Source organism: Vicugna pacos, unplaced genomic scaffold (genome assembly GCF_048564905.1).
Source record: "Vicugna pacos unplaced genomic scaffold, VicPac4 scaffold_19, whole genome shotgun sequence".
In the NCBI taxonomy this organism is placed as follows: Eukaryota; Metazoa; Chordata; class Mammalia; order Artiodactyla; family Camelidae; genus Vicugna; species Vicugna pacos.
The window spans coordinates 52,214,590-52,286,678 of NW_027328740.1; the positions used below are offsets into that span (position 1 = coordinate 52,214,590).

Consider the following 72,089-nt stretch of genomic DNA (forward strand, 5'->3'; position numbering starts at 1 on the left):
TTTCTTTCATCAGCCCTTAAACTTCCTTGGGAGCCAGGACTGTCTCATTGCCCCAAGGATCCCTAATGCCTAGTGAGATGCCTGATACAGCTGGTACTTAACGAGCACATCGGTCAAATGGAAAAACCTGATTAAAGAAAAGGCCCTCATTTTTCAGACATGCCTACCTGATTACATAGGGTAAAATGACATGTCTTCTTGGATTTGCTGTCAAATACCTCAACAAAGGACAAATAAAAGAATGAAGGTCTGAATAAAGGAAATATGGAAAAGTTTGTGAATTCCTTAATCTGGGTGATGGGCTTACTCTACTATACTTACTGATGTATACTTAAGTTAGTTTATAATTTTACTGTCATTAGCGGAATAGCAAGTATTAATACTTATTAATTGAAATCCTTAGAACTGACCAAACTTACCCCACACAAAATCCTTAATATCCAAGTAGTCTGTCTTACAGAAATCTTTTCCCACAAAGACAGGAAAAAAGGGAAAGGCAGATCCGTGCAGTATTTCCACATTGTCAAAAGACCAAAGGCCGACATAAAAGAAGAGGTTGCAGAAAAGATAAAGAGGCTGAAATCAATGTCCGGAAAACCTAGCTAAGAATCCTAAATAGCCGAACTTAACTAACCTCAGCACTGCCGCATCAAGAATGGAGCAAATAGCACCTAGTGGATTTTATTTTTAATAAATAAATAATGATCCAGTTCCTACCACAGGCAATTATGATAAGACTGAGTATAAGTTCCACCAACAAATAGTGTACAAATCATAATTTCTACTTGATTCAAACTGCTTCTTCTATAAAATTTGGATCTTTTTATTCTTAAGACAGATTTGTGGCATATGACCTAGTGATAAAATTTTCAACTGGCTTGTATTAAAAAAGTTCACCATAGTGAGGGTTTATTACATCAGCTATTCCTTTTTGGGAAACCCATGTGCCTTGTCACTCTCTTTCATAAGATTTTCTGTGGAAAATTCCATCCTTCATTCAGGAAAAGGCTGAACAATATATCTTATGGAAAACCGTCATAAACTGCAACCCAAGAAAATGAAAATGACACTGAGCATCCCGTGAAGCAGGCAGACACACACAGCGCACGGCTGTGTTCCCGCCTAGACTTTCTGTAACCAGCAGGGAAAATTTGCATTTAAAGAACTAAACATAAACACTTTTCAGGACCTGAGCACACAATTTTCATTTCAGGGTTTAATGGGCTTCCATTTAATTCTATGAGAAATGTATAAAACAACAGAACAACAGCTGAGATAGGGTTTAAAGTAACTTTTATGTCTTAGTGAAAATAAAGCCAACTGATAGTTATCATTTTTACTTTATTTGATCTCACTCTCTTACTTTACCTCCCCAACCTCCTCCACAAAATGATGGTGAACATCCCCTCCTGGGTCAGAAGGCGAAGTAGAAAGTACCAATCACATGGAGGTGAGATTTGTTGTTTTGTTTTTCAAAACGAACAAGTTTCATTCATGTGATTTAATAATTAAAATCAGAAACAAAGTCTACTCAATAAATGGCAGCCAACACATGTCGTTATAGCTGCTCATCAGGTTTGGCCCCACGTTACACACTTTTACATGGACATGTGCCATGTGCTGTCATGGGAAACGGTGAGTGGAGACAGGGCCTCTGCTCTCACAGGGCACACAGCCTGGTGGGGCAGGCGGTGTTCAATCATTGCCCTTTTGTCTTTAATATACTTACAAATTATGGGAAATGCTATTTAAAAAGAACAAAATGAGTCAATGAAAGGAAAAATACAAGGACAGTATTTAGGCTGAGGGAAGACAGGGAATCTCTTTGAAGATCTGACACTCCACTGAGACCCAAAGGACAACTCCGGTGCTACAGGTGAAGGGCAGGGACACACTGATAAAGGGCTGACATCCAGAATATACCAAAATTTCTTTAAACTCAACAAGAAGGATGAATAACCTGATTAAAAAATGACCAAAATGCCTGAACACACACCTCATCAAAGAAGAAATCTAGATGCCAAAGAAGTCTATGGAAAGATGCTCCACAGCATCTGTCATCAAGGGGATGCAGACTGAAACAGCGAGGTATCACTGCACACCTGTCAGAACTGCCAAAACGCAGAACACTGACAGCACCAAATGCTGGTGAGGCTGTGGAGCGACAGGAATTCTCATACATTGTTGGTGGGAATGTAAAATATCCCAGATACTTTGGAAGACGGTCTGGCAATTTTTACAAAATTAAACGTACTCCTAACATATGATCCGGCAAATGTGCTCCTTGGTGTTTACTCGACGAAATGGAAACTTATGTCCACACACAAATCTGCATACAGATGTAAATAGCAGCTTTATTCATAATCACCAGAACTCAGAAGCATCTAAGCTGTTCTTCAGTAGGTGAATGGATAAGCTGTGGTCCATGCAGAAAATGGACTATTATTGGGTGCTAAAATGAAATGAGTTATCAAGGCATGGAAAGACACAGAGGAACCTTATATGCATATTACTAAGTGAAAGAAGCCAATTTGGGAAGGTTCTGCAACTGTCTGATTGCAACTGTATGGTGTTCTGGGAAAGGGAAAACCACAGAGACTTAAAGATCAGTGGCTGTCAGAGGCTAGAGGGGAAGGAGCAATGAATGAGGTGCAGCACGGAGCATTTTAAGGTCACTAAGACAGACGACTCTGTATGATGATGTGATGGTGGATACATGTCATTGCACATCTGTCCAAACCCACAGAGTGCGCACCACCAAGTGTAAATCCGAGTGTCAAGTATGGGCTCTGGGTGATGATGACTTGTCAGTGTAGGTTCAACCATTGTCACAAATGCACGCTCTGGTGCAGGTGTCAATAGTGAGGAGGCTGTGGGGACAAACTACAGTTCATACACCCTATCCAGCCCCAGCCACTGCTGTTAATAAAGCTCTGTGGGTGTGTGGACTGTCCGGCTGCTCTGGCGTCTGAACAGCAGAGCTGAGCAGCTGCACCAGAGATCGGGAGGTTTGCAGACCCTGAAATATTTACTCCCAAGCCCTTGACAGAAAAAGTCTGCTGAGCCCTGTTCTAAACGAATCAAAATTCACCCTGATGAGACAGGACAGCAGGGCCCAAACCAGGCATGGTTAATGAGACTGAAGCAATGTTTTAGTTCCAACACCTTTGCTGAAGTCCTGCAGGTCCAGCGACAGAATTTAGCCAGGAACCGTCTGCAGGAGGAGGCGGGAGCAGGCCTTCCCGCCAGGCTCCGGGATGCCGGGGGCCTCGCGCCGCAAGGGGGCCACCCGCTTGAAGGAGGCGGACTTGCAGTGGAAGCCGATCAACTCATAGAGCTCGGAGAGGAGGCTGCACTGCTGAATTCTCTCCTCGGAACGCTGAAGCACAGGGAGAAAAGCAACAAGCTTCTGAAAGAAACATGTCAGTGAAAAAAGACACGTAAAAAGATTTTCCCATAAAACAGAGACCCGATGACACAGGAAGGAAGAGGAAGGCTGACTCAGTGCCCTGACGGGACCGGATGCAGAAATGCAGGGAAGCAGCGCTGTGCAGAAGCTCCAGACCCCTCCGGGCCCCACCTCTCCGTGTTCCGCCTGTCCTTTTACTAGAAAGGCCCGTATTCCCTGAAATAGAGGAATCTCCTACCTAAACATGGGACACCGAGAAGGGAAAGAGGAAAAGGAAGGGAAAGAAAAGGAACAACAGTTCATCTAGACCCTAGGGTTTGGGCGGGACTTTCACCAAACACACAACCTCTCAAAGCACAGAGCGCACAGTGAGAAGCTGACAGTGTGACTGCGACTTCTTCTCCTTAAGCACCAGCTACCTGCCAGCACACGCTGCACCCGTTACTGAATCATTACAATCATCTCAGAAACTATTACTACCCGGCTCACAGGCAAGGAAATCTGAAACTCGGGGAGGAATTATTATCATCCTGGACAAATTCCCACAGACCAGAAGTGTCAGAGCCTCTGGCAGACCATGGACTAAAATGCTCCTCATCACCACGGGCCCTGAGCCTCAGGCTGAGGCCACGTCAGGTCTGCACGGACCCAGAGCACAAGTCTGTGGGACAGGGAATGCTCCCACTCGAAGTGCCAGGCGAAGACCCTCAGGAAGCTATCTAATGAAACCAAATCCCCAAACTCATTTCCAACCCACTGCTCTGTCCGGGAGGACTGCTCAGCCCATCTGTGCTGTCACCTGTGCACAGGCTGAGCAAGGGGCCCAGACAGGGACGTGACGTCCCAGTGGACGTGGCTCGGAGAGCGCTTCTTCACAGGACAGACTCTCCCGGCTTCCAACGCTAACTCTTCGTTCCATTTCCAACTGGAAAGGAAGTTTAGACTTGCTTTCCTCTCCAGAAACAAAGAGAGTGTTAACATCAGCGGGAAACTCAAGACTGAGGAAGAGTCTCCATGCCATTTGGAAGGATAGGCCGGGGAGGGAACAGAGACAGGGATCAGAAAGACCTGTGTTCCAGTCCAAAGTCTGCACGTCACTCGCTTTGACAGTTTCCTTTTTAATGCAGGTGATAAAGTCTAATTATGATTGTTGGGAAAACTAAATGAAATAACGTATTCCACTAGCATAGGTGTAAAATCCTCCATGAGTGTTCCAGAAATGGACGTGATCGTGGTTAGTTACTGTCTGCCAAGTCTTGTGTTCTAAGCTCACATCACCCAACCAGAGATGTGCCAGAGAATGCCTTACCAGCCAGCAACCTTCTCCAACTTGGAAACTCACAGTGTCCGAAGAGCAGGCAGTGGTGGATACTTTGGGGCACTCTGGAGGTAGCACTCCAGTGATGACTTTAAAAAGCTGGGGAGAATTTAGGGGACCATACAGTTCAAATACAGAAAACTCATTCCGTGTCTACAAATATTCATCTCTAGCCATGATGATTCAGAGAGGAAATACACATTCAAACGTACATCATTTTCCCACATAAGTGCATCAAAACAATTTGGAAAGAATGTAACTTTCTTCTCTAGATCACACAGTGGGGATTACAAGGTTTGTACTGACAGCCCTACTTGTAAGTCATCTGCAAACGTAACTGGGTCCACTACCAGTCATCATCATTAGAAGAGAAGGATGGAAAAGAGCAAAGCCAAGCTAATACGCTCCAGCCTTTTGTTTGGTTACGATGTCACAGAGGAGACGGACAGCTCAATAAGGAACCACTCTGCCGTGATCACGGAGCCTGGGAGCGGGATGGGCGGCAAGATGTATGATGCACCAGTAGCTGTGCCGCGCTTCTAGGCAGCTACCAAGACTCACCTCGACAAGATATCAAACGTTTATGCCCACGTCCTCATCACCTGACATGTATTAAAGAGAAATGAAAACATATAAAAGGCCAATACCCTTGGTTGGTACACCGTCCAAAGAGCAAAGTCACAGTTTGACAACTGGCCATCACGGTTCCCTGGGATTCAATCTTGGAGAACCTTAAAAGCCTCTCCTCTGTCCTCAAGAAGTGCTGCATACTTGTCCTATCTTTGGCTCAGGGATACAGCACGTTCACGTGGACTTTAATGCCTGCACAGATTTGACTGTCTTTCTCCAGGTTCACTTGTCCATTCTGAAGAGGCCTGAGTTAAGTCCATCTTCCATAAGATCAACTCCCTCCAGTGAGAACTCAACGAGCCTGCAATTACAAGCCAACTGAACAGGACTGTCCTCAGCTAAAAATATCACCCACCCTTCATTGCTTTCATAATCTCCTCTCCTGGCTAATTGCAACAGACCAACAACACCCTCCACCAAGTTCCCAAACTATGTCAAATAGAAAGTAAGGTCCATAAAAGAGGAGACAACTCCAAAGTCACCTCTGAATTCCTAGCATATAATAATGTCAATAAATAGAACTATGATTATTGCTTCTTTCCTTTAAAACCTTTCTGGTTATTTAAGTGAGACCATGGAAGGGAGGTATTTGGGTCCAGTATCTTGATATAGAAGACTCTGGAGGCCTTTTTCGGAATGGCAGTCCACTGAATCTTCAAAACACAACTTCTCTTTCCGGGAGGAGCTGAGATTTTCTATCAGGAGTTTGTGGTCACTCTCATGCCATAACAGCTTTAAACTAAATCCTTACTTTGTATATGTTATTTTTCCCCTCTTCGAAAAAAATTGACTTTCCTTATTTCCTTGCCTTGAGGAATGTATTTTTTCTTTTATTTCAAATTCACCCTTTTGTAAAGCAGGATTCTCAGGATGTACTTGACCTTACATAAGAACAGCCATCCAACACCCAGTGTGAGAGGCCTCGGGCTCACCTCCTGCCCTCCTGCCAGGGCAACTGAATCTCAGTTCAGGAGCCAACCTGCACCCCAGGGCTTCTAAGGCACACATATCTCCCAGAATCCCTACTTTCTGGTTTGTCTTGGCTTCTGAGGATTTCCCCTCATTTTCTTGACAATTAGCCTTGCAGCTTGAAAGATGAAGAAGGAAGGTTTTATTTCTTAATATGCATTTTAAGGAACTTATGTAATGAAGGTTTTCACGAGTTTTTAGAACCCTCCATCCCCGAGACAGAAAGCATACTAGATATTTTCTAAATTTAGCTATCATGTGCATCTTTTCTTTGCTTTTATTTTCTTAACTGCTAACAGACATTTTTTAATTAAAAAATAAATTAAGGCCCCAAATAGGATAGAAAATTGAAGGGGCAAACAATATTAAAGGGCAAAGACAGAAAAATGATAAGTACTCTACAAAGTTAATAGAATACATACACTATGGATCAGATCAGCAATTCTCAGTAACAGCTAATTGAAACCTGACCATGAGGTAAAACGTCTCTCCTGTCAGGAGATGGCCAACAGAAAATAGAATTAAGCCAACAAACTAAAATTCTAAGTCTGGTGAGGTATAGAAGTCTACCAGTTAAATGTGTCCTCTTCTGGAAAAGAGGGAGAATCACCAGCTCTTTTCTGTGGAGCCTGATCCCAGGAAAGGGCGGTGAAGTGAGCTCTGTAAGTTCCCAATTAGCAAAGTGAGTGATGAATAAAGAGACGTGAGCTTTGATGACAGAGATGATACTACTATTCACTTGTCCTGTCAAGTATGACTTCATACTCAGTGATCAATACCTGGGCGTCCTCAGGGATTGAGATTATAGGAAAATGCACAGCCCGGGCCCAGACCTCCTCTGTGAGCTCGTGACACTGCACTTAGATATCTCAAGGGTACCTCCAACTCCACCTGTAAAGAGCTGACTTCACGGTGCTCCTCCAATAGCCGTCCTGCCCAAGGCCCCTGGTCTGGGGGCAAGATCTCCCTGCCTCTCCCAGCTCAGGCCCATCACTCACAGTTGTGACTGGACCCCTCTTTCAGGGCCCAGATATCCTCAGTCACCAAGTCCCACCACCCACAACTGACCTACCATGTACTCACTGGCACTCACTCAGCACTGACTCTGTGCTGCGGACCACACTGCACACTGTGCACACGTTATCTCACTGGATTTCCACAGCAGTCCTGGGAAGTCGGTACATCATTGCTTCAATTGATTAGGTAAATTGTTTCACTTCCTTGAGTGCGTCATCCAAAGTTTCACGGCTACTGAGCCACAAACCTGGGACTGAATATCACTTGAAAACTGAACACTGCTACACCTCACAGCCACCGTACTCTGACTCATCACATCATCTCCTGCCGAGCCTTCTAAATGTTTCTAAGCATTCTACAAGACAAAAGTGACCTACGAGAGCACCCCACTCCCCTACATAAAATCTGTCAATACGGTCCACTGCCCTTAGGAGAATGCCCCACTGGGCCTGAGCATAGCCCAACGGCCCGGCATCTCCGGTCCCTGCTCAGCCACGCCACCTCACCCACCACGTAGTTCTACATGTGCCGTGTGCAGACAGGGATGCTGATTCTGTTCAACCCGGGGCTCGTCTCACTCAAACAATGATCACCCTCTTCAGTGGTCACCCTCTTCAATGCTGACTCTCAGAAAAATGTTTTCTCAGGATGAATCAATATCTTTTTCTTTACAACTTTCCATCATTGATAATGAGCTCCCCACAAAAGAGAGAAGACTTAATCCTCAGTCTCCTTATCTGTAAAGTGCGAAGAACAAGGAACTATGAGAGTTTTTAAGAGAAATAATTTTCATGTGAGGCTGCGGGACAATTCCCAACATACAGTAAGCACTCAATATGTGCTTTCTTAATATTAATAAAAATAGATTCCATTCTAGCAACCTTCAATCACTGCTTTATGGCTTTGTCCATAAGACCACCAACAAACTGTTGGGCGAACCGCTTTGAGCAGATCAGCATAAGCGTACTGGGAGAGGTAAACGCTGACTCCATTTACAGCTGCAGCCAACCAGCACTACGGGGTGGGGGCAGTTTGCTCAAACTCTTACATGTTGCTTGAGCATTTAGTTGTAGCTATTGAATAAAGACAGGTATTATTTAGTCAAAGCTCCTGAAACATAAATCTTCAAAGATTGATGCAAATTAGGTTTCAAGTACAACACACACACTAGAAATTATTTGAAAATTTTACTCTTAGATCCTCTGCACATCAAAAGGGCATGTTCTTAATGTATCTGACTAAATACACTGAAAGGATTATTTAAAAGTAATTAAGATGAACCATCCTGAATAACCTCAGTATCATCTGCACAAAGCCCCACCCAAGGGTCTCATTTCTCACGTCCACATAGGTGTTCAGGCAGCTTAACCTAGGTCTTGGTTTCTTATAACACAGGGATGGGAAGAATTGTGGATAGATTTATGTAGCAAATACAAACCTAGGGTATTTGCTGTGAAGGAATCCTAGAAATAAATAAATTGATATATAGTCCCACCCTTAGGAAGCTCAGCCTTTCCATTTACAACAGCATTAAAAATAAAATGAGAGATACATTTAACAAAATTTTACAAGATTTGTACATTGAAAATTTTGAAGTATCACCAAAAAATATTTAAAAGATCTACATATATTGAAGGCATCCCATGTTCATGGAATGGTATACAATATTGTCAAAAATGTTAAGACTCCTCAAAGTGATCTACAAATTTAATGGAATCTCTATCAAAATTCCAGCTGACTTCTTTCTAAAAATTGAAAAATTGTTCCCAAAATTCATATGGAAATGCAAGGCGCCCAGGTCAGCCAAAACTATCTTGAAAAAGAAGAGCAAATTTGGAGGACTCACTCAAAGGTTACTACAAATCTATAGTACTCAAGTCATTATGGTACTGGCATAAGTTTGGAAGCATAAATCAATGAGACTCAATAAAAAATCCAGGGGGAATACTTACATTTACAGTCAGTTTTCCACAAATTTGCCAACAACACTCCATTGAAAGAATAGTCTATTCAACAGATGGTGCAGAGACACCTGGGTATCTGCAGGCAAAAGAATGAATCTGGAATCTGGACCCCTGTATTTTATATAACAAATAAATATTAATTCAAAATGGATCACAGACAGAAACGTAAAAACTAAATGTATAAATTTTCTAAAAGAAGACATAGTATAAATCTTTGTGGTCGTAGTATAGGCTATGGCTTCCTGGATACAATACCAAGGGCACAAGTAATTTAAAAAAAAAGCAGATAAAATTGACTTCATCAAAATTAAAACCATTTGTTACAAAGGACATAATCAAGAAAGTGAAATGAAAGAGGAAGGGGGTAGCTCAAGTGATAGAGTGCGTTCTAGACAAAAATAAGAACAAAGAAAAAATCTAATTACCTCCCCTATAAAGAAATTGTTTTAATGTTTAAAAAAATTACAGTGAAACGACAGTCTGCAGAATAGGAGAAAAATTTTGCAAAGCATATATCTAATAATAGGCTAGTATCCGGGATATAAAACAAATGCTTACAACTGAGCAATACAAAGAAAATCGACCCAATTTTTAAATTTGCCAAGGATTTAAATAGATACACAATTGGCCAATAAGCATATGAAAAGATGCTCAGCATCAATAGCGAAATCTAAATCAAAATGAGATCTCATTTTACACACACTAGGATGGTTATAATCAAATCTTGGACAATAACAAGTGTCGGTCAGGAGGCAGAGAAATGGGAACCCTCAATACACAGCCGTTGGAAAGCGGCAATGGTGCAGCTTCTTTGGAAAAGCCTGGTGTTTCCTCAAAAGATTAGAGTTATATGGCTCAGCAATTCCACTCCTACATATAGAGTCATCCCTCAGTATCCTCGGGGGGTTGCTTTCAGGAACACCCCACCCTGGATACCATAATCCAAGGATGTTCGAGTCCCTTTACAATCAGCCATCTGGATCCATGAAGAGGAAACTACAGAAGTGGCGGGCCAACTGTACAGCCAACAGAATGAAAACATATTCTCGCAAAATCTTTCACATCAATATTCATAGCAGTATCATTCAGAGTAGCCAAAAGTTACTAACAATATCCATCCATCAATGAACGGATAAACAAAATTACCAAGAATAGTCCGACAAATTTTGGTCATTGAATCTTTGCCAAAGGAGGTGAGAACATACAATGGAGTAAAGGCAGCCTCTTCAGCAAATGGTGTAGGGAAAACTGAACAGCTGCATGTAAATCAATGAAGTTAGACTACTCCCTCACAGCATACACAAATATGAATTCAAAATGGATAAAGACTTAAACATGTAGACAAGAGACTATAAAACTTTTAGAAGAAAACATAGGCAAACATGTGACATATATCTCAGCAATGTTTTCCTAGAGCAGTCTACTCAAGCAATAGAAATACAAGCAAAAATATACAAGTGGGATCTAATTAAACATACAAGCTTTTGCACAGCTAAGGAAACAGTAAGCAAAACTAAAAGACAACCTATGGAATGGGAGAAAATATTTGCAATAAATGAAACTGACAAGGGCTTAATTTCCAGAATATGTAAATAGCTTTTATACTTAATAAGAAAGAAAAACAAACAATTCAATTCAAAAATGGGCAGAAGTCCTAAAGAAACATTTCTCCAATGAGACATACATATGGCCAATAGGTACATGAAAAAATGTTCAATATCATTATCAGCGAAATGCAAAACAAAAGTGCAATCAAGTACCAACTCTCACCAGTCAGAATAGCCATCATTCCGAAGTTCACAGAGAATAAATACTGGAGAGGCTGCGGAGAATTGGGAACCCTCCTACACTGTGGTGGGAATGCAGTTTGGTGGAGCCATTGTGGAAAACTGTATAGAGGTTCCTCAAAAGACAAAAAATTGACCTCCCATATAACCCAGCAATCCCACTCCTGGGCATATATCCAAAAGGATCTGTAATTCAAAAAGATACCTTCACCCCAATGTTCATAGCAGCACTGTTTACAATAGCAAGACATGGAAACAACCTAAATGTCCAGTGACAGATGACTGGATAAAGAGGTTGCAGTATATTTGTCCAATAGACTACTATTCACCGATAAAATAATAATAAAATAATGCCATTTGCAGCAACAAGAATGGACCTAGAGAATGTCATTCTAAGTGAAGTAAGCCAGAAAGAGAAAGAAAATTACCATATGAGATCGCTCACATGTGGAATCTAAAACAAAACAAAACAAAACAAAACAAAACAAAACAAAAAAACCAAAGAAACAATAAGATAAACTTATCTACAGGACAGAAACAGACACAGAGACACAGGAACCAAACTATGGTTACCAGAGGGGAGAGGGTGTGGGAAGGAATAAATTGGGAGTTCAAGATTTGCAGATGCTGAGTATGTATACAATAAACAGCAAGTTTACACTGTATAGCACAGGAGAATATATTTAATATCTTGTAGTAACTTATGTTCAAAAAGAATATGAAAATGAATACACGAATATTCCTATTTAACTGAAGTGTTATGCTGTACAGAAGAAACTGACACATTATAAACTGGCTAGACTTCAATGAAAACATTTTTAAATAGACCAAAAATGAAAAAAAAGAAAAAGGATATTATCAAACAAAAAGAATAAAGTACTGATTCAGGCTGCAATATGGATGAACCTTGAAACTTTATACTAAAATAAGCCAGACACAAAAGGCCAAATAGTGCCCTTTAAGGTGAACAGTATCTAAGTGTTTATTGTACTACTCCTGTAAATTTTCCGTAGGTTTGGATTCTATCAATATCAAAATAAAATGTATTATTCATTAAAAACATAAAACACTTCCTCACAGGAGGGCTTTAATTGTTAAATGCAGAAATGCATGTAAAGCTTTGGAACAACATTTTGCACGTCCACAGACAGTCAGTATTGTCACTGCCACTCAGAGGGTGGTGCCAGCGCTGATGAGAGCTGCCTCCACTCGCTCCCCTGCAGACAGTTGTGAGGGCTTGAGCTCTGACAGGCAGGGTTTGCGTGAAACTGGGTCAGACACATCCACGTCCCAGACTCTGCGTTACCCAAATTTCTTATACAAACTGCAACATGAAATGTAAACACGCTAGAGGGATGTATCATACAACACAGGGAATACAGCCAATATTCTTCAGTAACTGTAAATGTAGCATCTATTGTACAGCTGAAACATATATCATATATTAAATCAGCTATATAATTATAAATAATTAAAAACTATTTTAAAAATTTTATCACTGTAATAGCCAATTCGGTTTTTAAATAACTACTAAACAGCTTAGAATGTATAAAACCATTTAAGTGTGCTGTTTGTTTACATATTATTTACTTAGAGCCTCCTGCTAAAAGAGAAATTAATCAAATATTTTCAACACAGCTTAACAACCATAACAACAAAAAGGCAAAACTGAGTGAAGAGAAAATGGAGATTCAATGCTTTAATGATACCAGGGGGAGATAAAGTCATAAAAATGGATTCCATGAAGTCAGGGCAAGTGTTATAGGCCGACTAGAAATTCACCTGTAAAATTCTTGGCAGCTAAAGAAAAAAGAAAAAGATGATAGGGCTGGTGGTAGAGCATGTGCTTAGCGTGCACGGGGTCCTGGGTTTAAGCCCCAGGGCCTCCACTAACAGATAAATGCACCTAATTACCTACCACCCCAAAAGAGCCCCAAAGAAAAGAAAGAGAAATTCTTTTCCAAAAAACCTTGATATTAAATTTGGATTAAATACTTAAAGAAGAAAAATAGGAAAGATAAGTGACACAGTGAAGGAAAAGCCCAGCTGGGCTAACAAGCTAAGTCACATATCCAAGTGTGATAAGTGTCGGTTTACTGACCTAAGTTTTGCTGGGCTAACTCGTAAATCCAAGGTCAACAATTGTCAGTAACGTGATCTGTTCCAAATTGATAAGCTTCAGTGCACTGATTCCTTGCTTTTTCTTGTTTGAGCCTTATTGGCTAAGAGCCCCATACTTGTAATTAAGCCTATAAAACCTCATGTGCAGGTCTTGGAGGTGCTCAGACCTTCAGAACAGAAGCCGCTCTGAGCCCGCTGGCGTTGTAAATCTCAGTACTCCAACCCTCCGAGTGGTGCTTGTGTCTTGGCTGGTCTGTTTTTTCCACAACAACACAAGCGATAATGCCCGTGACATAAATCTGCGGTGGCTGCTGGCAGGTCACCATGTCTCACGTGGGAAAATCTGAAACATCCTTCTCACCACTCAGAGTCATCATAAGCCAACCCCACACCTCCAACTGTTAAATGCAGGAGAACAGGCAGGGCCCGGACTTTGCTCTCTCTGTGTCATCACAGTGAGACAGGATGGAAGGGGGCAGAGAACAGCCATTCAAGGAAGGCCACAGCAATTAACAACAAAATGGTGAAGGATTCAACCCCCAATAGGCCTTGAGGCTCAGGATGAAGAGATTTAACTTCTAGCAGAGCTTGAGCTTCATTAAACACCCATTGTAATAGTAACATTGTGAATAACCCGGCCCCAGGCACCAGGGCAATTGCAAGGCTAGCCACAAAAGGTCACAGGGTGGGAAATGGCTTACTCACTGGGAATCCCGGCCCCTTGCCCTAAGGCTGGTCCTTCTACTTATTAGCATATGAAGCCACCAAGCCCAAGAAAATGAGCAACACAGCGCCACCTCGCGGGCACCCATCTCTCTCCCTCTTCGGAGAAGGCCCACACTCAGTCTGTGGAGTGTGTACACACTTTTAATCTGAGCATCAAACCCCCACACGTCGTGACGTTTCTCTTGCATTTCAATGTATCTCTCTGAATAAATCTACCTTTACTCAACACTGGCTTGCTCTTGAATACTTAACTGCATGAAGCCAAGGAACAAAATCTGGTTGGGCACATCCCAGGGGCTCAATCAAAGCCTGGGACACAGCCCTTCTCATGCCCTACTTTTTTTTCTTGTATCAAAAGGACTGGGTTCTGAAGGGAGCTCTCAGGCCCCAGCTAAGGGACAGAAGCAGCCAACAGGGCTCCAATTGGAGGGAAGCCTCTCCCCCAGCAGGGGACTTGGGGGTCGGCCCGGTTCTCTGTGTTTGTTGTGATGACACCCCAGCCAGAGAGCGTTCTCCTAGGCCTGTCCTCACAAAACCCTTCTCTCCAAAATACAAGCATATCATGTCACAATCCTTTTGTTCAACCAGGAAATGTTCAACCCACTTTTTCCCTCCCCAGTAAAGTACCCAACTGTCCTCCCTCCCATCCCACCACTTCTTTCTTTGTGAGAATTCTGCACTCTCCAAACACCATCCTGAACGCAGGTGCCTTGCTAGCTGGACCCGAGATGCTTCATTCTCACACACCCTGTGTCCTTTCACTTTCCCCTTTCTACCTTAAAAAAGCCTTTCCTGAGTCACCCACTCCTCTGATTTGACTTTCACAAAATACTGAGGTTGCAGTCACTTTGTAAATACCTCCCAGGTTTTGGCTGGGTTTCCTTCCCAAGATCTTCATTAAGGAGCTGCATGAAGAAGTTTAAAGAGGCTAGCCTTACATCTGAGCGGAGGAGCCTGCATAAAATTAAAATGGCTTTGAAGAGAGAGTTAACCAGGAACAGAGAGGTCGCAGGTCGTTGTCAACAGTGTCATGAGGCAAAATGTTCTTCAAACGCTCAGAGTGGTTTCTGAACGCGGAGTTGGCAGGGAGGAGATGCCAGGAAGTGAGTGGGGTGAGGGACACAGGGTAAGCTCCCCCAGCTGGGGAAGAATTGGATTTTTTTCTAGCTTTCAAAACAATTTCTTACTACCTTTTTCTCTTATTGTCACATACCATTTCCTACGAATTAAGAATATCAATGTCAGTCATTTGGGCCGCTTCGGAGAAGTTACACGATGCCATTCACATGGCTGGGATATGACAGCCACACCAGTCTAGGTGGAAAGACCAGTGGGGTATTTCCAAGGAAATCACGGGCATGCAGCAAACTCCCCATTTTCAATTACCTCATCTCAAAAGTGGGGCCAATAAAACTACCAAGCAAAGTGCGTGATGATTATGGCCGACATGTGTTTACTAGGTAATTGCCCGTGACAGCTGCAGCTGAATGGGGAGTGATTATGATTAACAAGGCCCTGTCTACCTGGCCACATGCGCCCTGCCTTCCTGCCTTGGTGCAGCAGCAGAACTTGTTTAGCTGAGATGAACGCCCCCAGAGCAGCCCTGACGGGAAAACCCCCAGCTCTGCACGGCAAGGCCTGTTTCTTTCCTTCTCAGAGTTGATCACAGTTTGCAGTCGTCTGTTTTTATGTTAATCCCTTTTCTAACTGCCTCTCCTCCGGAGTTTTTGCTCAAACAGCGCAGGGCAAGGTGTTTCTTGCGACCTGCCAGATATTCTGGGCTGGGAGACAGCTGAACCCACATCTGGCTCTGGTGCTGAACGGAGAGGGCAGAAGGCCCAGGGACCCATGCTGAACTGAGGCCCCTGCACCCAAAATTATGGTCTGACTTTGGACAAATACTACATTGTTTTTACCCTGAGATTCCTCATCAGTCCATGAAAATAACTGCCCATGGCACGTAGAGTTTCAAGGATTAAAGGAAATCACCAAATTCACAACCTAGCCAAGGGGCTGCCAGTGCGTCCTCAAAAGACAAATGCTGCCTTTCGGCTCTGACACACGCCAAGCGTGGCGGCCGCACACGGTAAACACTGCTAAGTGCCAGTTTGTTAAGTGCTTCTTGTGTGCTATAATACTCTTTAGAATTTACAACAATCCCAGGAAGAAACGAATATTATCACGCCCATTTCACATATTCACCAACAGGTTAAGAGAGGTTACATTCTAGTCCAAGGCCCTATGTTGGTGAAATGGCGATTTAAACCGGAATCTGGGCCCAGGCCTTGGCTCCAACTCTCTCCCATCCACCTGACCACTTGCCTATGAATTCCACCTGTCCAACACACAAGTTTGCAGCCGGCCAGCTCTTAAATGCAATGTCTGCCAACGTTTCTCAATGTTGGTTAATTACCATAAACTGTTCTCAGAAACCACTACAGAAAAGAAAGGTGGACTTAAGGAATTCTGCATTGCGTTCTCCTGTAATGTGCAGAAACCCTTCCCTACACCACTAAATCCTTTTGTATGCTTCCTCCATGTTTATGTATGCACACGGCTTACTAAAGTAGAAGGTACCTGCAGTAATTCCATCTCGGTTGCTTTCCAAGGTTGCAGATTATCCATAATCAGCCTGTGAACGAAAATACCACAATGTGAATGAAAATACTGCAACCATGTCAGTAAACAAAGAATGCTGAAACCAACTCATTAGCGGCTGCCACCACCCCCAACGAGGACAGGCCTGCAGCCCAGCCTCTCAGCCACTCACAATGGTGCCCTCTGGGCAGACTCAGAATAAGAAAGGACAGGATACTTGCCCTAGATAGCTAGGTGCTCGTCTAAAGTATGAATTCAGTGAGTCCAAAATATTTGCTTCCTCCTATACATAGAAAAGCACTAAAGTCCTGAACTTGAGATACCTGGCTTTCTTTAGATAACAAGCAATCTTTTATTGTTCCAACAACCTGGTCTTTGTTGTAAAGCCCCTATATATACTAGCTCCTCCGCAACCCATTTGGAGTAGTCCCTCAGAGAGATCTGACAGGCTGTCATCCCGTCTCGAGTCCTCCCACCAAATAAAACATAACTCTTAACTTTTAGGCTGCACATGTATTTCAGTCAACAGTTTTGGACACCATGAAGGGACCCACGGCAGACTTCTCTCCACCTGGACTCTCCGAGTAACTGAAGCCTTGGTACCAGCAGTGGCCCTTTGTGCCCATCAGCCTCCTCGGGGAGTCCAGATGAATTTGGGTGAGTCTCTCCTGTTTCTCAGATCTCACATACTGGCTGATGATCCTGAGTTTCATCTGGCGGTGTATCCAGGTACATGGCCCTCCAGTTGAAAGAAACTGGGGTGAATTACCCACCCAGTGGAGACATACTGGGTGGGCCCTGGTTGTACAATAACGGGAAAAACCCACCTTGAGGAGACGTCCGAAGTGGGGTTTTGGAAACATATGAGGAAAATACTCACCAAGTGGAGACATCCCGAGTGGGTCCAAGTTGAAAGACACTGGGTTCAGGACTGAGTGGTCAGGTAAGAGCCTGGTCTAATGTTTTCCTCAATTTGGTTACATCCATTGAATTTTTCAGGATAAAAGTAAAACTCTTATGAGGAACATTTCAACTCCAAAAATGAGGCCCTCCTCCTGGCTGGTAACAGCTTTCTCGGGTGACAGAGAACCTTGCAGGAGTGGTATATGCAAAGACTTCATGCCATTAGAGTTGTCCCTGTGGGAAATCTTACTAGCAAATTTATTCTGAGAACCCGACCTTACAATGGGGAATAGAACATTCAAAAAGAAAAAAAAAAAGAAGAACAGAAAAGTAATTAAAAGAAATGACAGATTGCCAGGCTCCAACTGTTACCCCAGCCAGGTTTATATACGTACAAAACTTACAACATTAATTGGGAATTAGAAAAAATAAAAACTCACTCTGAATGTACCTAACCAGGCCCGATAAAAACATTTTTCACAATTCTGAACTTATAAAAACAAAATCCCCTTTAGGGGGAACTTGGATTTCTCTTCCTGTGTCCTTGAAATGTAAATGTTGTATCTTTCTCTGGGTGTTTTAAGTGTGTGTATGTATGTGTATATATGTGTACTTTTTTTTTAAAGGAAACTTTGGACTCTGCCATACAAAACATAGAAGTATATTGTACATATGGTGGCCACGCAAATAAATTGGATTCTAAGCAATTCTTTGTACCAATATTCAGATATTTTACCATCTTAAACTTTGTTGCATCAGCCTGGACCACAAAGGCCTTTAGCTTTTGGAGAGTAAACCTTTGAAATTTATTTAGGCAACACCCCACTCTCATGTGGAAGGGCCTCTTCAACTGATTTTAAAACAATCACTACATATATATATTCTATATATATAGAAAAAATATATATATATAAAAATATTTATATATATATTATATATATATAAATTGATGGCCATATGATGATCCTTTAATTTGGAAAAACTTTTCAATTTGTGAAAGTTGAAATGAGATCTCATTATAAACAGCTGTTTTATTGGTACCTATTAAATCAAGTTTAAAGGTAGAAAATTATATCTAATGGTTAACCTAAGAACTTAGTTAAAAAAATAAACCTGGTTTGAAAAGCTACATTTATGTTTTTCCTTTCCGATAAATGGTTCTAGAGATGCTAATAAAAACTTAGAATAATTAATGTTAATTAGTTTGAATAACTGGAAAAAGGATCGTAAAAATTTTGAAAAAAAAAAAAGAACAGGGCTTATCCCAAATGGATAAATATTTTTATATGGTTACTTTGAATGAGGTAAATAAATTGCATATTTTTGGATTTAGATACAAAGTTTTGATACTGCACTATTTAAAGCTAAAAAAAAAAGGGACAAAGAGATCAACTACTGCCCCCCAACATTAAAGTTTAAACAAGTCCGTTTTATTTACCACAGTTTAAAATATATGTATATATAGACTGACATACTTGATCAATGATTGGGACAACAGACCAATTAATCAAATTAAAAATTGAGAAGGGCCTAAGCTCTTTGGCTGAAACTTGGGCATCCTAGAGACTGTTCTATAAAATTAGATACAATGCACAAAAAAAAACAATGCTTCTGGCACTCCTTCTAGAAATAAGAATTATTGATTAAACCTAATAAATATAAAAATTAAAGGTATAAGATTTAATAAAATTGAGATAAATTTTGTAAAATTGGTATATTTAAACGGTCTTTATATAAAACTTTTGCTTAATTATGTTGTGGGATAGATATATTTCAATGGAAATATGCCTCCCCTTCTTGGTATTATAAGGCTGGGCACATACCTGTCCCTCAGAAAATATTAATTGAACAAAGTAAAGGAAACCAGTAGAGTTACATGAGCCATTCAATATAACGTAAAACTGAAATCTAATATTCAGTGGCTAATAAAAAATATAATAAATGTTTTAACCTGGGTTTAACTTATAACTCAAGGAAAAGAGACCTTACTAAATGCCTTATGCAAGCTTTGGAAGACATGATAAAGTAAACCTTAAAGTTTTAAAACATGGAATTCTTCGTTTACTGCTCTTCTCACTGATACTAAAATGCCAATTAAGGAGATAAAATTGGGTATGGGTGACAGCAGTTCTCTGGGGACCTGGACGCGTGTGTCTTTGTCTTGCAGATCAGAAATATAAATACAACAAACAGTGACCTAGGATTGAGCCTAATTAGCTCAACAAAATAAAACTTAAGGCCAAGAAACTTTTGGCATTTGAGAACTCAGAACTCTGACGGGTCCTTCAGACTTTGTGAAGCAATCTTAACTGTCTATTTCATAAATAGTAAGCCTTAGTGATTTGAGCCAGCAAATTCAGCTTACTCCAACTATTATTACACCTATCTTATAAGTAAGTTTAATAGTTAAGCTATGAGATCTCTTGCTTTTGTCTGTTTATAAGCCTGTGTACACATTATAGATGTGAGATATTTCTACTGCTAAAAAAGAAAAATCAAAGTCAAAGAGCTCTGCTTAATTGATGTAAAAAATAAGAGCTTAAAAATTAAGTATTTTTAAAATAAAAACTGAACAAATTCACTTTCAGCATCACGTGAAAAGGAAAATATTCAATATTAAGGTAATATTTAATATTGTTTAGTTTAAGTATGTTCTAATTAATATAGACATCTTTAAAGTCATCAATATTAAGTATAATAACTTTGCTGTACCTAGGTTAAATGAAAGTCAAATAAGATCCTGTTATATCTGTTGCAGATTTGTCAAAAAAAAAATAACAGTAATGGGGTGTGGTAAAATTTTAAGGAAATTAAATGCAAATGAGATGAGAGTTTTGGGTAAATTTTTAAAATATATCATTAAAATGTATGCTTAAGATAATCTGTAAATGTTTGGTATCTTTAAATTCTAGATTTGTGCTAAATTAAGTTAAATGATAGGATTTTATTAAATAGCTATGCCATTTTCAGATAAAATAAAATTGAAAGATGAATTACTTAACATTTAACTTCCTCTTACAGTGAAACTAAAGGTGTTTAGAAATATTAATAAATGGTTGGTGCCACCCTGAAATAGTCTCTATTAGTAAGGGAATGATCTCAGTTTCCTACCAAAGTAATATAAATGTGTAAAGGAAGACATAACAATGGAATTATATTTTGTTAATGAAACATAGTGAATTTCTCCTGAAGCTGGTTATTTCTGAATGGAAGAGAAAATAAGGGACACACTAATATGAGTATAGAAATCTGTGGAAGGCTTGTGGAAGAGGAAACCTGAGGAAAGAGTTTTGTACGTGGTTAGAATTGGCTAAGTTTAGAATCAAATTGGGCAAAGTAAATGAATCTTAGAAGTAAGCTGGTACAAGAATAGATTTGGTTTTCTCTCTGTTAAGAGGAAAAATTTTTCTTAAAATGTTAATCCACCTTCAATAACAGATTGTAAAACTTCTTATACCACTTAGCTGGTATGTTCTGCCTTTACCTTTGACGTATTTTCTTGTTAATGAATAAGTACTACTTTACAGTGATCTATATGTTTATCTGACCAAGTGTTCTGAAGTCTTTAAAAAGATCCCCAAGTATCAATTTCTAATTAAAGTTCTTTTAATCTCCAGTTAAGTTTGGGATGCTACAGAGGGCCCCTGAAACATCCCAAGGAGAGATTTTGAACTAGTAAGTTTCATTTGCCATGTTAAATATCATGGTATTGTCAAATGAATCATAAATCTTCTAAGGTTATATTGCATGAGAAAATATTATTAATATAAATACTGTAGAAATTATATGGACTCCCTAAAATTCAGGTATATCTGAAATGTTAAAAGTGATATTTCTGGGTATAGTGACGAGGTTTCTTTATAGATTATTGTGTAACGGTGTTTAACCATGCTTTTAAATCTTTTGTCATATATAGACAGCTAATTGTTTTCTTCTCATGATTTTGAAAATGCTTGCTCTTCATGGAGATTTACTGATTTCTAATAAATTTCAAACTATAGCACTGAACTAAACAGGGTAAGAAATTTTTAATATGCAATGAAAACTATGATTAAAAGGATTACTTTTGTGGGACTGAGTAAACTGATGAATATGGTTACAGTTTTTGATTTTGTTTGAAATACTACTGGTTTTAACCTGTTTCCCATTCATAAAGAAACTCTTCCTCTTAGGCTAGTTATGAATCACAGAAATTTGATAAATTATACCTATGTAAGCAGACTTGAAACAGTTATCTTTTCTCTCTATATGATCCCTCAAGAGACTAAAAACTCTTAGGTCCCCAGTGGCTCTATGAGACAAATGAGGAAGATCATCTCCTAACAGATATAGGAATCTCAAGTTATTTTAAGGATTTTAAAGAGGAAAGAATTTACCTAAATCTGTAAGGCAGAAATCCATGACAAGCACTTGACATGGCTTTCCTGGCCTTAGCAAATCTTATTAACATTCTACCCTGAGACACCGTATTAAAACTTCCAACACAGCCAATTTTAAAAACCCTATATGATCAAATAATCAGACTTTACATGTAAAGAAATTAATCTTGATTTAGCTGTATTTGAGAAAAATGAGTGTAACTTTAGAGAGAGAAAAAGACTTTATTTTAGTGAATATTAAATTCTAGTTCTGTTAATCGAGGTCTATATTTACTAAGACACTTCCCAAATCATTCCTTGCTGTTATGTCACATTGCTGTACAGTTTAATTGAATTATGAAAAGGATACACTAGGTTTGTTTCTGAAGCTCAGTAATCTATCCTTGGGTTAAGTTCCAATGCCCCATGACCTGCAGCCAGGGGATTATACACACTGGAACAGGCATGACTTAAAGAACTGTCTCCAACCTAAACGGAAGGACAGTTTTTCAGGTACTCTTAACTAGACCATACACACCAAAGCTGAAGGAAACGGACTTTCGGATTCATTTCCTATCAGAAACAGCCCCTGCAGTGCACTGGCCTATAGAGCACTGCTCACCTTAAAACAATGCCCAAATGGAGAAAAAGCTACCAGGCCAGGATCAGTAGGAGACGAGATCTGAGGTAGAAAGCTGACCCAAGACACCAGACCAAGTTTGTATAACAATTACTTTGACAATTTCTCCTAAGTTTGTTTATGAACTACTCCAATTGTTAAGTTTATGGTAAATTACCTATGTATAGTACTTCTGTGTTACCTTGGTGGGTTTCCTTACTCCAGCGCTCCAACTAGATAGCCCTCAGAAACGTTATTTTAAAAGAAATTATAGTTATGTTTAGGCAACTGTTGATCTTACAAGGTGAGAGACCTCATCTGGCCAATTAATACCTGCTCTGACCCTGACCATAAATATGAAATTTCTCATAAGAGCACTCAAACTCAATCAGAAATACAAGCAAAATTTTAACCCAAAAATATAGCTTCTAGACTATTAAATTCTTACTCGTGACTTCATTAACGTTACTACCTGTATTACTTATATCCTGTCTATTTTATAAAATTGTTGTCTCTTACATTTCCCAATGTGTAACTAGGCCCACAAGATTGATGATGGCTAAACATCTTGAAGAAATAGATAAAATTTATAACCCTGCATAAAATAACAGTAATAGTGTGATTCTGGGTATGGGAATTAGCAACAAAGGGTAAACATTTCCTGGATCAGAAGAGACTAGTAAGACAGGCGATCCAGAGAACTTTTAGTATCAACAGGGCCTGATAAAAAACCTAACACCTTGAATGGCAGCTCAGAAAATTCTTCACCTGAACTAGGAATGAGCCATCCTAGCACTGTGGGACAAAATTCGTCATGAAATGTCTCTCAAAATATTGGTCGAATTTAGGAAAAAGGGGGAGCACTGTGAATGAAAATACTACAATGTGAATGAAAGTACTACAACAATGTCAGTAAACAAAGAATGCTGAAACCAAGTCATCAGCGGCTGCTGTCAACCCGCAGCGAGGACACGCCTGCAGCCCAGCCTCTCAACAACTCACAGTGGTGCCCTCTGAGTGGACTCAGAATAAGGAAGGACAGGATAATGTCCCTAGACAGCTAGGTGCTTGCCAAAGAAATGAATTCAATGACCCATATGTTTGCTTCATCCCATACATAGAAAAGCACTAAATACTTGAACTTGAGATATCTGGCTTTCTTTAGATAACAAGCAATCTTTTATTGTTCGAAGTACCTGGTCTTTGTTGTAAAGCTACTATTTATCCTAGCTCCTCCCATACCTCTTGGAGCATTCCCCCAGAGTGATCTGAGGGGCTGCCTTCCAGGCTCGAGCCCTCCCGCCAAATAAAACATAACTATTAAATTTTAGTCTGAAAGATTATTTCAATGAACTGCCAGAATAGACACAACTCAGCAATTCTGTAATGGAACGCACTGAATCAAGAACCAAACGCGTGTTCTAGTCCCGAAAAACTACGGTTTCCTCTTTCTTCCTGTCAGTATACAATCCCACCAGAACTCATTACTTTGCTGTCTGCTCCTCTGGCAACCAAACTCAGAGAAGAGTCAACTCAACAGAGCGCCCTGCTGGGAAGAACCCCCCGCAGCAGCACGGCGGGCTGCCTGCCTCCCGCACGCTCTGCTGACCCCTAGTGTCCTCCGTGGAGACCAGGCCAACAGAATTGCTCCAACAGCTGCAAAGCCCCACACATTAAATAAAAACATTTTATTTTATGCTATGTTACGTATATACTCATTTCGGAAAACAGCCTTGCCAGAAGCCCAAATCTTCAACATTAATCTGCAAAGTCAAATCAGGTCCCCAAGGGAAAACAAGTCTTAAGACGATGCTAAGGCCTCCAATGTCCTCTCCACGACCGTCAACAAAACTGACTGCAGGTCTGCAGATGCAGGCGGTTACATGTCCATTTTTAAAGCACCCCCCCTGCCCTCAGGTGCTATAATGTCCCTCTACGCCCTCCCATCTCAGGGTAAGAGCAGCCGCAGCAGAACCTTGCAGGGCAGCACTGACGGGACTAGACAAAAGGATCATAGCTAAACTAAGCCTCTGATGACATGAGCTTGTCACTCTATCACTTTACAGATGAAGATATATATATAGAGATGTGGGGTGACGGTGATATTGCTCAAAGTCACACAGCTAATAATTGGCAAAGTCTATAACTCTGCTCCTCCCTCTGGCGTGATGCCCCAGCTGGGAGGCCTACAGATTTATCTCCTGCCTGCCTGACCAGTCCTTCCCTGTCACTCATAACCCACCACAGTGTCTGATCCTAGCCTGACTTTTCGGCACCTTTTCCCTCCAGTCTGGCAGGAAGAAGGCTGCTCGGGCCACTGTATGACTTCCGGCTTCCCAAAACCTCTGTGCTCAGGCTGGTCTTGCCTGTGCATCCGGCCTCCTGCTCAGAGTCTCTTCCTCCCCTGCAGGGGGACGTTTCCACTCTCTGCAGGGACACCCCCTCAGGGAAGCCCTCTTCTCGCCCACAGCAGGGCAGGTGTCCCACGCCACATCCCGAGCTGCCCCATTAGGACTGCGGGTGCCCAGGTCTTCTAGTCAGACCAGCAGCCTCAGACCCAGGGATTATGCCCGGGCCACCGTTCAAACCTACTGCCCGCCTCACAGCCCCCAGCCAGCAGGTCACCTAGAAGTCACAGCAAGTGCCCCACCCAATCAGAAGCCTCTTCATTTGCCAGCACCGCTGATGACTGGTCTCCAAACTTTGGTCAGTTTTGCAAAAAACAGCACCTTCTACTGTGAACCGGGGGTTTTCGCTTCTGCTCCCCATCCTTACTGGAAACATCGAGGGAAACCAAAAGTCCTTTTCTCAACACTTTTCTAATGACATCCTCCCACCCACAATACTCACATGCTCAAGAGATTTGCGTCCACGTGATTTTGTTTCCCTTACGCTAAGTGGCTCAAAGCACTGCAGGATTTTTTCTTTTTTGAGGGTATTTGTACTCAGTTTATCGGCTTTAATCTGTTTTTGTCTCTCTCTTCAGTATCCCTAGCAGTTACCTATTCTTACTCCCTTCAGCAGCCTCCCTCCCAACATCTAGTCTAGGAAATCAGCTGTGATGAGGGGGCCTGGGGCAGTCACAGAAGATGCAACTAAGGCACAGAGAGGCTACATAATTTGCCCAAGAAGATCAGCTTCAACCCCCAACAGTGTGTGTCACTTCCCTCTGTTTAACACTTATGATAAGCAAGGTAACTTTTTGTAGATTATGGTTATAAACAGATGAGGTATCAAAATAAATATAAGGACACACATCAACTCTAAGATGTTCATTAAATCCACTATTTTGTTTCTATTTATTTTATGTCTATTAAAAAATAATTAAGAACCTCTGCAGTCAATATAGCAAAATGTTACTGGGTTTTAATCCAAAATATAGAAATGTTAAGTGTGTCATTACTCATCCTTATTTGTATGTTCACAAGACAAAATGATTTGAAGGTCTCTCTCCCCTCCCCCTACTCACTATTGGCTCTCACCTGAGATCCCAGACCACACATCTAACAACCTTTCACTTTACCCACAGCTGAACTCATCAGTTTTCCCCCAGAAATCCCTCTGCAGTTTTCCCTCCTCAGAGCACAGCAGGACCATCATTTACCTCATTAATCCACCCAGAAACCTGGGTCTTACTCCATCCTACCTTCAGACACAGCATTCATTCTTTCCTTTTTACCATCTAAACATGCCTTCAATCTGTTCGCTTTTACCCACTGACCATCCCACCGCTGTAGTGGAAGCCACCAACACTGCCCACCTGGACTCACGAGTCTCCCAAGTGGCCCCACAGCCACTCTCCCCTACTTGACACAAATGGGATTGTGTCACTCCCGCGCTTTTTGGTGTCTTTCCAAACCCACTCTTCTTAGAAGAAACTCCAATTTCTTTACCTGGTGAAGGTCTTTGCTATGAAACAGTCAGCTCAGGGAGGGCAGGACACACCCTCTTCCCTCGGACCCACCCTCTGGCAGAGCATCAGCTTGGGAGGACCTGCTGAGCTACACCTGCCTGTATTCTAAACCTGGTTTTGAGTTCTTAGCAAACTGCTTCACTTATCCATACAAATCCAAGGTAGATTAGAAAGATTTTAGATGTTGAGCTAGACTATTGATTTGAGGATTTGCACTAGCAACCTGCAAGGACATGTTCTAATGATTCTGTCTTCTTAAAACCACACCCAGATTTAGGTAATATTTGTGGAATATCTTCCAAGTAAAGGGAATGTACTTTTACAAACTTTATGTTTTATAACATGAACATCCCGGACAGGGTCACAAATGGAACAGCCTCACAAGTGACAGAAGACAGGTGAGAGGCATACAGAAACAGGTCACAAACATGGTAAGAAAAAAGTTGTTTCTCCAACCCCCGAAAAAATTCCTCCAAGAACCGAAAACTCTGAATTTTGAAAGTAAAATTCTATCATAAAAAGACATGAAATAAATAATCCTCTTCATCAGGGTTTCAAGATCTGACTGAAGAATTTTTAGCATGCCATACTGAATCCTAGCACAGAAAAATCAGAAGGACTAGTGGTGAGTATTTTCCAGGGAAACGGCAGTAATTCCTCTACTTGTAAGGGGACACACACTCACTTGACGAAGGTGATTGTAAACCACATTCTGGAGAAATTCAAAAGATTCTGTCACCACTTCAAGATGGTGATGACATGGTAGGACGGCTTGGATGCATGCTTCTAACTGACTCACCGGCATTCTTGCACTGCAGGGGGAAAAGGAGGCCCCCATTCAACAGCAGAGATGTTCCTGTCATGTCTCCCAGGCCGTGCCTCGGGGAGTCAGTGCCCTGTAGCAGCCTGGCACCAGGCGAGGACCCGCAGCCTGGCCCACCCAAGCAGGAGGGGCACTGTGTTTGAGAAATCCCATCTCCGATGGGAGCAACAGGGGCTGGTGTGGTTGTGTGAACATATAAATGCTCATTGAAATACACCTGCATACATTCAAGTGATACAATTAACAGTAGCAGGCTATTAAACAAAATTTCAATTGTCAGTGTTAATTTTACCATTCCTTTCCTCTTGTCCCCTGCACTCTGAGACAGGCTTAGGCTCTCTCACACCTGCAGCTGTGATGCAATATTTGTGAAGTTATTTTAGTTTGCTGCAAGTGTCTTCACTCCCCGTGTCGCTGTGACTGTCGTCTCTTAACACAGTCAGATATCTTCCTAGATCTCTCCATGAGTTCCTTGTTCCTGCTTCTCAGATGCTGAGATAAAGAACCGGTGAAGGCACATGACTAGAAAAGGCACTGTGGACTTGACCAAAGTCCTCAGTGACCCCCTAGATGAGTGCCTCTCACGCCTTACCTTCGATTCTCAAGGTTCTGCCCAGGGTGACATCCAGACCGGGAGAGAGTCTTGGGCCCAATTAATGCCTGTGTGGTTTGGGTGTGGGGACAGGTGCAGGAGCTGGTTCCGGAGCCGGGCCCCTCCCCACCTATGTTCCTCTCTCTCCCGAGGGCCCGCTCCCAGGTCCCCAGGCTCCCTGATCTTCTGTCTTTCTCATCTACTCTACTCCCAGCCCTTTTCCCCTTCCTTTTTTCCCTGATTATCCCCAGCTGGAGTGATTTTTCCATCACAGTATCTGAAAAAATTTCCTGCAGCTGAAAAAGAGGTCTCCAGAGGGCAATGCCCGTATGCTGGTACCTGAAGAGAGCCCCTGGCTAGGGGGACCCTCACCAACACTCATCGGGCATCAGACATGTTGCAGGGTAGGCCACCCCCAAGAAGAGTTTGCTGTGACCCCAAGGTCACAGAATCCCTGCTCATAAAACTGTAGTTGGCCCACATATCCGTAATTAAGTAACAAAAACAAAAAAATTGCTCATGTTTCTTACTAAAATTATTTATGAGGTGGAAAAAGAAGTTGTAATACAAAAGAACAAATTTGACTCCATGTTAGATATGTTCGTTTGGCTTTAGACCTGTACCCTGTTTTCTAGGCTCAGACTTGCTATCTCTGAACCTTTTGTAAAAGATAGTTGCCTTTAGCCTGAAATATCCAGGGGAGCCTATTCTCCGGGCTCTGATCTTTAAGGATGTTAGCTCTTCTACACTTACGTAGAGATGAAAAGTTGCAAAATAGAGAATAACCTATTTTTTTTTTAGAGGTAATACGGGGACACCATGATTTGACCCACATGGACAGCTGCAAGATCAAAGGATTTCAAGGACAAACAATTGGTACAGCAAGAAGTTTGCAACAACCGACCACAACCCCGCTGCTTTTTACTATAAAATGAGACTGAATTCTGACTTGGGGAAGAGAGTTCTCCTGGATATCAGTATGCCATTTTCTGGGTCTGCCAGCTTTTCAAATAAAGTCACTATTCCTAACTCCAACATCTTAACTCCCGATTTATTGGCCTGTCATGCAGCAAGCAGAACGAGTTTGGACTTGGTAACAAAATGACTGCATTGGAGGTAGTATGTCTCCATTGTTTCCTCATTTCCAGTATGTCACACCCTATCAATTTTACATGCTGTTTAACAACACGAACAAAAAACCTATTATACGGAATTGATTCCACGGAAATAAAATTATTTCTACTCCTTCAAAACTAATTTTTTCTATTTTATTTTGTTGCTTATTGAAAAGAAAATAAAAGACAAATCATTTTATTTCACATATTTTTATAGCTACATATTTAAATACTGATAAGGTTTAAATTACAATAAAAATTGTTCATATATTAGTATAAAGATATATACACAATCAATGCAGACTAGGAAATGAGTGGATATTTACTAAAAATCCACTGCACATCCAGTCTTTTACAAGCATATTCTGGAATATAAGCTCTATTTTCCAGGGGTCCCCCACCCCCATTCTCACTGCCGAGTCCCTTAGTAATCAACTACCAAATCACCAGCATAGAACCACACGATCACTATTTCAGGTATAAATGAGGGAATTACCTCATTCAATTCTAAACGAGAAACCTTAAAATACATACAGAACTTATTTACAGATAAAGAAAATTGGACACAAAAAAGAACAGTTTCTCCCCCACGTCACAAAGATAATAACTGGTAAAGGCAAGATTTGAGCTCATCTGCCTGATTCTAAAAACTAAGGTGGAAAACCCTTCGACTGGAGAGGTCCAGCAGCACAGCCTATCACCCTATCTTTGTTCAGATCTAGCTTTAGACAGCCTAAGACAGCACCTCATTCCTATGGAACTTGAGGGCAAATGATAACAATAAGGATTTTATATTCAGTAGTTTCTTAGTTCTCATTTATTTAAAGTGTCAGCAGGTCAGCAGAAAACTCTGGGAAATATGAGTGGGTCCAGAGCTTTTTGTTGATAACAAACTCATTCTATCAGGACAGAGTGACCTTCCCATGAGAGGTCTCATGGACATAAACTAAAGGCAGCTGAGCAATAAAAAGTAACATGACCCTGGAACTCAAGCAAGAAGGAACCCTGCCATCCCCTGCCCAGTTGCCTCTTCAACTACGTGGACACAATGGCAGAAGACCCAAATTCTTGTCAAAGTTACACCATCATGGATACTCACCCATAAATAGTTACGACTCCATGCTCTCTTAAGCCCTTTCCAACTCAAATATGATGACACCAATATCTCACCAGAATCTCTATGTCTCCACTTTCTCTCTTCTATTAGGAGACTATATCTATGGCGACAAAGCAGAAATCCAATTAAAAACACCATGCACGAAGCCTGGTGAAAGTCTGCGTAAGAGACTTTGTCCTCATGCTCAGTGAATGAAAACTCAGAAAAAGTAGTCCTTCTCCCTCTGCAAGTGGAATGTAGCCTGATTGTGTGTGTGTGTGTGTGTGTGTGTGTGTGTGTAAATCAAATACAATCAAGTCTGGGATGTGTACAGGTTTTTTTTTTAATGTCACTGTCATTTCATGGGGATGAGCCAACATTTAAAGTAATTTGAATCTAGTGTTCTGAGAGTCTCATTCTCTTTTGGTGGAGGAGGGGAACGGGGAAAGGAAAAAAGGAAAGAGGTAAATGAAGCAAAGGAATAAGAATATTGCTAGGGAAAGGCAAGACGTTAATTTTGTTCCTACTTGCATCACACAAAAATTAGGGGCTGGCTTCCCCCATGGCTTGTCAAGCACTAACTTGCAGAAGAAGAGGCGACAGCCCATTTCTCACTGAGATTGTGACTGTACGTGGCATCTTATAGAAACAAATTATTTACCCTGATCAAACACTTTAGCAGCAGGCGGTAATTCTCCTATTTTGAGAGACAAGAAAACAGGAATTGAAAGAGGGTATATAACTTGACAAAAGTCAGAGGACCAGTAAACTAAAGAGGATGAATTCATACTCAGATCTGAATGCAGAGTCTGAACTTCCCACTCCCAGGGCTCGAAAATCCTTAACACACAGGCTCCCCAGCTCCCCTGCATTGTTTCCAGCACCAAGCATTTCCCATGGCGATGGTCTCCAGTTCTCAGACACAGCACATTTTGCAGCCAATAACCTCCATTCGACCTTGATCATCTACCAGCCTCGCCCACCAGGCTTCACCATACATGCAGGAATGCTGGCTTTCAAGTGCATACAAAACCACGCCTGGTCTGACCTGGGATCTTCCGTGGCTTTTCCAGCGAAAAGACAGCCATAAAACTGCTCACAGTTTGTACATGAGCCCCACTACCTCGCTCCATCTGTTTCCCCACCTATACTACTTAGCTAAGACCATTTTGAGAATCTTGGAAACAAATTTTTAAAAACAGAAAAGAAAGGATTCTGTAACAATTACTTAATATTTGCAATTTTAAAGTACAAGTTACAAAGTGAGTATTTACAAACCGATTCTGCCTTCCTATGTGTCAGTTTTAACATTTACAAAATATAATAGCAAAAAATTCTCACTACAAAATTAACAAAAACATCAACAATAATCTGGAATACACCCAAAAACAATGCCCATGTTGTACATGGAGAAAGTACAGGACTGTACTGCGGGGTAAAGAAAGATGTGTGAATTTAGAGACATCAACATATTTTGTGGAGGAAAGCAGTTTTGTAAAGATGTACGTTCTCCTAAAGATAATTCAAAACTTACTAAAATATCCTATGATAACCCTTATCCTTTTTTTTTAGCTTGAAAAAAGTATTTTAGAATTCTTCAGGAATAATAAAGTCATAATACTAGCCAAGAAAATTAGGGATGGAAGAAAGAATTGAAAAAAATCACACTGTCAGATATTAAATAAATTTTTACAATATGTGAGATATAAAACTGGAGTAAGAAAGTAAGATTGACAGAAATAAACCATGACCTCAAAAAGAGACTGTAGTATGCATAAGTATTTTTTACAGGTGGGATTTCAAATCAAAGAGCAAAGTATGAATTCAATAATTGTCTTGGGACAATCAGAGAATCACCTGGAAAAAGCAAATTCTATTCCAGTCATAATGACCACTAGAAAAATTACAGATATTGATGTAAATATTAGAAAGTATTTCTAAGAATACTATCAAGGATAAAACCAAAAAGAAGACATTTACTAGCTTAAGATTATTTTGGGCCACAACAGAAATAAACCTACTGAACAAAATGAAAGGCAAGAAATGACAAGGAAAATCTCTGTGATACATGTTGATGAAGACAAGTGGTTAATGTTGATAACATACAAAGAGCTGTCACAAAGCAACCAGAAGCTCCCTCACTTAAATGTTTGCAAAGGACAAAAGGGATCATTCACTTTTTAAAAGTCAGAAGGCTAATGAGTGAAAAATGCTCAATACTTCACTGGTCATCAAATGCAAACTAAATCAATGAAAAAGCACTTTGGCTCACCATATTGCCAAACATTTTTCAAACATATTCTAGCTAGTGTCCATCTGTGGGAGAAAAAACTGTGTGAGATCTTTTTAGAGGATGACATGTCAATGGATATGTAAACTCTGAAAAACGTGTGTACACACAGACACAACTCCACTTTTAGGAATCGTTTCGTTTAGAAAAAAATCAGTTCAAAAGATGTACTCATCAGAGCATTTACACAGCACTGTATACAATGGTGGGAAGAAAAGCTGAAGTGAAATCATATCCAGCAATAGAGAATTGGTTACATAAGTTATTTTACATCTTTTCATTCCCCACTGGAGAAGGAATTTCTAGAGTCACTTGAAAGAAGCCTGTGATGTATGTAATTGTCACATCCAGGGACTAAATTTTCAGAATCCTTAACTAAACGAATACTCATACAATATCACAGGAATGTTTGTACGAGAATGGTGCCAGTCAAACATACTTTCTGACAGTGGAAATTGGAGAAACCTTAAGTGTCCACCATAAAGAAAATCATGTGGCAAATAAAGGCGAGCTGTGGGCACTAAGGGGCCGGCGTTTCGGCGTGGCCCAAGGCCTTGTCCACAGCACTCTCCCACCAAAGTTGTCCTTGCAGAAGAGACCAAACCTGTACATCAGGAGACCCCTCTATCTGAAAGGACCGGGTGAGTCTGGAGTGGGAGGACGTTTATGATATACACCTGAGTGAATAAACCGAGCTTCAGAAAACATATAGTATGGCTTTATTTTTCAATAAAGTATATATACACACACATATACATAGATTTCTCATATACGTGTCTGTATGTATGTGTATATATATATGACATTGGCATAAAGGTCATGAAATATATACTCCACATTGTCAGCAGTTTTTACTCTCAGGAAAAAAGGGGAAGTGATGTAGGGGCCTTTCGGTACAACCACATTTCTCTTTTCAGTATATCAGTTAAGTATACTTGGAATTTAAAAGTTTATTTAGTCCGAAGTAAAATGGACGATGCCTCCACAAGGCAGAATGCTATACTTGTCATTAAAAATCATGCCAGGGGAGATAGAATATTGTAGAAAAACGTGTAATAAGCCGAATGGAAAATGGAGGTCTCCACATAGTAATCAGGCATAGAGTGCTCGCTGGTTTTTATGACAGAGTTATTACACATTGATGAAAAGAACAGAAAATAGATGTTAAACTGTTAATTATTATCTCTGAGTAGTGGGACCATGATAGACACTTTTGCCCCTTTTTTCAGACTTTTATATTAAATACACATTATTTTTCATCTGAAAAAAGCATTTTTAGATGTCTAGTAAAACACATTGATAAACATGCACGAGTACTTACGGAAACAAATAACTAGGAGACACCACAGCAGCGTCACACAATGTAGAACGGGCGATCCTGAATAACACCACACAGTTACATAAGGACCCACAAAGTAAGAGCACCTGCTGTAACAGGGCGTGGCCCCCTTCTAGTTGTCAGTTGTGTCTTCAGGGCTGAGGCAGTTCTGAGCACGGCCAGTGTCAGTGCTGGTATCTGGATGGATGCCACTGGAGGTGAGGGCACCTTCAAGCCGAGAGGAAGAACAGAAATCATCCTCTGCTTTTCCTGTCTTGTTTCTTTGTTACTTTAAAAGAGAGGCTTAAATAAGATAAAGAATCTTCCCTACTGAAATTTCAGTAATGAAACAGTTTTTAAACTGTCTTTTCAACAAAGCATCATATTTATTAAATGTTAATTAACTCAGTTAATTAACTATCTGTTGAAACCCAATAAAGAACATGAAATGCACTATGTAAAACCACCGCGCCTGCAGTGACTAGCTCAGCTGTCTTGACGGCAGTGCAGGCATCCCCCATCATCCCGTGGCCCTGAGCTCCTGATGCTGGTAAGAGAGCACGCTGCCTCCTCAGATGGAGAGAAACGGTGAAAGCATTTTCTGAAATCTACAGCACTGACAAAACATAACTGACAAATCCCAGGCTCCTTGGAGGCTGTCATTTTCTGCTTCTGGCCAACACCCGTCAATGAGCAGAACCACCCCATTCCTGAGCCATGGGACTCATGTGGGAAGCAGTTTTGGAGAAATTTCCAGGTATAGAATGTAACCAACTATACATAGAACTCTCACAAAAGAAAAGATGCAATACTCCGGTATTGGAACACAGTCAAAATATTCTCCTAAGCCTTAGTAGATGGAAAGGCTGGGCTTCTCCTCAGCCACTTATTAATTTCACAGCCAGTGAGCGTCTCCCACAAACCCTGTTTCCCTGTGTCTGCTGGGAGGCTGAGGCACACTGCTGCTGTCGATCTTATAAGTCACAGGGCAGAGGCGAGTGTCTCATGCCTGCAACCCTCACACAGGCTCGCCTCCTAGCCTCACTGTCTGAACTTGGCCACATTTTTTCACCTGTTTATTTTGGTATCTGTTTTTCTGTAAGCTGCCTGAAATGTGTTTTGGAACAAGTCAGAAGAATCAGTGGGTAGGTAAATGGACTGAAGGAAAGGTCAACAGAAAGAAGAAAGGAAAGGGGAACAAAGAAAATTTCCTATGCAAAACCCTCTTCTAGTCAGGGAAGGAAACCACCATGGAGAATTGTGAAGAGGCAGGTAGCTTAGGACTGTTTCCTGGATTCCATGAAAAGTCACACCAAGAGATGAGAGGGTAGAATTATAAATAATAAAAGAAAAATAGCATGCATGGTTGAAAAATATACCTACAATATGTACTTTATAATGAATAGATTAAAATCAGCAGGGCCCAATAACACAATCATTGGGTATTCACAGAAATGAGAATCCCATCTCCAAACCACAAGGCATCCCTTTGGAGCAGAGAGTCAACACGGGACGGTCACAAAGCCGTCACCACAAAAGCTATGCTATCCTGCACTTACGAGGAACGAGCAGGTGTGCTCGGGCTGCCAACGCGCGTTATTTATCACACACAGCACCTCTACGGGGGTGGGGGGGACGCCTAGCGAGCCCCGTCTCTGCAGGACAGAAAACAAGTCCGTGAGAGGCTAAGCCGACCTACCAGTTCTCCATCTCACAGGACTGGTCAATTCAGAGCAGGACTAGAACTCGGACCCACATTTGTATCCACAGTACTACCGTACATTATGTCCTTTTTGTGTGTATAATACATTTGTTTCTGGCATGAAAGGATATGTAATAAATGTTCGGTTGTTTTGTCTATCTCATTAGCTCACAATCATTATATTTTTGAACTGCACTCTTTTCCCCTGGAGAAAGAATGGAAAGAGCACGTGTCAGAATGAGTTTGGGCTCCATTCTTTATCTGTTACCTCATCTCATCCAAGTCCCCAACCTTGGAGAAGGAGCAAGTATTCTCTTCATTTTAAAGAGAGGGCTCCAGTGATGGTGACTTACTCAACTCGAAAATGAAGGCTGGGGAAAGGCACATGCAGCAACCAGAGCAGTATCATCTGTAGGAAGGCAAAAAGAGCTCAGGGGAGGGCTCAGGGGGTCAGGTTTATTTAATTTCATTCGATAAAAGAATACCAAATTCTAAAAATACTAGCATGCAATTTATTTGCTCTTTCTTGATATCTAAATATTTCCACAGCCCATATGTAACATTATCGTGAACTAGTGAAAGGAAGAGTCCTCAGGCAGGGAAAATCAATGCCACAGGCAGGCTGAAACCCAGGCTGGAGGAAAGGAAGATAAAGGGCATAGATAAGAAGAGGGGAAATTTTGGGAAAAAGACATTATCACAAGGACTCTCAAGCATCATCCAACAATCATATAATCATTCATTCAAGAGAGAGTTACTGACATCCTATTTTGTGCAAGATTTTACAGACGGCAAAGAAAGACCGCAGCGTCCATGGTGGCAGCAAGTGGTGGGACAATAATACAATTCTGATCCCGGTACCTTGCACACTTGTACTCAGTATAAAGGTAAAAAAATAAAGTAAAATAATACTATGTAAACTCTATGCATTTTTGAAACAAAATTAAAGAAGACCTAAATACCTGGACAGACACACCACACACATTCATGGATCAAATGACAGAGCTCTTGGCATGGCAGTGCTCCCCAGAACGATCCGTATACTCAACGTGGTCTCGATCACAATCCCAGTGGGCTCCTCTGCAGTAAATGACTAGCTGCTGCTACAATTCATATGGGAATTCGAGGGTCTCACTAACAAAACAAGAACAATGTGAGAGGACTTGTAATTTTCAATTTCAAACCTTACAACTGTATCTCCAGGTGAGATTAGAGGCCATTTTTAAGTTATTACTGTGTTTATCCTTATTTTCTAAATTCTGTACCATGAATATACCTGTTAGAATAAGAAAAATAAAAAGTAAGATATATTTTAAAACATGCACAACAATTGATTCATTGGGAAAAAAATTATTTTAACTATAAAGAGGTAAATAAATATCAAGTGAAAAAGGACTACTTAAAAACTAGTGTGCATATACAATTTTCATAATTTGAAAACTGAAAAGCACAAACACATCAAGTTTCTAGGGAGACCAGTGAAACATACTAATAGTTATTTTCAAAAATTCTAATTGAACAATGAAATCTCAAGAAAGGCAAAATCCTAATTGGCAGCCAACTGCAAACACATGGAGAGCAAAGGCCTAGAAATCACAGCTCCTTTAACTCTGCTACTAACTCAATAGGAGAGGAAATTCCTCACAGAGGGGACAGTGGAATCCCATTCATAAGGCAGGATACACAGTACAAACTGCTGTATTAGGGGAGTGTATTTCTTAGGAGAATTCTAAAGTTACAACATTGCTTAAAAACTATAAAAACACTGTCAGACAGATTAAAACACACAATCATATATATTATATACAAACATATGAAGCCTTCTCTCATGTTGCATAGAAATACAAACATATTTGTTCATTTATAGGCACTGATTAAATTATCCCAGTTGGAATATTTCAACTAAAACAAATAATCAATACTACACTCCTCTTGTCAAATCTACTTGATAAGTTATTCTGCTATATAACCACAAATTGTCTGAGATAGATCTAAAATTATTGAAAAAGATCTTTGTATGGTTCCTTGAATTCTTCTCAAAATTCCAAGCTTAATTTTAAAATAGATCTGAGCAGTATTTCTATATTATCTATTCCCTTATAAAATAAACAACACAGTCTATTGTCAAAATTCTGTCCTTACAATGATTCACGAGCACCGTATCCTCACAAAATTGCTGGACTGAAATGCACTATCCAGACACTGTGACCGAACCAATGAAACACAAGGAAGACAGTGACCCTATTCTGGAGGGCTTATAATCTGTGTCAACACCGGGGTTTTTATTTGATTGGTTTGATTGGGTAGCAAAATAAAATCAATCAAATACTTCCTTCTTTGAGCATTCTGTAAGTCATGACTGTTTTTAGTGTCATGAGCAGGAAAGACTTAAGCATGACTTGATTAGATCAACTAGCAACAATCATCACTGGAGAGTGAATAATAAAGAAGTTAACTGATAGCAATGCTTCTGCCTACATGAGACCTAAAATAAACCTACACTGGTTTCCGAAAGGAAAATGAGGAGATGAGGTCCCCAATGAGAAAAGAAACTAACAAGAAATCAAAAAAGGAAAGACGTTTTCATTCACGATTCCAGGCAGTAGTGGAGCATGGTGGTGAATAGCACAGTTGCTGGGGACAAACATGAGGGTCTGAACTCCCACAGCACTGGGTAGCTGTGACACTGATATTTCAGTGAAATTTTCTGCATCTCAGTCTTCTATCCATAGACTGGGGAGAACAACCACACCCATCTCCTAGAACGGTCCTACGAATTAAGTCATTTTAGATATACAAGTTTAAATAAAATAATTCAGATTTTAAATAATACCCCAAAAGCACAAGGAACAAAGAAAACAGAGATAAATTGGAGTTCATCAAAATTTAGAACTTTGCTTCAAAGGGCACCATCCAGAAAGTGAAAAAACAACACACAGGAGAAAACTTTTTCAAATCATTTATCTGATTAGGAATTTGTATCTCCAAATGTAAGGAAAAAAAAAAAACTCCTACAACTCAACACTAAAAAGGCAACTCAATTCAAATGTGAATAAAGGATCTAAAAAGGTATTTTTCAAGGAAAATATACAAATGTTCAATAAGCACAATGAAACGATATTCAATATCATTAGCTGTAAAGGAAATGAAGTCAAAACCACTAGGAGAAACCGCTTCACACTCACTACAATAGGTTATAATAAAAAAAAGAATAACAAGCACCAATGAGGACACAGAGGAAGCGGAATGCGCAGCCCTTGCTGGTGAGGACGTAACACAGCGTGGCCACTTTGGAAAACAGCCTGGCAGGTCCTCAGAGAGTCGAACATTTGGTTTCTGAATGAACCAGAATTCTGATGTCTGGGCACACACGTAAGAGAACTGAAAACAAATGTCCACATAAAAACTCCTAAAGGAATGTTAACGGCAACACTACTCATCACAGCCAAAAAGCAGCAACAACCCAAATGCCTATCACGTGATGAATGGGTAAACAGTGGGGCCCAGCCATACAGTGGAATACTATTCAGCAATAGCGAAGCATAGAGCACTGACCCAGGCCACAACCTGGACAAACATTGAAAACGCTACTCAGTGTGAAAGAAGTCAGTCACAATAGACGGCTCCACTTACAAGAAGTGACTCGATTTACATGAAATGTCCAGCTCAGGCAAACCCACAGAGAGAGAAGAGTGGCTCCTTGGGGCTGGGGGAGGATGGGAAGATGGGAATGACTGCTTATGCATATGGGGCTTCCTGTTGGGGGGATGAAAATGTTCTAAGATTGAATGGGATGCACAATTCTGGGCATAGAGTAAAAACCGCTGTACATTTTAATGGGTGAATTGTATTAAAACTGTTAAGAAAAAAAGCACCTCTGGCCAGTACCTTCCATAGTAAATGCAAATTGCTAACTTTTGTTAGAGGAAGAAGAAACTGTCCTCAGCATGATAGCAGGAAATCAGCAAATGTGAGCTAACCGGAGTTGGACAAGAGCATTTCACTTGAAACAGTAGCTGAGTGTACATGATATATTCAGAAATACGAAAATCAGTTTGACATTACGAAGAAACATTCTGCTTCAAATGCAGATCAAGTATTGGGCAAGCCCAGCAGCTACAAAAGTACAGAGAAGAAACTTGGTTCTTAAAACAAGCACCAGAGCCATCAAGGAAATCGTGGTGAGGAAAGCAGGCGGCCGAAAATCTGGAACAGTTTGCTACAAATAATTTCTCCACTGAAAATTTAAAAATAAAATGAAACTGATGAAATTCTCTGTTGACCTCACGTGAATGGGCTTCCTCTGGTGCTAGACTCTTCTGTAACCCCGATTGAAAGACTCAGGAAAATCAGCATGGCTCCTGGGAGTCCCCAAAGGACTGCCCATCAGCACGCTGACCACCATCAAATCTGCCAGCGTTGTATTACAGAGAAGAGACCAACTTCTGAAAGGCACAGGAAATGTTGAAAAGGGAAGAAAAGGCTGCAGTCAGTCCTGGGACAGAGGCCCTCTGAGCAGAGGCCAGAAGGCTGAAGGTGAACTGCAGTGGCCCTGGGGCAGGAAGGGACCACGAGGGAACAGATCTCAATTCTCTTCTCTGTCTTCATCTGGTAGGAGAGATAAAGCCTGCATCGTTCTCACCTGGAACTGTGGGTTCTGGCTGGCAGAAGTCTTACCGATATGGAATGATTATTCAAGACTCTGTGGAAAAAGTCAAGAAATCGAGAGGGAGTAGGGAGTCAACTCCAAGAGACTCTCAAATGCTCCCATATTTATTGTGTATAATCAAAGGAAAATTCATTAGCAGTTGTGTGATAGTAAGGAGGAACTTCGGGAAGGACAGGGTGAGGCAGAGATTGTAGAATACACAATGAGTACAAAGGATTAGTTTAATTTTAAGGAAGTAATGGGGTGAAGGGAACAAGATACATTTTTAGATATGTGAATTACAAAGCAGACCACCAGACCAGCCAGGTCCTTGTTTTGGGGATAATTGACTTTCTAACAGCACACAAGCCCAGCGTTTATAGCTGAGGGCCTCGGTCCTTGCTTTGCAACCAGCAGAGTGCTATCTAAAACCTCAGCTATTCAAACAAAGCATTGTCTCTGCTTTTTAAGGCAAGGAGACTGCAGTGAGGATGCACAGGTACTTGCTTACTAAGCAGTTTCTAAGCATACTTTTCTCTTCTTAAAGTTCACAGGCGGCTGGGGTGTGTTACAATTTGTTAACGCAATCATGGGCTCTCACATGGAACCATTATGGAGGACAGCCTAGGATGACAAATCCTGGCTGTCAGTCTTTTTCTGCCAGCTGCAGCCACTCTAGCAGGGACTAGACACATCCGTGAATAACGATCCTACATAACCACCGACACACTTAACTCCTGGTGCTTGAAACTTAATAGTAGCTCTACACAACTTACCGAAGAAAAGTTTCAGAAATAAAAGTTATTATAATCCCATTATATCTCATCATATTACTGATTTTTCTGATTGCTCTAAGCTGTTTCTACTTAGTAAAGCACCTAATTCTGCAGGTGAATTCAGTAATTCCCATTGGGCAAATCTAGCCAGCTTGGGCTCGCTAACTCCTATTAGTCAAATTCCGATAAACGTAATTGATTTCTTTGTTTATCAATTTCAGCCGGGAGGAGAGGAAGTGTCACTCTCTTCCTCAGCCCACCCTCAAATCTTTTCTCATCAACTCAGGCCTCCTGAAAACATAACAAAGAATTTTTTTCCCTTCTACTCTTTCCACAAACCCAACAGGAAACATTAGCTTGGAGAAATAATTAAACACAAATGTTAAAACAAAAATCTATAAACCTGAAGCAACCCCATCTCCGAATCATGATACACAATGACATGAGAGTAAGTGTGTCAGGCACAAAGCATGCGGGAGCCTGACCACCTGATTTTTTTCTTCAAAGGAAGGAAGGTTTTCGTATTTTTTATTATAATTCTTTGTCATTGCTTCTGATTATGCCAAAAAGTAGTTTATGAAATAATTATGCACTGCAATAACAGACATTTATTGTATAAATTAAAGAAGGCATTCAGAGGGGTAGGAAAACCCACCTCTGTAAAAAATGCAAAATTTCTTCCCTTGTTAAGAACACGTATACAAAATACAACAGAGAATTCAAATTCTTGTGGAGAAGAGCAAAAGTCACAGAACCAAAGCAAAGTCATTATAATGAGTCAATTCAAAATTCACTGGACAAACATGCTCAATGCATTCAAATAATATTAAAGGCACACTGCTAACCATTCACTTAATGATCTGCAGGCTACAGGAAGAATTTCCCTCTATAACAGACAAAAGAAATCAATAGGTTGCCCCAACAAACAAGGACCAAATAACAATCAGGTTTTTAACAGTTCTGATAAATCAGCATGTTCTAAAATCAAAATCCAGAAATTTTAAACATTCATTCAAACCACAATGAAACAAGCCCTTAAAAAAAAAGCCATAGAAACTAAGCACATAGATCATGTACATAGATCAATGAGAATTTCTTGTGCTGCTGGAAGAAAGAACAGGCAATAGCCTTTTACTTGAAAAATAAAACTACTTTTAAAGATAACTGCTAAAACACATTTCATCATTCATGTTGCCTTGAAAAATCTGAGGCACTTGTATCTGATCAGAAAAGCAATTCTGAGTAATACTAGGTTACAATTCAGTACCAATTTGCTTTAGAAGAAAAGAGAAATGAAAAGCTACTGTTTCTCATATCCTGCACAAAGTGTGTAGTGCCTCCTTGACTCTTTCTCCTCCCATTTTCTAAGCTCATTCTCCCCAAACATTCTGAAACAAGTATGAGAAGCTCTTATTCCCAATAATATGCCAAATGACAAACAATATCAATTTATTTGTGTATATATATGCCTAAACCTTGAACTGGAGGAGAAAGGTATCCGAAGCCTATATGGAACTTATTTCTACCTTCCTGAAATCACACACACAAACGTTCACACAGACACAGACACTTACCCCTGGATTACTGGGCACTTCACAAGCTTAGTACTTACAACTTCTAGAAGATAACTTTTTAGTTAGTTTAAAATACAAAACTGTCAGCTTTTGAAAGACTTGATCATCTGCTAAACCATCCAAATACCAAAGAGACACAACTAGCCTTCTCTGTAGAATGTAATTTCCCTTGATGGCAAAACAGACCCTAAGAATTACTGGATCAAAGATTCGTGTTTATCACTACCTATGATCGTTTTTAAGCACATTAACAGATTCAGAAATTATTTCTCAACAACAATTATTCTTATTAAAATAGCATACATGTTCAATTGTCTATACCGAGACTAGGTACCTTGATGGTGTTTAAGAGCTATTTTGTTTATTGCAATAGTTATTTTCAAGTGCAGACAAGGAGGGTGTGTATTACTCAGTTGTAAAACACCTGCTTAGCATGCACAATGTCCTGGCTTCATTCTGCATTACCTCAAAAAAATAAATAAAAATAAGTGCATATTTAAAAATAATAAAGTTATAAATAAATGCAGACTAAAAACCACTGCAATCTATGGGCTACAATTATACAAAAAAAGTGTTTGTATCAAATATTGACTATATGCCAATCACAGAGACAACCACATATCACACCTGACCACCATCACGTGTGATTCTCAGCAACCCTACTAAGTAGACACGGATGAGGAACCCGGCTCCGCGGATGAGGAGATGGAGCTCGGAGGAGCCGGGGACGCTGACCGTCCTGCTCCCCGTGATGCCGCGTCAGCCCAGGGCAAGCGCTGACAGAGCTGCACTGAGGGGACACCCAGCTGCACGGAAGTTTGGGGCACTGGGGGGCCCCAGAAAACACTAAAAATTGTTCAGTGGAAAACCAGCTCAAATATATTACACTGTGCCGCATCCTTTAAAAAGGGAAAATGACTGAGACCTTTTTGATGCCTCCGTGTCCTTTCTGCCATCATCAATTATTTGCCCTCTCAGCATCACAAGTGATGAACTGGACCCCATATGAAGTGCACTCAGATAGAAGAGCTTTTAAAGTTATTTTATGAAGTTTGTAAGACTCTGTCTATGCCTCACACAGGCGGTCATCCAGCACTTCTCACCTGTGTGGACGTAAGACCTGAAATCACTCCTTTCTGCTTTTTAAAATCCCTTCATCTAATCGAGAGTTTTCAACAGCAAAGAAGCAGCTCAACCACAGACAGTGGACAGCTTTTCACCAAACGGACTCGAACATCCCATCAGACAACCTGGAAGCCCTTTTCTTCTATTAAACCCACTTCTAGGTACTTCATCATTTTCTGATTGGTGGACTTGGCCTCTGACTGGCTTACTCAGAGAGCACCCAGCCTCACATCCGGGGGTGGGAGAGGACCCCGCTGTTGGGGGAAATCAGTGCGGTTGGTGAAAATCCTCCAGCCAGGTCTGCTCGAGTTGAAGTGACACACGTTCTCAGAAATTATACCGTCAGCACCCCTGGGCTCCAATGGACTGATTTCACATTAACCAAACTCATCACACACTGATGAAAGAAAACCAGAAACTTAAATTACTAATGTAACAGAAGATGTGAAACTATGAACCAGACTGAAATATCAGAGTTCAACCATGAGTACATTTTCTCCTCCACCGCCCAATCACGGGCAGGCAGTCACATGGCAAACATGGACAGAAGCAGAGCAGGAAGGGATTCTAGATTAACTCAATGGACTAGATTTCTGTTATAAGAACTGATATACTGCCTGGAAAACAATTAACGCTAATCACAGTGCACTTTCCGTGGACAGTGGCCAAGATACGACTATGAGCACCTGTGTAACTCTCCTTTCCCTGTCCTTTCTGGGCTAACTTATGCACAGGGGTACATAGATTCAGGGATACAGATAACGCTAAACACCCAAAGCCCATCTCTGGTAGCCTCAAAACAAGACAGCCAGGGTTTGAATACCAGCTCTGCCACTTACTAGTTCTGTGACTTTGGCCAACTTACTTAGCCTCTGTATGCCTCAATTTTCACATTGTAAACCTGGGACAACAATCAAATCTTCCTTACTCGCTTGTTGAGAAGATTGAAGGATTCATTTCTGTAAAACTCTCAGAAAAGAATGTGGCACACTTTTGGTGCTCAACAAATGTTAAATTAATATCAAAGTGATTTACCAGTCTCACTTCTAATCATTTATGTGTTTCCTGGTTAGTCTAAGTCACAAAGAAAATCCTTATTTCTACTTTTATAAACTCTTGGGGAGCACCTTTTTCTTCTATCTCACCACCTGTTAAAACCGTGTGAGGGGATGCCCCCTAACCACTCCTCTGGGCTATGGAGAGTGCTTCTCCCTTCACACCCCTGGCCCCTGGCCCACAGCTAGCCTTCATCACAGTAACAGAGTGAGGTGTGAGTCTGGGAAGACAAGCAGAGCATTTGAAACCCTTCCTTTCCCTCCAGTGTTTGTTACCATTGGGAAGCACCCGGGATGCTCAGTTCCATGGCAGTAAAGCCCTGTGCATGAAGGGGCAGGTCCTCTCAAGGGAAGGCTCGCTGTGGCCCAGAGATATCTGGGACAGCGTGAGTCTCTAATTCTGGGACACAGTGTCATGACATGCATTTCCCACAGCCCTGAAGTTCATGGAGAATGTGGCTTCATCAGTAACAAAGAAGACATTTATAGCATGCCTACTTTTTTGTGTCATCTCTCAGTTGGCTGCTGGAGAGAACATGTGTATAAGTATTGGATCTCCTTAGGCCCCAACATATATGAAGTAACAAATAATTCTGTGGCTTAACGTTGGTTCAGGACGACTGTGTAACATTTCTTACTATGCTGATGCTTAATTATGGGTATAGGAAATATGGAACCTCCTCAAATATCTCTCATCATAAAACCAGCTTTTCTTATTTTCCTGTTTCTTAGTAATTGCCAAAGACTCTCAAATGATGGCTTCACACAAAACAGCAGCTAAAGTTTTTGAGCCCTCTTGACATACCAACTGTGGTAAACACTTTACAAAATTTCTAATTCTCACAATTCTACAAAGCAGATATGAATGTCCCCATCTCACAGATGAGGGAAAATCTCAAAATGAACTGACTCAGGCTCACGTGGCTCAGTGGCAGCGCGTGCACGCAAACCCAAGTCAAAAACTACACCCCTTCGTAAATTCACCAAATCTCCTACCACCAATTAACACACAGGGGCGGAGTCAATACTCAGGGAACTCAGTACACTTTTCAGCTTTAACGTGCTCCAGAGGCCGCTTCTAGCTGCTTTATAAAATCCCAGCTTACTGGTTTCTAACACTGGAAGACAAGACGAATTTTGCCATTGTTTGCAAAGCAAGTCTGAAATGTTCACAGTGACATGACAGAATAAAACTAAGATATAAGCAGAATAATTTTTCCAGGTAGACAGACATAATGGACATTGGGGTATTCTGAAACATTAAGCAAAGAAATCAAAATAAAATAACGTTGTTTAAGCCTTCTTTTACAAACAGGAAAATCAAGACTGTAAGAAAGTGCAACAGCGCCACCTATGGCTAAAAAGACCTTCCAGGTTGCCGGGAAAGATGCAACACAAAAATTGCCTGTAGGATCAGAAACGAGAATCAGATAACTAAAAGCTTATGTAGCACATACTGCACTTTGCTTCCGGGGAAGGGAGGGGTATTCAGTATTTAATCTGATATTGCTAATACTGCTGAATATAAACAAAAGACATAGGCTCATGGAAACTCATCTTAGAAAAGGAAAGAATCCAGTCCAGCCACTTCATTTTACAGGAGGGGAAACTGAGACATGGGATCTGTCCTCCTGGCAATCGGCAGCAAAGCTCTCCTAGGCCTCATGTCTTGCACTGTAGCAAAAGCACTGTACTAGGCACTATATTCATAAGTCACGTTTGTATTTTTCCAACAGTAGGTTATCTAAGTATTTTGCAAAACACTTCTGAAAGAGCCAGGATATCATACAAGTTTATTGAAATACAGAAACATTTATTTGCATAATAAAACAGCATGAGCTTTATTCTCTCTATTAGAAAAGTGACATGTCAAATCAATATTTTGATATTTTAAACCTGTTAAGAGTGCAGGAAATAAAATCAAAATTTAATCGCAAAAGAGAGAAGCTTATTCCCTAAAAATGATCAATGTGGATTTTACTAAACTTAATGGATCTGGGCAGAATCCCACGAATTTAAATGTCTGAGTGGATGGTTACATGGCAACATAATTTCTCAGTTGTAACAATACATATTCAGTGTAATTAATCTTCAAGGTCATCTGATTAAGGCAATTTAACTAGTCCCTGTCTCACTAGAATGATACAGATTTCATTAAAACTTCATACTACACTAAAAAAAACTGAATCCTTGTTACTTTAAACCATATTCAAATATATCATATATACATATTGAATATGCATCAGAAATAAGGAAAACTCTTTAGTATTCAGAGTTGATCTTTCTAAAATATCTGTCATTGTGACAGCACACTTTTATTAATCACCTCTTAGGTTCTTTGTATACAAGGCTCCTAACTCTCACAGTCAGACAATTTAAAAGATATTACTCAAATTTCACAAATGAGGAAATGTACTTAAGCCATGAAAACAATTTACATTTTCATCAACAGGAAAGAGAAGAGTAAAGATTTTACTTACAATATTCACTGACAATCTTTTCTTCCATATTAAGACTACATAAAGCAACTCAGTCTTTGTAAGTATTTCTGTCAATAAGGGCCACTAGAGAAAAACAAGTAACATCCTTAGCACTGGTTGGACTTTCAAAGCCCTCTTCTCTTTTGCACTATAAGTATTTTTAATGTTGGGTTTTTAGTGCTTACAGAGCACTAAAAAAAAATAATTAACTTTTTATATAATTACCTGAGAACTAAACATTTGTGAAAATGTACAATTTTAATTTATGCCACTCTGTCTCACATTCTCAATGGTGTCTCTCCTTTGAAGTCCTCATCTGGCTAAGATAACTAAAATCGGCCATTTATGGAGCCACAGGAATAAGGGTAACCACTTAATGGGAGGCTGATTAGAGGAGCAGTTGAGAATGCTTAGTGTGCAGCCTGGATTCCAGCACCGAGCTAGCCACTGCCAGCTGCGCGTGATTCGGGACAAACTGCTCCATCTCTCAATCCCTCAGCTGCAAAAAAGGAGACACTGATACCTACCGTCAAACACCTGCTATGAAGTAAAACACGAGGATAGCATTTTAGACTTAGGTAGGTGTCCACTCAGAGCGAGTTTGGTCATTATGATGATGAGGATGGCTGTTAGTAAATTAAGCTAGGCCAAAAAGGAGAAATCACCTTAAAGGAGAAACATTTTATGTCAATGAGCATTTCTTTTTGGATGGATTGCAGAATATTCTATTGATTTTTTTAATAAAACAAGTTTTGTCCATTAATTATAGATTTACAGGTTCATGACAAGTCCCCAGAAAAAGAATTAGAGGCCTCTAACCTCTGAATACTAAGACAATAAAGTTTAAAAAAAATTACGGGGGAGATTATACCTCATTTTGGAGAGTATGTGCTTAGCATGCATGAGGCCCTCAGATCAGTCCCCATTAACTCCATTTAAAAACTAAGTTTTTTAAGAAATGGAGAATTAAAGCAAAAAGATGGAGGATTACAGAATTTTTAGAGACTCATCTCAGATTTTAGATTGGGAAGAAACCATCCATTTCTCAGAAGAAATCTTGAGAACTATGTAACCTGGATCTGAGATGTCTAGTCTTCTAACATTATTCATGAATTCATATTATCAAGTCTTAAAACTACCTGATAACCCACAGTGGTGATACTGATCATAAAAGCTGCCAATGCGGATCGAGCTCCGGCTAGGACTGCTCTGTTCTGACATCTCTGCCCCTGAGGCCTCACCAGGCTGAGAGCACTAAATTCGGTCATACATGAGCATCTCATGTAAGTCCTCCATTTGCGTTTCTCACTCTCCCCTCACCACTCCCTCTAAGGGAAGCACTGTTATCATCTTCCCCACCCGCATACAAGGCCACTGAGGCACAGAGACTAAACCCGTTCCAGGTCACATTGGCATTGAAGGACGTCTGTATTTCTGCTGTTTTGCTTTTGACAAAGGAACCTGAGATATCAATTCAAGGGAGACTGTTAAATAATCAAGTCTGTCAGGTCTTCACCTCAAAGAGCAGATGCTATAAATTCCTGATGTAGGATGAGGCTGCCGCCACAAAATGACTCAGCTAGAAATTAATATCCAAGATGAAGCAGTGGATACACGTAAATATTCACGACTGTCAACTCCGCTCATGGGTCTGGGCCCTTCACTGTCTGAACGGGGGTGAAATCCCCACCCGTGTCCGGGAGGGAAGCGTGGCTCTTCCCGGTCTCACCCAGGATTCACGGGCTATTTCCCCACACACACTGGCCTCAACGATTAAAAGCTGTCAAGATTTTTACACCATGCAAAACTAAAAGACATTTCTGCAGATGGAGCACTTCCTCAGGCTTAAATCTTTTTTGCCTACACTCAGCAAGGGGGAAAAATGAAACATGATTCTACAAAGTCTCTGGCCCTCACCACTCACAGGAGTAGAACGGCCACAGCACAAGATGACTCTTGACATGGCAGGATGAGAACAAATTAAAGCCGCCCTACAACAGGCACAACCAGACACAGCGCTCAGCAGTCTTCTGCACACTCACGGTTGTGCAGCCCTCACCACCATCTATTTCCAGAACACTTCATCACCCCAAAAGAATCCCCCTTTCACTAGCAGACACTTCCTAATCCCCCTCCACCAAGCCCCTTGCAACCATCACCTGCTCTCTGCCTCTGCATGTGCCTATTCCGGGCATTTCAGATCACTGAATTCAACAGTATGTGGCCGTTTGTGTCTGGTTCCTTTCACTTAATGTGCTGTTATCAAGGCTTGTCAACTTTGAAGTGGTATCAGCGTCTCTCTCTTTTTTTTTTTTTTTTGGAAAACGTTAAAGATTATTAGAAGGTGGTAAGTACTATCAAAAAGAGTAGAGTGGAGCATAAGTGATTGGGTTTCAAAGGGAAAAGGGTGGGTTGAACAGTCAGGGTGGACTTTCCAAAACAGGTGGCCCTTTTCATTTTCCTCTTTTTTTTTCATTTTTATTCACTCTTACGTGTGAATAATGTTCCACTACATGGAGATACTACATTCTGTTCATCAATTCAACAGCTATGTATGGACGAGGTTCAGAAGAATGAGTGTAAGTGGTGACTAGCAGGGATGGCATTTAAGCAAAGGGCAAAATGTGCTTTCAAAAAAAAAGCCAACCAACAGAGGCACAAGGAAATTCACTGCGTTTCTGAGCAAAGTGCATGCTTGCTTCGGCAGGACTACCGTGCAGGGCTGGGGCGGATATTGGCAGGAATCACGGTGTGGGAGTCACCTGAGAAGACTCCTCACTGCAAGCAGCTCAACCAATTCTCCTCCCTCATCCTGTATTGTTAGAGCAATGTTTCTAGGTTACTCTTATTTCAAGTAATAGCAATTTACTGCACATCTGAACATCTCCATCAGACCGCATTACCTCCAAGCCACAGAAAATCATTCACGGACCAGAGCAGCTCCAGGATATAACGGTGATGGATCAGGGAGTCTTGCAGCATTCCAGCATGCAGGCACAAACCCCATATGTGCCCTGGTGATGTCCGGAAAATAAAATGCATGGAAATATCTCACTGCTGATACACGACATCTGCCCTCAAATTGCCCCAAAATCATGCTGGCAAAGCAGTACTCAACCCTCTCAGTACAAAAAAAAAAAAAGGTAAGAAGGAAAATTAAGGCTCTTCCATTGAAAACCAGCAACCATCACTGCCAGTATCTGAGCTGGAATGCTCCTGACTTCGAAAACCACTGCGCATTTACTATTCAAACGTGAAACTCATATATGTATTTCACGTAGATGATATTGCAGTAGGATTTTTCTTTTCAAAATTTCCAGTTGCAAAATTAGCACAAGAAAGTTTATGCTTCAGGTTTAAAAAAAGTCAATTATCCTCCACTTTCTTAATTTTGAACTTACTATTATTTTATAAATGGGGCTATGCTGCGGATTTTAAACAAACTGTTTGATTTCTGCAAACAAGACCTTTATGATCTCACTATTTCAGAGCAAACTTTAACGATTCTTTGAGAGGTGAGGCCTGGGGGGCTCACTGACAGCTCTTTAAATACTGACAAGGATGTGCTATTAAGTAATGCAAAGGCTCTAACTCCACAGTAGCTCAGAAAGCAAAGAAACTACACCAAAAACTTACTTAAACAATTTTATATATTCCTATTCTTTTGAATATTAAATTTCTTAAAAGATATGATTTTTTTTGAAAAAGACAACAGCTGTATTAAATTTCCTCTCACCAAGCAATCTTTATCAAGAATAAAAACCCCTTTGGAAATCAAAATGACAGGACGTTTCTAGCTAAGTGAACATCCAGAAGTGAACACAAACTTAGATCCTATCAGATCTCACTCGAACGAGCTCAACAGCATCCTGGGCTACCCTGGAAATTAGCTCTTCCAAATTTCCAAATGGAAATTATCAGTTCCAAATGTTGGCTGAGCTAAGATCATCACACAAGGCAGGGAAAGAGAGAAGAGGGAAGTCCAGCTGGCGGCCTCCATCAGTTTTCTTGCAGCCACAAGGTTCCTCTAGGGCGGCCCCGCTAACAAGGCCCCCCATAAGGAAATCCGGCATCCACACTGCCCCTGACGTCCCCAAGCAGCCCCGACGCCCTTCTCCGAGCCTGTGAATGGTCTTCTAATGATCCCCCAGTTGGTGGCACCCTCCACCTCTTCCCCGCTACACACACACACAAAGCCAAGGCAGCCTTCCCAAATCACGAATTTGATTACATCACCCCACTTCAAACCATTCAGAGGCTCCCTGGTGGAATTCTATCCCCACTCCAGACCTTGCTCGCCCAGCCTCACCTCAGTACCCAGGTCCCCAGTGACCTCAGGGGCCCCCTGACCTGCTCCTACTTCCCACTTGCCTCCAGGCTCATTTTGACTGTTTCCCAAGGAAGCCTTCCCTCCCTCCAAAATCCACAATTTGTTCCTCTGTTCCTAGAATATTATAGGCTTAAGTAAACTTCTGACAATGCTAAGCTCTCAAGAAGCAAATACATTTTGCTTACTAATGTGGCTACATCCTCTCTCCCCTAGACTCAGAGAAGTGCGTGTGTTATGAATAAATAAATGACGGGGTGAGTCTCAAAGTGACAGACATAGCTACTCTCGCCCGTCCCGACCCTTCTGTCTGTAGAATATCAGAAGCAAAACCAGAAGTACCTTTCCTAAGGGTCACTTTCTGATGACACCCTTCACTGTATACTGTGTCAGTTCTAGTAAAACCCAACCTCTTCCAAAGCCCTCCACCCCAGACTCTCTCCAGTGTCCTCCCCAGCAGGGGAACCCTCCACTCTGGACCACACAGGGCACTCTCCCCAGGTCCCCACGCCAAAAGCCTCCAAGCGCCTGCCCGGGCTGCACCTGCGACCTGAGCCACATTCTTGACTCCTTCTCCTGGCTGATTCTTACTCTGTCATCACAACTGAATGTAGAGCACATTTCTTCCAGGAAGTCCTCTCTGATAATGTCCTTTAGGTCTTGGCTGGGCTCCGTCTACAGCAGCAGTACATGGTGACCAACTGGGTAGTTGCCCCCTCCTTTGAGACCACGAAATCTTGGGGGCCACGTGGGAAGGAGTGAGAGATTGCAAGAGGGGTGGGGGAAGCAAAAAGCAAAAATCACAGCCCAAGTCCCAAATTCAAGGACAATTTCTCAGAAAAAATATAAACTATTTCACACGTGTGCAATTTGGCTAATATTTTTGTGGCTTGTGGACAGCAAGAACTTGGTGTTCTAGTCCAGAACCAAGGTTTCATGCAAAGAAATGTATACATTCATATCCAAAGGAAACCAGAGCTGCTCAAAAACAGTTTGCAGTTAGAATTGAAAGGAACTTTGATAAAGACAATCTCTCTCTCTTCTTTCTTTTCTGGCATCATATAATTTTAGAAGTATTTGCGAGACTAAGAGATGGCTACAGCCCGTGATTATGCACTGGAGTTTTTGAGGCTGAGGAAGCCCAGATTACATGCACTGTGTAAATGCAATCACACCAACACACTGATAGGTGCCGTGGTGGCGGAGCTGATGTTCCAAAGCAGGCAGCCTTATGCTGTAAGAGAACACTAAATAGAAAGGAAGAAATGCAATGTCCTGTACTCAATTTCATTTGCTATATGGGCCATTAACTGATAGTATATCTTGACTAATGAAACCCAAAAATAAATTGTCATGTCGATTTTCTTCATCTGATCGTTTTATGCTAAATTTGGATATTAAACCCTCACTCCATAAGTAAAGCTCAGGCTTATGCTGCAGCACAGCTACAGCCCGTGGAATAAAGCCAATCAAGGGAGAACTGGAGAGTTTCCCTTCAGAAGCTGCTAAGTGTGGTTTTGCACCTGTAGGTCATCTGCAACCACGTCATCGACCTAGGAGTAAGACCTAACCTAACATCTGTGGGGAGAAAAGCACTGCGGTGCTTCCGAACCAACAGAGAACACTGAGCTTTGTGAAACAGTCCTGAGGCACTTAAATCATACTTTTTCTGAAAGGCTCCAAAACTGACCCACTTCACCATTCCAGGTTCAACAGGGAGGTACCGGAATTAATAGAGAGTACATGCTCTTGAAGTCTGACAAGGCCATGCTTGAATAAGGCTACAGCACTTACTAGCCACTAAATGGACAAATTTCTGAACCCTTCTGAGAAGGCTTCCCAATCCGCAAAAGGGGGCTGCCACCGCCACCTGGGAGGCATGGATGTGAATGCAACACGCAAGTAGGGCGGCCGACTGGTACCTGACACGGGGCCTGGCTAGTTGCCTTCCGCTGCCCTTCTCCCCCTTTGAACTTACACTGTTCCCCCGGTAAGGATCAAGCCCCCGGTACAGACTGCCCGTATCTTCTGTGTATCCCCGGATACATGCTTTACCCTTAGGAGCTAAGAAAAACAACTGCCTCCTCCCAAGACACTATCAATGTTCTTAAGGGTCTGGGTATTTTTTACTGTATTTTGCAGGGAGAGTATTCGAGAACTTTCCAAGCACCATTCTCCAGGATGGCTCCCCTCACAGCGCCCATCCCTTCTCACCTCAGATACTTTGTATGATTGCCTTCTGTTCATGGGAAAGCAAGTCCGGTAGGGTGGGACTCCATAGGCCTCCCTCCCTCCCTCACAGGTGAGTGTGACTACCTTGTCCCCACTCCAAATCCAGCTTCTAAGAAGTCTACCCTCCCGGACCCTGCAGCCTCTGCACCTTCCCAAGACACACACATAGCCACGACCCTCCCTTCAGATTTCTTCCTGGCTGGCCCTGCCCACCGCCCGGCCCCTTAAGGATAAACGCCATTAGTCGAAAAATCGCAAACGCCGCTGACTGACACAGCAAAGCTGCATGGTCTGGGCTTTCCTCCAAACCAGGCACAGCCCTGCCCCCCACAGCCTAATTCTGCACCTCTCGAGATGATCTAATTCACATGCAAGGCTGTGAACACCAGCTAAGAATGACGACCCCCAAAGTGTGTCTCTAGTCCGGCTCCTTCACCTGAGCCCCAGTCTCATAGACACAAGTGTCTCTTTGAAGTCCTAACTTGGATGACAAATGGCACCTTAAAAATGCCTCATGTCCACCATTTACTCTGGAATTTGATTCCTGGCATGTACCTCCCAGACTCCCCATTTTAGTAACAGCCCCAGTACCCATCTATGTGTTTGAGGTCACATTCAATTTCCCCTGTTCCCTCCCCCCGGCCCTGCCCTGGAATCTGTCATGTAATTTCCTTCACTAAGCCCATCTCAAGTCTAGTTCTGCAGGGACCTTGGCCGGAACCCCACAAGCTCACAGCATGGTGCAGTGAGTCACAGTCCTCCGTAGGTTACTCCCTGGAGGGGGAGGCATCTCCTGGCACGGGTCACCTCAGAAGGCACTGGATTCTCATAAAGGAGGCCCAGGAGAAGTTCTCACGTGGTCTGAGCTTTGAAGGGCCCGAGGTCCGGGGGAGCTCCTAATAAGCAGACACATTTGCCAGTGAGCAGGTGAGGATGCAGGAACTTAGGCAAGACTGTTCTCACTCCGACCCCTGGGCTCTCGGGAGCCACGGGAAGTGCCTGTGTCCAGGGTAGTACAGCCCGGCCATCACAGATACCAGTCTGCATTTGCCAACCTGGACAGCATAGACTCCATCTACTTGCGACACTTACTTCTGTTCTGTTCCCCACCCAGAATGTGATGGACTCATTCAAATAATCTGTCCTGACCCAAGCGAGACAAATTCAGTGAAAAATGAAGTGTCCAAATTTGGACCAGAGCATGAAAGGAGCAACAATGTCTCATGGTCAGCATGATGGTGGTGGCCAAACCCTTCCACCAGGTGAGAAGAACCATGGTGGGGGTGAGAATCCAAGGTCCTAGGTCGGCCAAAGCATCTTCCTTCACGGTTGACTGGGGTGTTGGAGACTGACTACCACAAACTAAAAGAAGCCGTCAGTGGTGGACGCCAACTGCAACAGACACGGATTCAGCTCTTTACTGCCAACATGGGTTAAAAGTAAAGGCCACAGCAGGGAGGTCTGCACGGCTGCTGAGGCAAACCACAGACCCAGCTGTGAATGCCCACTGGCTGGAGCAGAGAGGAAGCTACGGCCCTTTTTGCAGTCCCTGTGTCCAAAAGATCCAGGTGAGCCAGGTACTTAGGAGAAGGTCATGTTGTCCTGATACTCAGAAAAGCCAGCCTCATAAAGGGAACAAAAGAGTGGCATGGATTTTAGACCCACTTCTGCCCCTTTATGAAGGCAAAGTAAGGTAAATGGCACGGGGAAGTTGAATGCAAAGGAAAAAAAAACTGACTGCTTCCTCCAACAGCGTCCCCTGCAGCTGTTCCATCCCGAGCCTGCCACTTCCTCATCAGTGACCGCCGGCCAGGAAGCGCCGTCACGCACGTCACACAGCGAGAGCCAGGAACCGCGTGCCGAGCACGTTTGTGTAAAAGCAGGAATCGAGCAAAATGCTGCAGAGTTTGACCTTACAAGTTTAAATTCTCCATGAAAAGAATCCCTCAGCAGCCGCCTTAATCAATTCGCATCTCACTTCTTCAAAACAATCAAACAAGTTTAATAAGGGCGCATTTGTCACCAAATATAAGGAGGACCAAACATGTCCCTCAAAGCAAGGATTTTAACAGGTATCAAACACCAGTGGGTGATGTGCTAACAAAGCAAATATTCCAAAAAATTAGAAATTAAAAAGATGACTAGGATAATACACGGATCAAGGCATCTGTTAAGTTTTTGCTTTTTAAAGCGATGGAGACAGCACGGAGGGCGATCTGGCTATTCCCAATGCAGCGTGTGCACAGCCCACATTTTCAGAAGCAACAACATGCTCACTGGGCAGTACAAGAGAAAAATGAACGAAGAAAAAGGAGAAGAGGAACAAGAGATAATTAAAAACACACAAGAAGAAAAATGATTTTTACAGCATGTACATGAATTTACGAGAGTGTGTGAGGCCAGGGACGCGGGGACGGTGAGACCCACCCTCACCTCCTGCTCCAGGGGAGGCAGGGGCCTGAGGGGAGCGGCGCTGCCGGGGGACCCAAGTGTGGTCAGCGCCCCTAACCAAAACTCCACCTACATGCATCTAGGCAGCTTTTGAGCTACAAATTGTGGTCACATTTCAGGCTCACTTCCACCACGAGTAGCAGGAGAGAATTAGGCTCTTCTCCTGAACCAAAGCATTGCTTTATAAATTAATGACTGTGGAATAGAAAAAGCAACAATGGAATAAAATGACTGGAAGAGAATGTGCTTGACCCGAGCTCACTGGTCGCGTTAACTCACTGACATTAAGATGCTGGCTGAGCCCTTATGGTACCAGAACAGAAAGACCCACAAGGAGGGAGGTTTAATGCGCTGCTGTATTTGATGCCTGGAGCCATGCGTGGTACACGAGGTTCTGGGTAAACAATGGTGACAGTGTCTTCCACTATGGGCTAAGCACATATCCAGGTACTCCGCCAAATCCCAAGGGCAGACTTCAAAAGTCAAAATCAAGCTGACATTCTCTGGTGTGTTTTTAGACTCAGAGCAAAGCAGTTGCTGAGCAAAAATGTCACCAGTGCCTCCTATGACAAAAGAGGAGGCACTGGCCTGGGGGCTGGGGAAGGGCTCCGGGCTTCGACTGCTCACCCACCAGTCTGTCCAGGGGGAGAAGGTGGTCCCTGCTTATGTTGCACCGATGCACCTACCTTGACTGACGCCTTGGGACTCAGCAGGTGGTGACAGGTGAGGTGAACGGAGCCAGCCTTGGTGTACCATGGTGCTGGCAGCTATGCTCTCAGCAGTGCCCAGGTTCCTAAACCTGACACCTCATCTCCAAGGAGAAGAAGGGGAGTGCGGGCATGTAGATCACAGGGCCCTGTGAGGACAAGCACAGATCATGGACACGAAATGACTTGCCCCTTCCTTAAGCCATAGAGGTATGTTCGGGAGGAACAGAAAATTCATCCAGAGCCCAATAGGCACCTCACGCAGGTGGGACTCGGGTCCCCTCTGCCTATCACTCACAGGGCTGGTCTCGACATTCTTTTTATCAATTATCTGGCATCTTCTCCTCCAACTTACCAACAACCAGAAAGTAGAATCTGATCTTAGTTAAGTTCAAGAATCACAGAGCACCGCCTCCACAGCGGGCCCGGCAGCATGTACCAGGTCCTCCGACCGTCACCTGTGGGACCGCCATGAGCGATCTCCAGACTCAAGGACCGAGGCCGTAGGCTGGGGGGACACAGCTTCTCTCACTCTCCCCAGCAAAGGGGGACCACCTCTCGGCAAAGGCATCTCACCCTCTTCTGCATGAGGGACAGCACGATAGATACACGGGGAAACAGAGCAGAAGGTGGGAAGCCCAGAAGAGCTCGTCTGCACTTCCAAGGCAAAGTGGGGCCGTTGACTTAATCACAGTGACAAAGTGAGAATGAGCATTTCTCTGTTCTCTACCATACTCCGTGATACGCCTTTCCCTGCATTAGGAGTTAATTCGGAAGTCCCTGGCAGTGTTTCTGATATCCAAACCTGGCATGGTGGCTGTCGGGCAGGAAGAGAGGGCCTGAGCCTAACAGGTGCTGGGCCTGGGGGGCAGGAGACACTGGCTCCAGCCCCAGCTCAACCAGCGCCTCATTCTGCCTCTCGGGATTCAGCATCTCATCTATAAACAAAGGGTTGACACTGTCTCAGGACAGGCTTCCCAACAAAAATGAAATGAGAGCCATGTAAAGAAAGTTTCCCAGTTGCCACATTTAAAACGGTAAACAAAGAAACAAACCAACAAACAAAAAACAAATACTAGAAACAGATTTTAAGAACAGATCTTACTTAATCTACTGTATTTAAAATACTAACATTTTGACATGTAATCAATATAGGAAGTAACATGATAGTTAATATTCTTTTACTAGACAAGCCTCAGCGTCTGATGTGCATTTGACCTACAGCACATCTCAACACAGACCAGCCTCCTCCCCAGTGCTCCTAGCATCAGTGACTGTGGCTACTATATTGGACAGCAACTCCAGGGGTCCCACCAGTGGTCCTGGCTGAAAAGCGGGAGTAAGTGTCCACACTAACCCTAAAAGGATCTCTCTGAAACAAAGGCAGATTCACTTTTAAATGTCTGTAAACCGGCGGGCTGCCCCTCCCTCCCCCCTTGGCTACAAGACAGTCTTCTTCTTTGCTGATCCCTTTCTGGATGTAGGGAAGAAACCTGGCACACAGCCAGGGTGGACTGGTCTCCAGGGAAACTTACCTGCTGTCTGTCTTCAGTCCCATGACGTCCTCCTTCTCAAACGGGATGCAGAGGAGGGTGATCTTGTTCCCAGATATGTCGGGGGCCCCATCCAGCTACTTGGACTTGGGCAAGATGAGGAGTGACTCTGTGAAGTCCTCGATCCTCTTCTCCACCACCCTGCAGTCCTCGTAGATTGAAGGCAACGTTGGTGAGCGACTGCTCGGCTACCTCCCCATGCAACACAAAGACAAAGAGCTGAGAGTCATTAAGCGTGGTGTCATTCAGCTCCTCTGCATGTGGAGCTTCTCGAAGCCCTTGGCCGAGAGGCAGTCAGTAATGGTGACAAGGCCCACGACCTTGCAGTGGGTCTGGAAGTCGCTCCACCCATTCTCGGGTGCATAGTGGTGCCTGTAGTGGATACAGAGTGCCCACTGGGAGCCGCACGGGCTGGTCTGGCTCACCGAGGAGATTCGCTTATAGATGCAAAAGAAATTCTCCTCTGAGATGATCCCCACGGGTTGGAACACCACGGGAAGAGTCTCATAGTCCTCAGCACACTGCACGTAGTCAGGGATGCTGATGTTGCAGGCCCTGCTGAGAGGGGAGAGGAGATCGAGGTACATACTGTGCTGTGGGCTGTGGGCCCATCTGGGTTGCGGTGACCTGGTGTGTACCAGTCACAAGGCAAGGGAAGCCAAAGCAAATCCGGGGGTAGAGTTTGTCCTCAGAGTCTGCACATGGCTACCGTAGCTCGGATCACATTACCCAGCTTTTGGTCCAGGCTTCCTGCCCCTGCAGTGTAGGGTCATTTCTTGTTTTCTGTTTCCAAGCACCTAGCAAGGCCCTGATGGAAAATCACTGCTCAAAAATGCTGAATAAATAAATGAACAAAGGAACTGCTTTCCCCAACCCCCTTCAGCAGAATATAAAGAAATATAAAGATCAAAAGATCTGGATTTCTATCCAAATTATTTGAACTCCTAAGCTGCAGAATAATGGATAAGAAAACTCTCCTTGGGGAGGAAGGTACAGTTCAGTGATAGAGCACAAGCTTAACATGTACGAGATCCTGGGGTCAAAGCCCAGAACCTCATTTTAAAAAATTAAACAAATAAATAAACCTAATTATCCTTCTCAAAAAATTTTTTTAATTAAAAATTCAAAAAACACCTTCAATTGACACATCATTGTAAACTTGAATAAACTTCAATTAAAAAAAACTCCTTGACTTACAAGAATATATCTGGATTACACAAGTTTGCAAATGTAAAATGCCTAGGGTACCACCTTCATAAAAAGGAGGGACTGTACAAATTTACTATCTCTCCTTTATGAGCTATATTTCCTTTTGGGGGGATTATAACCTCTCAGAGTTAATTTTCTCAGATTAAAAAACAAACATTACCTGATTCTCAGTACTGCTGAAGAATCAGATAACCCTAAGAAAGCATCTGACACACAGAGGTTACTCAATAAATGTTTGTTGAATGAATGAATAAACAAACAAAGTGAATGCTGCTCCCTGCCACAGACCATCATAATGGTAATACCTGGAAATCCCAGGCCCACGTTCCACCCGACTCTACACTAACCCTGTGTGTTTCTCTAAGCCCCAGTTTAATCGTGAATAGAAATGAGGGCAATAACACAAACCTCAAATTGTTAGTGAGTCAGTAATGAATTGTACCCCAACATTGCAAGATGGAACCATTAAGAAAACTGGGCAAAGTGTCCATAGGCCCTTTTCATATAATCTCTTAGAATCACATGGGAATCTACATTACATCTCAAATAAAAACTATAATTTTTTAAAGAGGTTATTGAGGTTAAGTGAGCTCACTGTCTCAAAAAATGAACACACAGTACAAATAGGACAATGCCCAGCCCATGAGATACACTCGGTTAACATTCCCACTGAACCCACTGGTCCCTTCAACTTCAGAGCACAAGGATGGGTCCTCGTGGCAATAGGCCACTGCACCTGAAGCTAAGAAAGCTAATGGTGCCCACTACCAAGAGCCCCTGTCACCACCCTTGTTCTAATTTTCTATTTGTAATTTTTTTTATTAAATAGAAACTCCCAATTGCATAGCCTTCACCTGACCAGATATCATGATTGCAGCCCTTCAAAACCTGACCACAGAGAACATGATGGCAGCCCTTCTTGGTGAAACAATAAAATGAAAAGCCATTTCCACAAGATCTCTGTGTAAATCTACTAGGGAACTTCATCCTGGACTGAGGAAGAGGACTGGGGAGGAGGGGGCAATCTCAGGCACGGAGAACTATGGGCCACCTGTCCCACGATGGACTTTAGACTCAACCCTCACCCTCCAGGAACTTCAAAATACACACCGACAGAGTGCTATGGACAAGATTATTTTTTTTAAACAAATCCCTGGATCCCTAGCAGGTCTTTTTTCTATCAAGACACAAATGGCTTATGTGTATAATGTTTCAAAAAAGCTCTAAAAAATTATCACCCCAACTTGACACATCAAGAAACAGAGGTAGAGAACTTTATCTCATTGTACAAGATTAGAAAGAGGCCATGTCAGACACCGTATTTAAATCGAAGCCCCTGCTCCAGTGCTCAAACTAGAAAGTGTGACATACTGCCCCTTTCCTGCCCTCTCCCTGCAATAAATCTCTGAAGAGTCTTTTCTGTGCCACCTGGAATCACAATCACATCAATTTTCCACAAAGAGCTATGTCACCCCTTGGAGGAATTATCAAAATCTAAAGGGTTGGTTTGAGAGAAGAGATTTGCATTTTCTTTTTCTCAAAGGAAACATGGCTTTAAAAGAAACTGAAAAGCACTTATCTAGTCTAAGCCCTCATTGTGCAGAGAAAGAAACAGAGTCTCAGAAGAGATGAGGAAAGGGCCTTATTAACAAATATAGCCACATTGCAGCACCAAGCCAGCACTGGGCACTTCTGGAGGAGAATCTGGGAGGCCCAGGAGAATGAGTGTTAGAAATAGGAAAGAGAAGAAGCATACAAAGTCCTGTCTCTACACCACCATACCATGAATTTCCACCAAATTACCCAGTATGGGTGCACCAAATATTAAGGTGGGCTAAACAGGTTATAGAAACCTGGAATTCTCAACCATAGTGGAAATTCCAACATTTACTATGCTTTTTCCCCAGTTCAAGCATCAACTCAGTGGACGCTCTGTACCAGGGACTACATGAGGCCTGGAGTTCTCCCAAATACAGATCTCTATTACCACGTGTGCAAACCACATAAAGGCCACCAGAAGAAAAGTGCCCACAGATAAGATGGAATTACTGAAACTGAAAACTGTTAACCAGCATATATTACTAGCAAAAGCGGTGCTGCTAGAAATCGACTCATGGACATAGAAAGCAAACTGTGGTTAGCAGGCAGGAAAGGGAGGATTAATGGATACACATTAATAAATATAAAATAAATGACAAGGACCTACTATATTGCACAGGGAACTATATTTAATTTCTTGTAATGAGTTTCACTAAAAACACTCTAAAACAAATGTATATACATATGCATATGTTTATAACTGAATCTCTGCTGTACACCTGAAACTAACATTGTAAATTGACTACACTTCAAAAAAATAATTTTATATAATAAGTAAAAATAAAAGCAACTCCATTAAGAAAAAATAAAAGAACACTCTATTCCCCTTAGCTGTAGGTGGTGGAGAATTCTGGTTGCAAGCACCAACTCCGCTGGATCATTCCAGCAGTGGCTGTCACTCTTTCTGACCCTCAACGAGACACTTGGCTTCACTGAGGTTACTTTTCTTTTCTGTGAAGGCTACAGTTGCAACTAACAATGTATAGAATCTCATCATTCACAAGCCCAACAAATAGCGAGGACTTCCCATGGGCCAGGCTCTGGACAAATGAAAAGATAGGGTCCCAGATATATTCATGAGTAGAAGAATTTTATTCCATAAAGACATTAATTCTTCCTGTTTTCATAGGCAGATTCATTGCAATTCTGATTAGAATTCCTACCAGATTTTTCATGGAATATAACAAGTTAGTTTATGGTCAGGAATAGCCAAGAAACTTCTTTAGAAACACCACTGGGGAGGGGTGGATAGGTCATTCATGTCCACTGGTCTTTCTGAAGTGATGAAAACGTTCTGGAATAATAATGGTTGCACAAATGTGAATATGGTAAAAGCTGCTGAATTGTACCATTTAAATGGATGGACTTCATGGTGTGTGAACTATATCACAATAACGCTGTTATATGAAAAAATATTTCCTGACAATTATTTTTCTGTTTATACCACTAGTCTGCCTCACAATTTAAGAAAAACAAAAAACCAAAACAAAACAAACTGTGCCAGGAGCTCTTTAGGACTGCAATGTCCCTGGGTCTCCAATGCCTCCGGTGGTGCTGTTCCTGTTAAAACACACTAGCTGGGCTGGGCTAGTTAGAGACTGTAACTATCTTTTTAAGATCTACGGTCTCACGTTTCACCCTGGGAGAGGGAAGGAAGGAGGATGTCACAGCCTCATGCCTTCAGCTCATTTTTAAATGAACCAAGCCTTGCTTTCAACACTGTAAACCCTCGCAATATAAAAACACGTGACATCAACAAGCACCGCCATCATAACATCTGAAAGTGTTCAAGGTACTTACCTGGGGCAGAAACACTAAGGGAAGAGACCGAAGCTCGCTCAGCACTGACACTCCCTTTTCCGGACTCCAACTGGAGAAGCTGGGCGTCACAGCCTGAGGCTCTCAGCCCAGGGAGCAGCGCCCACGCCGCTGATCTGGTCCTCGGGGAGCGGGAAAGGGAAAGCAGAGGCGGTGGAAACGCTGTCTGCAGCCCCGCTCGGAGGCCAGCCCAAGCCCCAGCCCCAGCCGCCCGCCCCAGTCCATGTCCGCAGACACTGCCCGCCCGGGACACAGCCGGCCCAGGGGCGGGGACGGGCCGGCGGCAGAGGAGAGGCAGCCCGGGAGGAGAGGACTCGCGGGTGGGAGAGGGGAAGGGGACGCCAGCCGCGGACTGAGGGGAGCCCTGCTGGGTGAGAGACGGCAGGGGCACACCTGGCCCTGGACAGGTGTGACCGAGGCGCCGGGGCAGGTGGCGCGGGCAAAGTGGTCTGGCCTGAGCAATTCAGCTGAACACAGGCTAACTGGCGCCCTGGGGGGCTGTGACAGGCGGACCGCCCTCCCGCAGCCTCCTGACCCCTTTCCCGGGGGCCCCCCAACTTGCAGTTCCACAGCCAGAGTCCCCGGCCCCAGGCAGGAGACAAAGGCCTTCCGGGTGACACAGCTGAGAAGCCTTTGGGCAGATCCCTGGCTTGGAGATGGAGCTTCCAACCAGCAGACCAGATAGCACCGACTGCGCATGCGCAGGAGGGCCAGCAATGTGCTCTTGGTTCTGTGAGAGAAGGTGGGACAGCGAGGGAGGGAGAAGATGAGAGCGGGTGGAGAGGAGGGTAACAGTGGGGGGAGACAGATGGACAGGAGGAGCAGAGAGAAGGGAGGACTCTGGAGAGGGGAGGGTCATAGCGGAGATGGAGAGAAAAAGATTTACCTCTGGGGCACCCCGAAGGAGGCAGCAAACCTGCCTCTGTACCCTTCTGTAACCCTTCAAGACCCGCAGCTGAAGTTTTACCTCCCTGATCCAGCCCTCCATCCGATGCTTCTGCAGAACAGCTACGGGTATCACTCCCGTTGCCCCCACGGGGAGCTAGGTTTCCTGTTGCTCTGGGAACCAAGCACCCGCAGGTGTTGTCACTCAGAACTACCTTGGGAAGAGTACATATTCCCCTTTTACACGCTGGGAAACAGGCAGGCACGATCTCTGCCTTAGCTCCACTGTCCCCGGTGTTGGGCTGGCGGGGAGCGGGGTGGTACAAGATCAGAGCCCCAGACAGAGCAGACTGCCTGAGTGTTGGTGCAGAGTCCCCATCCCTCCTGGATAAACCACACCCCACACTAGTGGAAACATCAAGGGCTCACAGTAGTTCCCTGGGTGTGGGAGAGCTGTCCTCATGTGAAGGAAAAGTCCAGCTGGACTAACAAGCTAAGTCACAAATCTAAGTGTGATAAGTGTCAGTTTACTGATCTAAATTCTGCTGGGTTAACTCGTAAATCTGAAGTTTATTGTCAGTTTATTGGGCTTACAACCTAACTCGTAAATCCAAGCTCAACAAGTGTCAGTAACTTGATCTATTACAAATTGATAAGCTCCAGTGTACTGATTCCTTGCTTTTTGTTGTTTGAGCCTTATTGGCTAATCCCCCCTTACTTGTAATTAAGCCTTTAAAACCTCATGTGCACGTCTTGGAGGTGCTCAGAACTTCGGAGCAGAAGCCCCTCTGAGCCCGCCGGCATAATAATTCTGAGTACTCCAACACTCCGATTCGTGCTTGTTTCTTGGCTGGCCTGTTTCCATAACACTCAGCTCCAGTGCCCAGCTTTCAAGGTAGATAGGAGTGTTACCATGTCCAAATTCATTCTCCTCAGTGCAGAACAGACCAGTAAGTTGGGAGACCAGATGTTGGGGCATGGAATAGCAAGTTTCTGTAGACTTAGACGGCAAACTAATGTCCTGGAAAACCATCTCCCCAAGTCACAATTCAGGATCCTTTCCTACGTGCTTGGTTGTTACAAACTTCTTAGTGTAGGAATCCCTTCTTGTTAGAATCCTTTGTTCTTGCAGCTATCTGCCTGGGTCAGATACCTGTCAACCTCCAACAAAACAAACTTTATTTTCTTTTCTGCAATTTGTTATCTTTTCATGAATGAAAAAGTGTTAAATATCCTTAAAGGTCAGAGCCTTCAGAATAGGCTCTTCTGTATATTTCAGGCTCTAGGCAACATTGTTTTAGAAGCAAAATGAAGCCTAGGAGACAGAGCATAGGGTTAAACTCAAAGGAACAGATCTAATATGGGGTCAGATTTGTTCTGTTTTATTACCCGGGCAGAAGCCACTTGAGGATTTAAATCACTTTAAGTTAAAAATAAGTAAAAGTTTAAAGGAATTTACACACATAGGTGGGAATGTGCAAAGCATACCTGGAAAAGAACCCAAAGGATAGTAAACAGTGGCATCTCCAGAGAGGGCTGAAAGAACAGAGGATGAGGGAAAACTTCTTTCACTTGTGTATTTTTGTGCTCTATTTGAGTTTTTTTTTAACCATTTGCTTGTATTTCTTTTTCAGTTAAAAAAATGTGTAATGGAGCAAAGGAGTAACTAGCTTAGCAAATACAGTAGCCATGGAATCACTGAGTCATCCCTTTTGATTTAAGCCAGAAAGCATTTATTGACTCTCTCCAATGTGCTCATTCCTGTTTTAAGACTTCTTTTATTATTATTATTATTATTATTATTATTATTATTATTATTATTATTATTATTATTACTACTATTACTATTATTACTTTTATTTTATGAAATAATAACATGGAATACCTCACCCCTGCCCATGGCTGGTGGAAAACCAACTGGGTTTTAATTGAGTTGTTTTCCAAGGAGTAGAGATGTGTTATAAACAGAACACATCTTCAGGGCAAAACAGGCAGAGTGCTTCTCCAGCAGGCCAGATAGCTATGAAGGGTTTTCAACAGAGGCGCCCAGAAGCTGAGAGAGAAAGCCTCCAAGACACTACAAAAAGCTGCCCAAAATGCCTTCTCCATGGCACTACTGAACTAGGAAAGAACAAATCTGTCTCCATATTTGATCTGTTCCTTTGATTTTAACAAAGACAAGTTAATATACTCTGGTCTTTTCATGGGTTATGATGTCACAGAGGAGATGGACAGGTCAACAAGGAATCACTCTGCCGTGATCACGGAGCCGGGGAAAGGGATGGGCTGCAAGATGTATGATGCAGCCGCAAGTGTGCCCATACTTCTAGGCAGGTATCCAAAGTCGCCTCGACAAGGTGTCAAACACTTGGGCCCACGTCCTCATCAACAGACATGTATTAAAGAGAAACGGAAACATATAAAAGGCCAATACCCTTGCTGAGTACACCGTCCAAAGTGCAAAGTCTCAGTTTGACAACTGGCCATCTCTGTTCCCTGGGATTTATTCTTGGAGAACCTTAAAAACCACTCCTCTCTCCTCAAGAAGTGCTGCATATTTGTCCTATCTTTGGCTCAGGGATGGAGCACGTTCAAGTGAACTTTAATGTCTGCACAGATTTGACTGTCTTTCTCCAGGTTCACTTGTCCATTCCAAAGAGGCCTGAGCTAAGTCCATCCTCCATAAGATCAATTCCCTCCAGTGACAGATCATTGAGCCAGCAATTAAAAGCCAATTGAACAAGAATGTCCTCAGCTAAAAAGTTCACCCACCCTTCACTGTTTTCTTAATCTCTTCTCCTGGCTAATTGCAAAAGACTAACACCTCCCTCCACCAAGCTAACCAACTATGTCATTTTGTCTCCCCAAAGAGAAAGTAAGGTCCATAAAAGAGGAGACAACTGCATAGTCACCTCTGAATTCCTAGCATATAGTAATGTCAATAAATAGAACTATGATTATTGCTACTTTCCTTTAAAAGCTTTCTGGTTATTTGAATGAGACCTTGGAAGAGAGGTGTTTGCTGTCCAGTATCTTGATCCACAAGATTCTGGAGGCCTTTTTCGGAATGGCTGTTCACTGATTCATTCAAAACACAAGTTATCAGTCAAGGAGAAGCTGTGATTTTCTGCCAGGAGTTTGTGGTCCCTCTCATGCCAGAACAGCTTTAACCTATATCCTTACTTTGGATTTGTTATTTTTCCCGTCTTCCAGCAAAAGTGACTTTCCTTACTTTCTTGCCTTGAGGAATTTTTTTTTCCAATTTCACCCTTTAGTGAAGCAAGATTCTCGGGATGGGCTTGGCCCATAATATGATCACCCATCCAACTCCTAGTGTGAGAGGCCTGGGGCTCACCCCCTGCCCTCCTGTCAAGGCAACTGAAAATCAGTTTAGGAGCCAACCAGCACCCCAGGGCTTCTAAGGCTCGTGTATCTCCGAGAATCTCTGCTTTCTCGTTTGTCTTGGCTTCTGAAAATTTCCCCTCACTTTCTTGACAATTAGTTGTGCAGCTTGAAAGATGAGGAAGGAAGGTTTTATTTCTTAATCAGCAGTTTAAGGAACTTGTGTAATGAAGGTTTCCACGAGTTTCTAGAACCCTCCATTGCTGAGACAGAAAACACACTAGACATTTTCTAAATTTAGCTCTCATGTGCATTTTTTCTTTGCTTTTGTTTTCTTAACTGTTAACAGACATTTTTTAATTAAAAAAAAATAAGGCCCCAAATAGGATAGAACATTGAAGGGGCAAACAAAATTAAAGGGCAAAGACAGAAAAATGATAACTACTCTACAAAGTTAATAAAATACATACCCTATGTATCAGAACAGCAATTCTCAGTAACAGCTAATTGAAACATGATGATGAGGTAAAATTTCTCTCCTGTCAGGACATGGCCAACAGAAAATACAATTAAACCAACAAACTAATATCTTAATTCTGGCGAGGTGCAGAAGCCTACAAGCTAAATGTGTCTTCTTCTGGAAAAGAGGGAGACACATCAGCTATTTTCTGTGGAGCCTGAGCCCACGGGGAGGACGGTGAAGTGAGCTCTGTAAGTACCCAGTTAGCAACGTGATTGATGAATAAATAGACGTGAGCTTTGATGACAGAGGTGATACTAATATTCATTTCTCCTGTAAAGTATGATTTCAAGTTCAGTGATCAATACTTCGGCGTCCTCACGTGTTGAGATAATAGGAAAATGCACAGCCTGGGCCCAGACTTCCTCTTTCAGCTCGTGACAATGCACTTAGATGTCTCAAGGTCACCTCCAACTCCACCTGCAAAGAGCTGACTTCATGGTGCTCCTCCCATAGCCGTCCCGCCCAGGGGACCTGGTCGGGGGGTAAGATCTCCCTGCCTCTCCCAACTCAGTCCCATCACTCACAGATGTGAATGGACTCCTCCTTCAGGGCCCAGATATCCTCAGTCACCAAGTCCCACCAACATCACCTGACCTACCTGGTACTCACTGGCACTCACTCAGCACTGACACTGTGATGGAGACCACGCTGCATACTGTGCACACGTCATCTCACTGGATCTCCACAACAGTCCTGGGAATTGGGTACATCACTGCTTCAATTGATTAGATAAATTGTTTCACTTCCTTGAGTGCGTCATCCAAAGTGACACGGCGACTGAGCCACAAGCCTGGGCCTGAAAACCACTTGAAAATTGAACACTGCTACACCTCGCAGACACTCTACTATGACTCATCACATCATCTCCTGCCGAGCCTTCTAAATGTTTCCAAGCATTCTACGAGACAAAAGTGAACTATGAGAGCACCCCACTCCCCTACTTAAAATCTGTCAATGACGGTCAACTGCCCTTAGGAGAAAGCCCCACCTGGCCTGAGCACAGCCCAACGGCTCAGCATCCGCGTTCCCTGCGCGGCCGCGCCGCCTCACCCACCACGCAGCTCTACCCGTACCGTGTCCAGGACAGGGATGCTGACTCCGTACAACCAAGGACTTGTCTCACTCGAACAATGAACACCTTCTTCAGTGTTCATCTTCTTCATTGCTGACACTCAGAAAAATGTTTTCTTAGGATGAATCAATATCTTTTTCCTTACAATTTCCTATCATTGATAATGAGCCCCCACCAAAAGAGAGAAGACTTAATTCTCAGTCTCCTTATCAGTACAGTGAGAATAACAGGGAAATATGTGAGGTTTTAAGAGAAATAATATTCATGTGAGGCTGAGGGACAATTCCATCATACAGTAAGCACTCAATATGTGCTTACTTAATATTAATAAGAATATATTGCATTCTAGCAACTTTCAATCAATGTTTTATGACTTTGTCCAACCGACTACTGATAAACTGTTGGACGAGCCCCTTTGAGCAGATCAGCACAAGGGTACTAGGAGAGGTAAGCGCGGAATCCAGTTACAGCTGCAGCCACCCAGCAGTACGGGGAGGGGACAGTTTGCTCAAACTCTTACATGTTGCTTGAGCATTTAGTTGTCATTATTGAATAAAGACAGGTGTTCTTTAGTCAAAGCTCCTGAAACATAAATCTTCAAAGATTGATGCAAATTAGGTTTCAAGTACAACATTCTCACTAGAAATTATTTGAAAACTTTAGTCTTAGCTACTCTGCACATCAAAAGGGAATGTTCTTAATGTATCTGACTAAATACAACGAAAGGGTTGTTTAAAAGAAATTAAGAAGAAGCCATCCTGAATAAGCTCTCAGTATCATCTGCAAAAAGCCCCACCCAAGGGTCTCATTTCTCACTTCCACATAGGGGTTCAGGTAGCTTAATTGGGTCTTGGTTTCTTATAACACGGGGCAGGGAATAGTTGTGGATAGATATATGTAGCAAGTATATAGCTAGGGTATTTGCTGTAAAGGGATTCTAGAAATAAGAAGATTGATAATATAGTCCCACCCATAAGAAACTCAGCCTTTCCATTTACAACAGCATTAAAAACAAAATGAGAGATTCATTTAACAAAAATTTACAAGATACGTACATTGAAATATTTGAAGTATTACCAAAATAAATTTTAAAAGATCTACATATATGGAAGACATCCAAATTTCATGGAATCATAGACAATATTATTAAAAATGTTAAGACTCCTCAAAGTGATCTACATATTCAGTGGAATTCCTATCAAATTTCCAGCTGACTTCTTTGTAAAAATTGAAAAACTGATCCCAAAATTCATATGGACGTTCAAGGGGCAAAGGGCAGCCAAAACAACCATGAAAAAGAAGAGTAAGTCGGAGGACTCACTTTAAAGGGTAATAAAATGCTATAGTACTAAGTCAGTGTGGTACTGGCATAAGTTTGGATAAATAAATCTATGAGACACAATAAAAACCCAAGGGGAAAAAACTTACATTTACAGAGAGTTTTCCACAAGGGGGCCAACAACACTCCATTAAAGAATAGTCTATTCAACAAATGGTGCAGGGACAGCTGGGTATCTGCAGGCAAAAGAATCAATCTGGAATCTGAACACTCATATTTTATATAACAAACAAAAATTAATTCAAAATAGATCACAGGCAGAAATGTAAAAGTTAAACCTATAAACTTTCTGAAAGAAGACACAGCATAAATATTTGTGGTCCTAGGATAGGCTTTGGTTTCCTAGATACAATACCAAGAGCACAAGTGATAGAAGAAAAAAGCAGGTAAACTGGACTTCATCAAAATTAAAACCCTTTTCTTATAAAGGACATCATCAAGAAAGTGAAATGACAGGGGAAATGGTTATCTCAAGTGATAGAGTGTGTGCTTAGCAAGAAAAATAAAATAAATCAATACATCTAATTATCACCCCTGTAAAGAAATTGTTTTAAAGTTTAAAAAAAATATAGTGAAAAGACAATGTGCAGAATAGAAGAAAAATTTTGCAAAGCATGTATCTAATAAGAGAGCAGCATCCAGGATATATAACAAATGCTTACAACTGAGCAATACAAGAAAATAGACCCAAATTTTAAATTTACCACGAATTTAAATAGATATACAAATGGCCAATAAGCATATGAAATGATGCTCAGCATCACTAGCCAAATCAAAATTAAAATGAGATCTCATTTTACACACACTAGGATGGTTATAACCAAAACACGGACAATAACAAATGTCATTCAGGAGGCAGAGAAACCGCATTTGCGGCCAGAGGAAAGGGACAATGGTGCAGCTTCTTTGGAGAAGTCTGGTATTTCCTCAAAAGCTTAGAGTTATATGGCTCAGCAATTCCACTCCTACATATAGAGTCATCCATCAGTATCCTCGGGGGGTTGGTTTCAGGAACCCCACACCCTGGAAACCATAATCCAAGGATGTTCGAGTCCCTTTACAATCAGCCATCTGGATCCATGTAGTGGAAACTACAGGTATGGCGGGCCAAATGTACAGCCAACAGAATGAAAACAAATTCTCATAAAAAATTTCACATCAATATTCATAGCAGTATCATTCAGAGTAGCCAAAAGTTACTAACAATATCCATCCATCAATGAACGGATAAACAAAATTACCAAGAATAAGCCCACAAACTTTTGGTCATTGAATCTTTGCCAAAGGAGGTGAGAACATACAATGGAGTAAAGGCAGCCTCTTCAGCAAATGGTGTAGGGAAAACTGCACAGCTGCATGTAAATCAATGAAGTTAGACTACTCCCTCACAGCATACACAAATATGAATTCAAAATGTGTTAAAGACTTAACCATGCAGACAAGACACTATAAACCTCTTAGAAGCAACCATAGGCAAAACATCTGACATACATCTAAGCAATGTTCTCCTAGAGCAGGCTACTCAAGCAATAGAAAAACAAACAGAAATATACAAGTGGGATCAAATTAAACTTACAAACTTTTTCATAGCTAAGGAAAGAGTAAGCAAAACAAAAAGACAACCAACCTATGGAATGGGAGAAAATAGTTGCAATAAATGAAACTGATAGGGGCTTAATTCCCAGAATATGTAAACAGCTTTTACACTTAATAAGAAAGAAAAACAAACAATTCAATTCAAAAATGGGCAGAAGTCCTAAAGAAACATTTCTCCAATGAAGACGTACAAATGGCCAGTAGGCACATGAAAAGATGTTCAATATCATTCTCAGAGAAATGCAAATCAAAACTGCAATCAAGTATCACCTCTAACCAGTCAGAATAGCCATCATTCAGAAGTTCACAGACAATAAATACTGGAGAGGCTGCGGAGAATTGTGAACACTCCTACACTGTGGTGGGAATGCAGTTTGGTGGAGCCATTGTGGAAAAATGTATAGAGGTTCCTCTAAAGGCAAAAACTTGGCCTCCCATATGAATCAGCAATCCCACTCCTGGGCATATATCTAGAAGGAACCCTAATTCAAAAAGACACCTACACCCCAA

At 42.1% G+C, this 72,089-nt stretch overlaps 1 protein-coding gene across 1 annotated transcript; it reads right to left on the reverse strand.

Moving 5' to 3' along the window:
* Window positions 1-2,931: 2,931 nt before the first annotated feature.
* Window positions 2,932-33,611, reverse strand: LOC140693211 (trafficking protein particle complex subunit 9-like). Its single transcript, XM_072957225.1, has 3 exons — window positions 33,570-33,611; window positions 16,519-16,573; window positions 2,932-3,379 (listed from the first exon to the last, which is right to left on the reverse strand). Exons 2-3 carry the CDS (start codon window positions 16,564-16,566, stop codon window positions 3,200-3,202), a joined length of 228 nt encoding a protein of 75 aa, XP_072813326.1. The 5' UTR covers window positions 16,567-16,573; window positions 33,570-33,611; the 3' UTR covers window positions 2,932-3,199.
* Window positions 33,612-72,089: the final 38,478 nt, after the last annotated feature.

Coding starts and splice junctions, on each gene's coding strand:
- LOC140693211 (XM_072957225.1), bottom strand. CDS start 16,566: ATGGATAATCTGCAACCTTGGAAAGCAACCGAGATGGAATTACTGCAG. Junction 3,380..16,518: donor CCGAGATGGAATTACTGCAG/GTACCTTCTACT, acceptor CCTGTGCTTCAG/CGTTCCGAGGAGAGAATTCA.